Genomic DNA, 72,089 nt, shown 5'->3' with positions numbered 1-72,089 from the left:
ATCTAAACGGCACTGTTTAGTGACAGGTTTCCAAAACACTATTTTAATTCTATGATGTCAAAAGTCTGTCAGTTGTTGTTGGTTGACTGGGCGGCAAAGCTTCCCACGGTCAACATTACCGAGTTTGGTTGTCGAGATATACGATAATAAATGTTGTTAATTTAAACAAGATGAAATGGTCACTATTTATATTCACTATATAATAATAAAAATATAAATATACAACGATGTATTAGATACAAAGACCGGAGTAAACCTGTGAACAACATACAAACTCTAGCGACCATCAAAACATAAACAAAGCTCATTTATTCTGGATTGTTTTTGAATGATGTATTATTATATTCTGGTTTCTTTCAGGACACAGTTCTACCTCGAGTCTCTCCCGGATGACTGAGCTTTAACTGTTGCTTCTTACGACTTATGGCGTCAAATCATTTACTCTCAGGCGTAAACAACTACATTTTCTTCTTTTTTTTAATGTACTCAAACATAATCAAACAATATTAAACTACAATCAAACAATTTTCAACTATAATCAAACAATTTTCAACTATAATCAAACAATTTTCATCTATAATCAAACAATTTTCAACTATAATCAAACAATTTTCAACTATAATCAAACAATTTTCAACTATAATCAAACAATTTTAAACTATAATCAAACAATTTTCAACTATAATCAACTATTTATAACTATAATCAATACATTTTCAACTATAATCCAACATTTTTCAACTATAATCAAACAATTTTCAACTATAATCCAACAATTTTCAACTATAATCAAACAATTTTCAACTATAATCAAACAATTTTCAACTATAATCAATCAATTTTCAACTATAATCCAACATTTTTCAATTATAATCCAACATTTTTCAACTATAATCCAACAATTTTCAACTATAATCAATCAATTTTCGACTATAATCCAACATTTTTCAACTATAATCAAACAATTTTTAACTATAATCAAACAATTTTCAACTATAATCAAACAATTTTCAACTGTAATCAAACAATTTTCAACTATAATCAAACAATTGTCAACTATAATCAACAATTTTCAACTGTAATCAAACAATTTTCAACTATAATCAAACAATTGTCAACTATAATCAACAATTTTCAACTTTAATCAAACAATTTTCAACTATAATCAAACAATTTTCAACTATAATCAATCAATTTTCAACTATAATCCAACATTTTTCAACTATAGTCCAACATTTTTCAACTATAATCCAACAATTTTCAACTATAATCAAACAATTTTCAACTATAATCAAACAATTTTCAACTATAATCAATCAATTTTCAACTATAATCCAACATTTTTCAACTATAGTCCAACATTTTTCAACTATAATCCAACAATTTTCAACTATAATCAATCAATTTTCGACTATAATCCAACATTTTTCAACTATAATCAAACAATTTTTAACTATAATCAAACACTTTTCAACTATAATCAAACAATTTTCAACTGTAATCAAACAATTTTCAACTATAATCAAACAATTTTCAACTATAATCAAACAATTGTCAACTATAATCAACAATTTTCAACTATAATCAAACAATTTTCAACTATAATCAAACAATTTTCAACTATAATCAAACAATTTTCAACTATAATCAAACAATTTTCAACTATAATCAATCAATTTTCAACTATAATCCAACATTTTTCAACTATAATCCAACAATTTTCATCTATAATCAATCAATTTTCAACTATAATCAATCAATTTTCAACTATAATCCAACAATTGTCAACTATAATCAACAATTTTCAACTATAATCCAACATTTTTCAACTATAATCCAACAATTTTCAACTATAATCCAACAATCTTCTACCTTGAGTCTCTCCCAGATGACTGAGCTTCATTCGCTGCTTCCTACGACTTACGGCGTCAAATCATTTACTTTCAGGCGTAAACAATTAAATGTTTTTTTAAACACACACTGGAGACAGATTTCGTCATGTTTGCGTCACTGTTTGAAGTTTGTTCTCCTCCAGATACGATGTGTTTTAAGCAGAATAACTTCCTGCCACACAAGTCAAAACACTTTCTCATTATTTGACAGAATATATAGCGAGAGCTGCAGCGTGTCCCCGTTACGTCACACAAGTCTCACTCACACACACCGCACTTCTTCAAAGCCGGCGCTGCAGAATTTAGATTTTCTTTATGAATTCACCAGAGTTGTGGCGCTTGATGTGGGATGAAAAGGACGAGAACACAAGTCGGCATCAGTCCGGAACATTCCGGCTGTCAAACCATGTGAGAGGAAGAGACTCCACTTTGTTGAGGGTTCGTCAGGTTCAGGTGTTCCATTGAAAACCTGCGTTTACCCTTGAGTCGCTCGACGCGTTCTCACGGCGGAGGACGAAGATCGACGCTCGATGTTCTCACAGTGTTGGAATATAATAGAGAAGCAACGACAAAGAAGTTGATAGATCACAAGAGAAGCCTTCAAAGAATCCTGTTTTCACTGCAGCGCCACTGAAATATGTATTTATTTCCATCTCATCCTCCTTTACATCCTTCTCAGGACGGGTTTTATACAGTCTTAACCCCTGAATCAAACAATTTTTAACTATAATCAAACAATTTTCAACTATAATGAAACAATTTTCAACTTTAATCAAACAATTTTCAACTATAATCAAACAATTTTCAACTATAATCAAACAATTTTCAACTATAATCAAACAATTTTCAACAATAATGAAACAATTTTCAACTTTAATCAAACAATTTTCAACTATAATCAAACAATTTTCAACTATAATCAAACAATTGCCAACTATAATCAAACAATATTCAAATATAATCAAACAATATTCAACTATAATCAAACAATATTCAACTATAATCAAACAATTTTCAACTATAATCAAACAATATTCAAATATAATCAAACAATATTCAACTATAATCAAACAATTTTCAACTGTAATCAAACAATATTAAAATATAATCAAACAATATTCAAATATAATCAAACAATTTCCAACTATAATCAAACAATTTTCAACTATAATCAAACAATATTCAAATATAATCAAACAATATTCAAATATAATCAAACAATTTTCAACTATAATCAAACAATTTTCAACTATAATCAAACAATTTTCAACTAGAATCAAACAATTTTCAACTATAATCAAACAATTTTCAACTATAATCAAACAATTTTCAACTATAATCAAACAATTGCCAACTATAATCAAACAATATTCAAATATAATCAAACAATATTCAACTATAATCAAACAATTTTCAACTGTAATCAAACAATATTAAAATATAATCAAACAATATTCAAATATAATCAAACAATTTCCAACTATAATCAAACAATTTTCAACTATAATCAAACAATATTCAAATATAATCAAACAATATTCAAATATAATCAAACAATTTCCAACTATAATCAAACAATTTTCAACTATAATCAAACAATTTTCAACTATAATCAAACAATATTAAAATATAATCAAACAATATTCAAATATAATCAAACAATTTTCAACTATAATCAAACAATTTTCAACTATAATCAAACCATTTTCAACTATAATCAAACAATTGCCAACTATAATCAAACAATTTTCAACTATAATCAAACAATATTCAACTATAATCAAACAATTTTCAACTATAATCAAACAATTTTAATCTATAATCAAACAATATTCAAATATAATCAAACAATATTCAACTATAATCAAACAATTTTCAACTGTAATCAAACAATATTAAAATATAATCAAACAATATTCAAATATAATCAAACAATTTCCAACTATAATCAAACAATTTTCAACTATAATCAAACAATATTCAAATATAATCAAACAATATTCAAATATAATCAAACAATTTCCAACTATAATCAAACAATTTTCAACTATAATCAAACAATATTAAAATATAATCAAACAATATTCAAATATAATCAAACAATTTTCAACTATAATCAAACAATTTTCAACTATAATCAAACAATTGCCAACTATAATCAAACAATTTTCAACTATAATCAAACAATATTCAACTATAATCAAACAATTTTCAACTATAATCAAACAATTTTAATCTATAATCAAACAATATTCAAATATAATCAAACAATATTCAACTATAATCAAACAATTTTCAACTGTAATCAAACAATATTAAAATATAATCAAACAATATTCAAATATAATCCAACAATTTTCAACTATAATCCAACAATTTTCAACTATAATCAAACAATTTTCAACTATAATCAAACAATTTTCAACTATAATCAACAATTTTCAACTATAATCAACAATTTTCAACTAGAATCAAACAATTTTCAACTAGAATCAAACAATTTTCAACTAGAATCAAACAATTTTCAACTATAATCAAAAAACTCTCAACTCTAATCAACAACTTCTGAACGAAGCTTCAAATCTTGTCATGATGTCACACGAGGGACGAGACTCACACGAGTGTTATTTTGATGATTTTCTTCTGGACTCCATCAAAGTCCTCAGAGTTGCGTAAGAGGACCAGTGATGAAGAGCACAGTCATGACTGTGGATCTCAGACAGTAAAGCCTCTGAGATGATGACATCCAAGCTTCAGCTTAACTTGGCTGCTTTTTGAACGTCGGTGAAGCACCCGAGCGTCGCTGCCACGTGTGCCATGAAGCTCCACCGGGATCCAAACAAAGATCTTATCTTTCATTTGAAGCTTTCAGCGCCTCCACAACAAAACTCTTAAACTTTCCTCCTTCTATCACATTTATTATTCACAAACACAAGATGTTTTTATATCCGTGTAACTCACAGGACAACATTACTTTCAACTGTTGACCTAGTTTACAGAGTCACACTTTAAGGAAGTGTTGAGCATTAATAAAGGTAAGTGTTACCTTTAATAATTGCTCTACATTAAAGTTTTTGAAAGTTTTTATTTTAATGAAAATGTCCATATATACATGTATATATTTGTTTTAAATAGCTGCTCCGAAATCTGGGCAAACAAGAGGTTACGAAAGTCCATTATGTCGTAATAACTCCTCCTTCAGCCAGCTGTAATCACGCCCCACTTTGTTTGTAAAACGAGTCCCTTGGAGTCAAATCATTTTAACGAAAATGTCTGTATATATACATATTTATATTTGTTTTAAAAAGCTGCTCTGAAATCTGGGCGAACGAGAGGTTACAAGAGTCCATTATGTCGTAAAAATGTCTTCACTCCTCCTACAGCCAGCTGTAATCACGCCCCGCTTTGTTTGTAAAATGAGTCCCTTGGAGTCAAATCATTTTAACGAAAATGTCCATATATACATGTATATATTTGTTTTAAATAGCTGCTCCAAAATATGAGCGAACGAGAGGTTACGAGAGTCCATTATGTCGTAATAATGTCTTCACTCCTCTACAGCCAGCTGTAGTCACGCCCCGCTTTGTTTGTAAAACAAGTCTCTTGGAGTCAAATCATTTTAACGAAAATGTCCATATATACATGTATATATTTGTTTTAAATAGGTGCTCCAAAATATGAGCGAACGAGAGGTTACGAGAGTCCATTATGTCGTAATAATGTCTTCACTCCTCTACAGCCAGCTGTAGTCACGCCCCGCTTTGTTTGTAAAACAAGTCTCTTGGAGTCAAATCATTTTAACGAAAATGTCCATATATACATGTATATATTTGTTTTAAATAGCTGCTCTGAAATCTGGGCGAACGAGAGGTTACAAGAGTCCATTATGTCGTAAAAATGTCTTTACTCCTCCTACAGCCAGCTGTAATCACGCCCCGCTTTGTTTGTAAAACGAGTCCCTTGGAGTCAAATTATATTAACGAAAATGTCCATATATACATGTATATATTTGTTTTAAATAGCTGCTCTGAAATCTGGGCGAACGAGAGGTTACAAGAGTCCATTATGTGGTAATAATGTCTTCACTCCTCCTACAGCCAGCTTTAATCAACCCCCGCTTTGTTTGTAAAACGAGTCCCTTGGAGTCAAATCATTTTAACGAAAATGTCCATATATACTGTACATGTATATATTTGTTTTAAATAGCTGCTCCGAAATCTGGGCGAACAAGAGGTTACAAGAGTCCATTATGTCGTAATGATGTCTTCACTCCTCCTACAGCCAGCTGTAATCACGCCCCGCTTTGTTTGTACAACGAGTCCCTTGGAGGTGGAGACTTCCCTAATGTTGAGGCTGCGTTAATGACAAACTTTTCATTCCAACGTATATTATATACACGATTATATTCACTCGTGTATATGAAAACATCTGATTCGACTTCATATATGTTCAGACCTCTAATGTTAACATGGCTCCTCAATCCATTTGTAACTCATGATTCTAATCTGATAAATGTATCATTTAATCTCAAATTAAAGTTGTGTTTCTCTGCTTCACCCTTGAAAACTTCACGGCCTGAACTTTGAGGCTCATTAATATGTCAAAACATTATCCTACAAAAGTGTGTTTACGAGGACTTGAGTATTCTGAGCACAGACCCTCTGCTGGGTCGGAGTCTCTCATGAGTTAGAAATGCTTCATGCACATCAAAAGAAACACACAGCATATGAATCAGCACAACATCTCCACTGCTGGACACCACCGGCTGCTGGGGCGGAACGGCTGCTCTAAGTGGTCCGGGTTAAAAAGACCCTCGTTAATAAACCACGAGGAGCTACAAACATCCAATCACCGGTTAAAGTTCTATGCGGGAGGCGAGCGCAGACCTCCTCCGAGCAGCAAATATATATAAACCAAAATATGTCCAAACATCGGCTTTAAAATGTGCTGGAGTCAGTGTATCCTCTCGTCCTCAGTCAAAACTGCTTTCATATGTTTTCAAACCAAAATATGTCCAAACATCAGCTTTAAAAGCTGCTGGACTCAGTGTATCCTCTCGTCCTCAGTCGTAACTGCTTTCATTTGTTTTCAAACCAAAATATGTCCAAACATCAGCTTTAAAAGCTGCTGGACTCACTGTATCCTCTCGTCCTCAGTCGTAACTGCTTTCATTTGTTTTCAAACCAAAATATGTCCAAACATCAGCTTTAAAAGCTGCTGGACTCACTGTATCCTCTCGTCCTCAGTCGTAACTCCTTTCATTTGTTTTCAAACCAAAATATGTCCAAACATCAGCTTTAAAAGCTGCTGGAGTCACTGTATCCTCTCGTCCTCAGTCGTAACTGCTTTCATTTGTTTTCAAACCAAAATATGTCCAAACATCAGCTTTAAAAGCTGCTGGAATCACTGTATCCTCTCGTCCTCAGTCGTCACTGCTTTCATTTGTTTTCAAACCAAAATATGTCCAAACATCGGCTTTAAAAAGGTGCTGGAGTCAGTGTATCCTCTCGTCCTCAGTCAAAACTGCTTTCATATGTTTTCAAACCAAAATATGTCCAAACATCAGCTTTATTTTTATTTTGTGTTTTTACACTGAGAAAGTAAATACTGTAAAGGTGTGAAAAAGGAGAATTAATTCAGGGTCTTGTATCTTTTTTGTGTTTATATTTCCATTAATAATTCAATGGAAATCAATCAGTCAATGTTGCTGTGGAGCAACATCTCAGAACATCTGATCTCAGACCTGAGTGAAGCTCTTCACAGGCACCTGATCACACGTATCGACGGTCGGGTCGATCCATCTTCGACGAGCCTCCTGACAGATCCACCGAAAACACCAGAGGACAGAATAAAAGACTCCGTCTCCGTGTCCCGCTACATATTCCAGAGACAAGTCCTCCTGATGTGAGCGTTTTGATGGATGGTCCTGCAGGGATTCTCCTAAACTGTTTGACAACATCACCCACGAGGTTCTTTCCAGACCACAGACTCCAGCGAACACGACTTTGACGGATGAATAATTGAAAACAGGTTCATTATTCAACACGACTGGGATGAGTTCAGAGACGACGAGCGAAGCGGCGCTTTATGAACAGCTGAGTCGGTCACACGATGAATCTCTGCAGTACTTTAGTGATGTAATAACATATTGAAATACTTCTAACATCATCCAAGGTTCAGCTACAATTAAACTGTCTTCTAACATTTTTTTTAGGGATATTTAAACTTGTAAAAACTAATTTAAACAACTAGACTGTGGAGGATTAATCAATGTCATCACAATATTCCATTAATTTAACATTTTAAATCTTAATTAATTTCTTCGATGTTCTTTTCTTAAGTATTTTTTTGTCACTTTTTATAATTGAATCCAATCATTTCTACATTGAAAGGTTGAATTTGAATATTTGAACTGTTTTTACATTTAAAATTGAGTTTCTTTTTATAATTTCATTTTAAGAATGTCCTTCGGAAATTAAACTGTGCAAATTAAATGTAGCCATTTAAATCTAAAATCCAATCACCAGTCAAAGTTCTATGCGGGAGGCGAGCGCAGACCTCCCCCAAGCAACAAAAATATTGTGAATTTTTCACCCAAATTATCTTCTTCTTTCTTTATTATCTCAATATGTCATTTTTAGCATTTAATTATTCATAATAATGTGATATTACAATAATAATTACATATATTGTATCTTATTTTTGGTGTGTATTGTCAAGAATCTTTTGATACAGTATGTATCACGATATATAGTGATATATTGTGATAGTGCAGTAACAAGTATATAAGTGTAGTATTGTCCAGTACTTGACTCTGGTGTTGTGATAGTGTAGTAACAAGTATATATGTGTAGTATTGTCCAGTACTTGACTCTGGTGTTGTGATAGTGTAGTAACAAGTATATATGTGTAGTATTGTCCAGTACTTGACTCTGGTGTTGTGATAGTGTAGTAACAAGTATATATGTGTAGTATTGTCCAGTACTTGACTCTGGTGTTGTGATAGTGTAGTAACAAGTATATATGTGTAATATTGTCCAGTACATGACTCTGGTGTTGTGATAGTGTAGTAACAAGTATATATGTGTAGTATTGTCCAGTACTTGACTCTGGTGTTGTGATAGTGTAGTAACAAGTATATATGTGTAGTATTGTCCAGTACTTGACTCTGGTGTTGTGATAGTGTAGTAACAAGTATATATGTGTAGTATTGTCCAGTACTTGACTCTGGTGTTAGTAATTACCTGGTTACTATTATACCAATATTTTTATATTGAATTTAAAGGACCACAAATTAAAAAAGATTGACTTTAGAAAATGTATTTTTCAACTATTGGAATAAAAATATGAAACTCTATGTGTAAAAAAAAAAACATTAATTCATTTTGAAAATATTCTTTTCTTTTAATTCAGTGTATAAAAAAAGCATATGGAAGCCCATTGGTTAAAAAAAACAACAAGTATTTACAGCGTAGGAAAAAAGACTTAGTTTCTAGTCAAACAATCGTTGCTGGAGTTTATATGTTGATACTTTGTACTGAAGAACAAACTCAACATAATGTGATGAAATCAACATTAAAAATCAAATGAAATCTCACCTGCAATGAGGCAAGAAAGCAACAGCAAAACTACAAGATTGAAGAATTACGGAGTTAAGTGAATGCATCGCACCTCGGAAGGTTATGAAGTCAGAACTGGTGCATAAGTCACACATTCTCGTAAAATGAGATGTTTACTCGTAATATGAAGTTGTATTGTCGTAACTTCATATTCACACTCGTAATACACAAGTGAATGAAGACTTGTAGTCGTAAAAAACAAAAAAACAAAACAAACATTGACTATAATTTCTAAGTGTACGAGTACAAATTACTAAACACGCCGACAACCCTTGACATTTTCTTATGGGATCTTTTTTTTTTAACCAAAATTAATCTTACTATTCAATATAAAAAGTATTTAATTCAAATATTAAAAAAAAAAAGATATTAAATGCTTAAAAAATAAAAACATTTCAATATTCTGATGACACTGATCCATACAAGATGACGAACAATACTTTGAGTATTAATAAATCGCGGTAACAAGTAAACGACGTAGAAGAAGAAAAGAGAAGGACGTACAAGTCTTGTTTAACCAAACTGCATTATGGGACAATATTGTGGTTCAATGCACCAAGTGAACTCAAATACTCGAATATTTGTGTCATAACGACTACTGAAAACAGAGGCATCATGGGAGTTCATGTGTAGCAAAAGTCGGTTCATCAAAAGACGTTCAGAAGAAGAAAAATCCACCGAAAAAGACACAAATCTTCTCCTCATTAAACGGATCATTTGCCTTCGACGCTGAAATCTGCTGCTCCAGGAACGTAAATAAATATTCACGGGAGGTATTTACAAGACCTCATTTCCATTCAGGAGCCGCCGCTTGATTAGAAGGATGGGGGTCCCAGGAGGAGCTGAGGGCCTCCTGGAGTCAGCACAAACGTGGTCCGTGCTGACTCCACAGCAGACGCTCCCTCAGCGACGGGCGCCCTTCCCTGGAAGACTCCAACGCCCGGCGTCAGCTAAAAAACCCACGTCGCTGAATCACGAAAATACTTCTTCAGACTTCTTTCATTTTCTCCTCCGCGGCCCCGGGATGAGCGACCATCTGCCGTCTTGATGCTGGATCTCAGAGCAAATATCAAGGAGCTTCAGCGCCTCCTCCTCCTTCTGCCAGCTTCCCTTCCTTCCCTTCCTCCTGGAGACAGCAGCTCCGGACCAGCAGGTCTGATCTGTGTTGGCGAGGCTGCAGGAGATCGATGACGAGGTCTGTCACGGAGGCTCGTCGTTACAAACCTCCGGATTAGATCCGACGGCGCTTCGGTTAATGAAGTAAAGAGAGCAGGCATCGATCCTCTCGCTCTCCAGGAACAGGACTCACGAATATTAGGTCGTCTTCCTGCCATGATTGAACCGAGGTCGGCGTGTAAAAATACACTCCTTCTCCACGAAAGACCACCATGACAACGAGGAGAAACAACAACTGTCTCTTATCTTATCTTCAACACTGACATCTTATAAATCACATCTTCAAACTTAAAATTCAAACTAGTTTCTACTCTAACTTGGATTATTTTCAGAGTAATTGGTTCTTTTTTTGAGTTATAGACAAAGATGTTTGTTCATTTTAATGTAGCGACTGGAGCTCAGTTGTCTTCGTCTTCGTCCAAAAAAGAAACTTAAAAACATCTAAATACCTCCAGACGTCCATCTTGTATTGAAGCCTCGACATGGGAACAATTGTTCAGAATTTTTCTTTAAAAGTCTTTATTTTACAATTGTTTGTGGCAGAGGTTTAAAGAATAACAAGCAATATAAACAGTACTTGACTCTGGTGTTGTAGTATTTACAGACCACATGACTCTTGATGAAGTCCTAACTGCTTTCATTTGTTTTCAAACCAAAATATGTCCAAACATCAGCTTTAAAAACTGCTGGACTCACTGTATCCTCTCGTCCTCAGTCGTAACTGATTTCATTTGTTTTCAAACCAAAATATGTCCAAACATCAGCTTTAAAAACTGCTGGACTCACTGTATCCTCTCGTCCTCAGTCCTAACTGCTTTCATTTGTTTTCAAACCAAAATATGTCCAAACATCAGCTTTAAAAACTGCTGGACTCACTGTATCCTCTCGTCCTCAGTCGTAACTGATTTCATTTGTTTTCAAACCAAAATATGTCCAAACATCAGCTTTAAAAACTGCTGGACTCACTGTATCCCCTCGTCCTCAGTCGTAACTGCTTTCATTTGTTTTCAAACCAAAATATGTCCAAACATCAGCTTTAAAAGCTGCTGGACTCACTGTATCCCCTCGTCCTCAGTCGTAACTGCTTTCATTTGTTTTCAAACCAAAATATGTCCAAACATCAGCTTTAAAAGCTGCTGGACTCACTGTATCCTCTCGTCCTCAGTCGTAACTGCTTTCATTTGTTTTCAAACCAAAATATGTCCAAACATCAGCTTTAAAAACTGCTGGACTCACTGTATCCTCTCGTCCTCAGTCGTAACTGCTTTCATTTGTTTTCAAACCAAAATATGTCCAAACATCAGCTTTAAAAACTGCTGGACTCACTGTATCCCCTCGTCCTCAGTCGTAACTGCTTTCATTTGTTTTCAAACCAAAATATGTCCAAACATCAGCTTTAAAAGCTGCTGGACTCACTGTATCCTCTCGTCCTCAGTCGTAACTGCTTTCATTTGTTTTCAAACCAAAATATGTCCAAACATCAGCTTTAAAAACTGCTGGACTCACTGTATCCTCTCGTCCTCAGTCGTAACTGTTTTCATTTGTTTTCAAACCAAAATATGTCCAAACATCAGCTTTAAAAACTGCTGGACTCACTGTATCCTCTCGTCCTCAGTCGTAACTGCTTTCATTTGTTTTCAAACCAAAATATGTCCAAACATCAGCTTTAAAAGCTGCTGGACTCACTGTATCCTCTCGTCCTCAGTCGTAACTGCTTTCATTTGTTTTCAAACCAAAATATGTCCAAACATCAGCTTTAAAAACTGCTGGACTCACTGTATCCTCTCGTCCTCAGTCATCAATGTATCTTTAGTTGTGGAGAACGTAATGAAGTTTAATTGCAACAGAATAGTAAACACACATGGTGTGAATATTTTCTTGTTCATTGTTTTGGGTGTTTTTTTATGAATGAATATCTGATAATTATCGATACGGTATCGTGGAGACAATTGCGTTAATGTATCAATATTTTCTTAAATTTCTCTTCTTCTTATAGATGTTCATACGTCTCCTGGTCCGGTGTCTCCTCACACAGCACCAGGACTGTAGTACTTTATATATATATATTATGTAGAGCAGACAGTAAACACACTGACGTCAGGATGTAAATAACAGGAACAACCATCAGAACGGGACGAGATCAATGATTGGAAACGTCTGCTTCTGAAGGCAGAACAAAGGCGACAGCGATGGTTGATGCTTGAAGTGGAAGGAAATGGAGCGACTTATGCAAACATGAAACGATGCCAAAGGAAAACGCTTTCAAAATGCCTCGCCGCAATTACTGTCCCACAAAGCTGCAGGCTGCCGAAAACAAAGCATTTGTTATGGTGAATGTTTATTTAGAGGAACAGAAGCGCTTCTGTTTCGCGGCGGTGGATCACAGCGGGGGGTCCGCTCGACGTTCCTGGTCATGACGGGACCCTCGGCGCCGCCGGAGCTCCGTGAATGACAGCGACGTGACGCCGTCAGCAGGTAACCCCCCCCCCCCCCGGAATCAAACACGTGGTCGGCGAATACATGTGTCGCAGGAACCAGAACCCGTGGATTAAACATGGTCTCACTCTGAGTCGCTCTGACCTTTGGGATGACTCATTCTGCCTGTCGCCATCGCTCGCTCACCTGTCACTCTCCCACACCGTCATTTGCATTTTCCATCATCTTCCCCGAAACGACAAACTAATGCCGGGGCGCAGAGAACAAGCCGGCGAAAAAAAAACACATAATTATCATGTGTATCGCAGGAGCCGAGGGTCCCGGAGGAACATCAAGTAACCAACTCTGTCAGTTTACAGTGATGGCGGAGATTTTTAGTTTATATTTTTCGTTCGTACTCGTGGAGACGTCAAGGAGACCCTGAAGGAGCTCACCAGTCATTCCGGGTCACGGATTGATGGATGTTAGGAAAAGATGAACGAAAGGTCATATTGCGTTTACACAAAGATGACCAACAGGGGGCGCAACTGACTGTTGAATTCTCCAGAGGATGATGCTATTGCTAGCAATTGTATTTCAAATGCTAAAAGAGCATGAAGACAATTCAATATAAAATAACATTTAATCACAATAAAGATGATAAAAAGTGGCTTTATGGAGGTTTGCACTCTCTGAGCTCTTTCCTTGTTCATAATCAAGTAGTATTGTCGAGTACTTGAAGTACTTACAGACTCTTACACGCTTACACATGACTCTTGACAAAGTCGTAACTGCTTTCATTTGTTTTCAAACCAAAATATGTCCAAACATCAGCTTTAAAAGCTGCTGGACTCACTGTATCCTCTCGTCCTCAGTCGTAACTGCTTTCATTTGTTTTCAAACCAAAATATGTCCAAACATCAGCTTTAAAAGCTGCTGGAGTCACTGTATCCTCTCGTCCTCAGTCGTTACTGCTTTCATTTGTTTTCAAACCAAAATATATCCAAACAACAGCTTTAAAAGCTGCTGGACTCACTGTATCCTCTCGTCCTCAGTCGTAACTGCTTTCATTTGTTTTCAAACCAAAATATGTCCAAATATCAGCTTTAAAAGCTGCTGGACTCAATGTATCCTCTCGTCCTCAGTCGTAACTGCTTTCATTTGTTTTCAAACCAAAATATGTCCAAACATCAGCTTTAAAAGATGCTGGACTCACTGTATCCTCTCGTCCTCAGTCGTAACTGCTTTAATTTGTTTTCAAACTAAAATATGTCCAAACATTAGCTTTAAAAGCTGCCGGACTCACTGTATCCTCTCGTCCTCAGTCGTAACTGCTTTAATTTGTTTTCAAACCAAAATATGTCCAAACATCAGCTTTAAAAGATGCTGGACTCACTGTATCCTCTCGTCCTCAGTCATCGCTGAGATTTTCATTGTTCCTTTAGCTGCAGAGGACGTAATGACTGCTGCCATCTAGCGGCTGGAGGTTTAGTTTCAACAAATAAATGAACAAATGCTATGAATAATTATGATCATTTAAAAATATGAAATATTTCATTTTAAACACACATTATTTAACCGTAAACTATATTAAATATGATTTAAAGCCATATATAATGATACATTATCACAAAAAAAGAAATATCACTGTGTCGAAAAAAAACCTTATAAATCTAGCTACGCATTTTAGGATGGAAGACAGACTTATATTTAAGAACTTTCAAGTATTTGTGACATTTTTAAAACTATAATAGCCACGTAAAAACAAACAAAAAAAACTGCTTTGGACCAACAACTGACTCACTAACTAAATCCAAGCTCTCAGTACCAGCATCATCATATGCATGTAAGAATTGACAATAAAATATTATATATATACATATATATATATATAAATATATATATACACGCGTCTTCCTGTTGAACAAAAGGCGCTGAACCTCAGTCCTGTGAGTGAAAGATTCTACTTAAGAATCCATTGGTTTCCTAAAAGGTTGGGAGTTGGTTATTTAACGTTTCACTAACAATTACCGCTGCAGACACTTTGATTTAATGAGTGAAGAGCTGCTGAACATTCACTCCCAGAAGAAGAACCTTTATCTTCATCACCGCTCGGAGAACACGGGTCAAGCCCGGGAGAAGGTCTCGTAAACAGAATGACAACGGCCGTCTGTCATCCTTCACGGACGCTAATTCCCAGCAATTTATTCCGTAATTAAGGCAGGAGTGGCGACTGTGATGAATGACAAACCAGCTGAACGTGTTCACTGTGACAAGCCGCTTATCTCCAGCATCGCCATGTTTCAAATTATTCTGCAGAGGAGCGTGAAATTGATTCCAACCCGTTCTTAATTCTTCATTAAATGGTGTGTACCCTGCTCTTTAAAACACTCCTGATAACCTTTGGCTGGCATTTTGAACGCCTGGAGAGTATTTTTATTTCGAGTAACAAACACACACTTTTCCTTCAAACAACTCCAAGATGTGAAAACTTTGTTTCAGCGTAACAGTGACACCTAGTGGACAGCTGCAAGCTAGCGTGTTTTTAATGGTAGTAATGAAAGAAAGCAACTTTTGTCGTTTTCTTTCTCCCTTTAGCTCTTAAAATAAACCATAATCCAGTTAAATCCAAAACAAAAGTCAGAATCTGTAGCCAGACGTTGTTGCTGCTCGTATCCGCCATGTTTGCTAGTTAGCATGGTTAGCTTTAGCATTACTTTAACACAACAAAACGTTGCCACATAACGTGACACTTTAACATTAGATGAGAAAGTATTGTGTGATAAATATATTAATATGACGTTAAAACCACATCAAACTCACTTTTAACTCTATCCCTCACACGACTTTTATTTTGAAGACAACCGGAAGTAACATCTATTTCCGCAAACGGTGCAACAAGCTGCCTTTTAAATAAATATATTCTAGAAAATGCCGATTTATTTTACTTAACTTTGGAATGTATTTGTAACATGTTAATACTGAATTAATTTGTGTTTTCTACTTTAAAGGACTCCTATTGAAAACTACAGTCTGTGTTTTTCTGGGTGTTATCTTTATTTTTTTATGGAGTTTTTATTTTTATTTTTTATTGTTTAAGCGCTTTGTGATCCTGGTTCAAAAAAACGCTCTATAAATATAAATTACTTACTTACTTATATTTCTACTTCAATAACATTTATAAGTCGTTGTTTGAAAATAATCTTTTGTGTTTGAAGTGATGCAATCAGGTGATTAGATGTAATTTTGCCTTTTTATTTTCCATTTAATTTAAAAAAAATGTGCCAAAGTTTGACTTGATGGCTACTTAATAGCGGTGCTAGCTTGTTGTAAAATGTTTATTTGTTTTTTCTTTTCCAACCATCAGGGAGTCTGAGTCATTGATATATTTTTATTTTTATTTAGAACTTCATCAAAACTAAACAGGTGAGAAGGTTTAGAGTTACAGGAAAAATGTGAAAAACATTAAATACACTTTGAGTGATTGAAAACAAAAGAATGTACAATAGGGGGTTTGTTTTGGCCCTAAATGTGGCCTATAATCTCTAATCTATACATTAGCCTCTATCTATAAACACACAAATGTTCTAATCCATCCACAATTTTCCGTCTCAAACTGATGCGCGTCACTTTGACTCTTCTTACGACGGTGCAAAGACGGGAGACCTTCTTGCCGTTCTATAGATTTGCTACTTTGGAGTGATTTGATCCATAAAGTCTGTGAATCTGAGCTGGGATTACTTGTGTTGGCTCATGACGCTTTTCAGGAAGTCGTCGAAGGTGGGGTTGGCGGCTTCCTTGGCAGGCTCATCTGCCGCCTCGAGCACCTGTTCGGCGGCACGTTCGCCTCGACGCAGGCGGCAGTTGTAGTCGATCTCGGGGTCACAGTGTGGGTCGGGCAGGATGATGCCTTCGGCGCCCTCTTTGGGAGCTTCCAGGCCGGCGGGTGGTGTGAATCTACCGCAGTTGGGGTCGTACGGGTGGCAGAAGGGCTTGGCCGGAGCTTGGATGTGGGCCTTGGATTTGTAGCTGGACTCCACTGGCGTGCAGTCTTTGTCATAGTGCATGTAGCAGTCGTGGCCCTCCGGGGTCTTGCCGCGGACGCCGAGGTTGTAGCGGACCTAGTTGATCAATTCATGTGATTTGGATGAAAACAGCATAAAGACAGAAGTATAATGTCACCACATCATTTAATGAAAAGAATAGACAATAGAAAATGAACTAGTTATTTCCCAGAAGCACTTCAAACTCAGACCTGGTGCTCGGGCAGCTGAGGAGACGGCTGGCGTAGGCCGGCGGCGGCGAGCAGTATGCAGAAGGGGTTGGTGCGAGTGTCGCAGGTCAGAGGAGCGGCGGGGAATGCGGCCTGGCCTTTGGGAGCGTATTCCAGCACAGGCTTGGTCAGACCGGACAGCTTGGTGGCGGTGAGCGGGTTGCATCCGGCGTCAAAGAGAGGGTTGCAACTTTGCTCTTCCTTTGAAGCCACGGCAGCAGGAGCGTGGACGCCGGCCACGCACAGAGGATCTGCAGGGTCGCAGCTGGGGTACGCCATGTGGAAGTACCCGGTCGGGGCCTTCTGGACCAGGATTGGCTTGCAGTAGGGATCCTTGGGGTTGCAGGTGAGGGCGCTGTAAGAGGGGGCTGGGCCAGGTGCCGGGCGGTACCCGTAGGCAGCCCTCAGGTGGTACTGGAGACACTCAACATCTTCCCCGTTGCAGATCCTCAGAAGCTCGGATCTCTGCTCGGCGCTCAGGAACGACTCCAGGACTGGGGCGTAGTAGTAATAGCCGGCGTGGCCCTTCATGGGCGCAGGGAGCAAAGGGGTGAGGATGGGGGCCGGTACCTTGGCCGGGGCAGGGGCGGGCTCGGGGGCGGCGGCTTTAGGAGAGCTGGCGAACATGCAGTAGGGGTCCAGGTAGGGGTTGCAGAAGTGGATGGCGGCGGACTTGATGGGCGCCGGCATCACAAACGAAGCCTTGGGCTTGCTGGTGGCCTCGGCAATACATTCCGGGTCGTCTGAGTCGGCGCAGGTCTTGTAGATCTCACTCAGGTGGTTGAGGTAGTGGTTGAAGTTGGGGTTCTCCTCAGAACGATGCTTGTTCTGCAGGTAGGCCACGTACAGACGGTCCATGTCCTCGAGCTGAAACACAGTTTTGAAAGACTCTTGAGGATCCGTTATTATAAATTATTTTTTTCAAACTATCTTTATATTTCTGGTACTCCGCCATTAGGGTGGACTTAAGGAAGACTTAAAATCCTCTTAGTTAATATGAATTAATATTAAAAACTAGTATTACGCCACAAGGCTCCATAGCATTACTCCGTTAGGCTTCGTAGTAATACCCTGCATGGCTTTGTAGTATTAATCCACGAGGCTCTGAGTATTACTATTTGAGGCTTCGTGGTATTACCCTGCAAGGCTTTGTAGTATTAATCCATGAGGCTCTGAGTATTACTATTTGAGGCTTCGTAGTAATACCCTGCATGGCTTTGTAGTATTAATCCACGAGGCTCTGAGTATTACTACGCAAGGCTTCATAGTATTACTGCGCAAGGCTTTGTAGTATTAATCCATGAGGCTCTGAGTATTACTACGCAAGGCTTCATAGTATTACTGCGCAAGGTTTTGCAGTATTACAACACAAGGGTTTGCAGTATTACTACATGCGGCTCCATAGTATTACTTGGCAGGGTTCGTAGTATTACTCTCCGAGGCTTTTGTTGTATTACCACACAGGGCTTTTCAGTATTTACCCAGAGTATTACCTCTGATAGAGCCTTACGGAGTAATACTGCAAAGCCGCACTGCGCTAAATGCACCTTATAATCCTGTGAGCCTCGTACTCCCAAAAATACGGTAGTACTTTCTAGTTATCTTAGTACAGTAGGTTTTGTTATCGCAGCCGATACAGGTTGTGACTGGACGTCATGAACTTTCTAAGATTGAAATGACTTTGAAGATGATTTGATCCGATCTTGGTGGATCCACTCAGGAAGGTTTTGAAGGTTTCATCATTCACTGCCAGAACCAACTCTCACCCCCTCCTGGTTGTGGCTCTGCATGAAGTACTTGTAGAACCCCCAGAAGTCCGGGACGGCCTTGAACTGAGGCAGAGGGATGAGCGGGACGTTCCTTCTGTTGCGGACCAGCTTCTTGAGGTTGGCCATGGCGTCGGCCTGCACGTCGCTGGACACCTCATGGACTGGCGGGAGATTGACAGGTCGAGATTTAAACTAAATTAATGCTGAGTCATCAAATGTTATTTTCTAATAATAATAAAAATAAATAAAAATGATTATTTTAGTGTGACGATCTGTTGCCAATAATTCAAAAAGGTATTTTTGTTATTCATAGTCTTTTAAAATCTATATAAAAATTTTGGTTTAATAGTTTTTGAAGTAGATGTTTGGCGTCAGACTTTAGTACAACATCAAAATCAGTCTTTGAATTTAAATTTGAAAAATCAATTAATTTTTGGCGCGGTTAGACTTTTTTCACGTCATTTCTTTTTCAACGCATAAAAAATATATATTCAGTGTAACATTTAAATAGTAAAAAAAATGCTTAAAAAAAAATTCAGTGTAAACGATAAAATGTAAAATAATTAAATAAATGTAAACATAAATATATTCAGTGTAAAATTGAAATAGTAAAATAAATGCTTAAAAAAAATTCAGTATAAACGATGAAATGGAAAAAAATGGAAAAAGCGATTTTTTTTCTTCACCAAAATACTTTCAATTAATTTTCTTTATTTTTAATTAAATTTTACTGTGAATTTTTCAGCCACTGAAAAAGAAATTGAAGGCGAAAAAAACCCACATTGCTTGAAATTTGATGTTTTTACAAATTAAAAGTCTGATTTTGATGCTGTAAAAATTTGGCACATTTACACCAATTCTATTTTAGCAACTTATTGTAACTTGAATTTAAAAGACTACAAATTAAATAAATATTACATTTAGAGATTTTATTTTTGAATTATTAGAATTTAGAATTTAAAATTGTATTTGTAAAATAAAATAAATTAATTTTAAATATATTCAAAAGTATTTTTATTCAATTATTAAAAATATATAATTCAATACCTTTAAAAAAAACAATATTTCAATGAAAAAAAAAAGTAAAATATTAAATTTAAGCGATCCTATTCTGATGCCACTGATTTCTGTGGACGAAGGCTCGACTAGAGTCATGTGTCATGTGAGGAGGTTCTGGAGTCAGAACTTAAGGTATCAGTGGAGGCTCCTCTGGTTCCTCACCTTCCTCCTGCTGCTGCTGCTGCAGTGGAACGGCCCTCAGGAGCTCTGTGGACGTGAGCGAGACCAGATGTTCATCTTTCAACGTACATTTACACAAGAACCTTCAAGACAAACCAGTAAAAAAAAAAACTACAAAGACCACACGACCCAATTACCAGCGTAGACCCACGTGTGGCACCTCGTGGGGGTCTGTGGCCCCCGGAGCTCCACATGTGGAATATCTCCGGCTCAGAAGTTTACGACTCCGGAGGAGAACAAAAAAAAGAGCCGAGTCAGCTGACGGTGGCAGAAACATCCGGCTCCTCTCGTTTATGGACGTGAAGAGACGCCGCTGGAGCCGCATAAATCTGCTTTATGAGCCTCTTAATAACGGCTGGCGCGGGGGCCCGGGGCCCCAAGCACCACCACACTTAGTGGATTAAAGATGAGTCCCATCATGAATCAAGGTCTTTGACAACCTGTCTGGAGATGTCGGAGCGACAGCTCTGGTCTGTCGAGTCTTCAACATCTTCATGGACAACATACTAATAATAACTTTTCAACATAACTCGATATAACGACCACTTCCTGCTACGACTGCTCATCCGTGGGCTAGCGTTAGCATTAGCATGTAGCAGAGTTATCAATTATCATCTTTACTTTTTTATCATCTAAAACTATGTTTTATTGCTGTTTTTATGCTGTTATTATTCCAGAAAATTTGTAGAATCCAAAGATATCTTTCTTTTCTTCAGCAGTTATAGGTTTTTTTTGGGATATATTTTGAAAAAATACTCATTTGTTGTGAAGCCTTGTTATGGTTTCTCATCATCAAAGAGAATAAACTACTGGAAATAAGTAGAAAATATATCAGTTGTTTAAGAAAGATGATATAAAGACGATAAACTAACTTTAACTGACAATATATTTGTAAAAATGTGTGTTAAAAAGTGTTTTTTTTTAAGTTGTAGTCGACTCCATTTTGTTAGTTCATTGAATTTCTCTTTTTGTGTTTATGTATTTATTAAATTGTAAAATGACATTCTTAATATTCTGAACATTTTATTGTATCTATTAATTATTATAACCTATTTTTATTTTGTTTATTTATTTCTGTTTTTACGCAATACATAAACTTCAAGTCTAGGACACAAAAAACACAATTAATAAATAAAAATGCTATAAAACCACAACAGTGGCTCTTTTTTTAAGGTAAAAGAAGAAAGAAAATCATGTTTAATTGTAAGATCTTAGCAAATACATTATTATTCTTAGATTGTTTCTAATCAATGTATTAAAGAAAATGAATAATTCTACCAGAAAAATACCAATTGCAGGAGAAAAACCCTTAAAAAAGTCTTAAACGATGAAAATGTTACGAATAAACACAAATATTTGGTCAGAGAATGTTACAGCGTGTTCATATATTTATAAATAAAGATTATACAAAAGTCTAATACTAGTAACAGTAGCATGTTTTGACTCAGACCTGAGGGATCATGGGAAAAAATGTACAGTTTTCTAACAATTCAAAGTCAATAAATAAATAATATGAATAAATAATGTGGTGCTGGTCTCACCCGGCAACAGAACCACGGCCAGCAGAAGTCCAGTCTGGACCACAGAGAGTGACGGTCGACCAACGCGCGCCATTTTTTCAAAGTTTCCCTGCAGGAGGACGAGAAGGAAATCTGGGATTATAATCCTGGATGTCAGAGCGAGACTCAAACACTCACCTGTCAAAGTTCTGCACACGTTCCTGGCTCCTGGTTCCTGAGACGAGCTGGACCTTCTCCTGGCTCTGTACCGGGCTGTCGGTCAGGGCAACATTTTTAAGGCGTCCACTCGATCATTAAAAGCAAAAATGCGTGTCGTACATGCTGGTGGGAGCTCCGGGATTGGCTCCTTGTTCTTCCAGCGGCCGACCAATCAGAGTCCTGTAATTATCCGAGGTGAGCGAGGCCACGGTGGAGAAAAAAAAGTGACTTTTTTCTTCACTCAGGAAGTTTATTTTTACTCAAAAATATGATTAAATTATTAGATCTTTCATAAACCTACATACTACTTATCAGAGTATTAGGGTCACTTTATCTTATTACGAGGTTAAAGTCGTATAAAATACTTATAATATAATAAAATCTACTTTTAATTATTTTATTTTTTTTGTAGGACTTCTAAATGGGTTGAAAGACTTCTAGTTGGGGTTGTGGGACTTCTAGTTGGGTTGTAGGACTTCTAGTGGGGTTGTAGGACTTATATTTGGGTTGTGGGACTTCTAGTTGGGTTGTAGGACTTCTAGTGGGGTTGAGGGACTTCTGGTTGGGTTGTAGGATTCCTAATTGGATTGTGTGACTTCTAGTGGGATTGTAGGAGTTATATTTGGGTTGTAAGACTCCTAGTTGGGTTGTAGGACTTCTAAAAGGGTTGTAGGACTTCTAGTGGGGTTGTGGGACTTCTAGTGGGATTGTAGGACTTCTAGTGCGGTTGAAGAACTTCTAGTGAGGTTGTAGGACTTCTAGTGCGGTTGTAGGACTTCTAGTGCGGTTGAAGAACTTCTAGTGGGGTTGTAGGACTTCTAGTGCGGTTGTAGGACTTCTAGTGCGGTTGAAGAACTTCTAGTGGGTTTGTAGGACTTCTAGTGGGGTTGTAGGACTTCTAGTGTGGTTGAAGAACTTCTAGTGGGGTTGTAGGACTTCTAGTGTGGTTGTAGGACTTCTAGTGGGTTTGTAGGACTTCTAGTACGGTTGTAGGACTTCTAGTGCGGTTGAAGAACTTCTAGTGGGTTTGTAGGACTTCTAGTGCGGTTGAAGAACTTCTAGTGGTGTTGTAGGACTTCTAGTGCGGTTGTAGGACTTCTAGTGCGGTTGAAGAACTTCTAGTGATGTTGTAGGACTTCTAGCGCGGTTGTAGGACTTCTAGTGCGGTTGTAGGACTTCTAGTGCGGTTGAACAACTTCTAGTGGGGTTGTAGGACTTCTAGTGCGGTTGTAGGACTTCTAGTGTGGTTGTAGGACTTCTAGTGGGGTTGTAGGACTTCTAGTGCGGTTGTAGGACTTCTAGTGTGGTTGTAGGACTTATAGTGCGGTTGTAGGACTTCTAGCACGGTTGTAGGACTTCTAGTGTGGTTGAAGAACTTCTAGTGGGGTTGTAGGACTTCTAGTGCGGTTGTAGGACTTCTAGTGTGGTTGTAGGACTTCTAGTGCGGTTGTAGGACTTCTAGTGCGGTTGTAGGACTTCTAGTGTGGTTGAAGAACTTCTAGTGGGGTTGTAGGACTTCTAGTGCGGTTGTAGGACTTCTAGTGCGGTTGAAGAACTTCTAGTGGGGTTGTAGGACTTCTAGTGCGGTTGTAGGACTTCTAGTGCAGTTGTAGGACTTCTAGTGGGGTTGTAGGACTTCTAGTGTGGTTGTAGGACTTATAGTGCGGTTGTAGGACTTCTAGCGCGGTTGTAGGACTTCTAGTGTGGTTGAAGAACTTCTAGTGGGGTTGTAGGACTTCTAGTGTGGTTGTAGGACTTCTAGTGCGGTTGTAGGACTTCTAGTGCGGTTGTAGGACTTCTAGTGTGGTTGAAGAACTTCTAGTGGGGTTGTAGGACTTCTAGTGCGGTTGTAGGACTTCTAGTGCGGTTGAAGAACTTCTAGTGGGGTTGTAGGACTTCTAGTGCGGTTGTAGGACTTCTAGTGCAGTTGTAGGACTTCTAGTGGGGTTGTAGGACTTCTAGTGGGGTTGAAGAACTTCTAGTGGGGTTGTAGGACTTCTAGTGGGGTTATATGACTGTAGTTGTCTAACTTTTAAATGTATTTTCACCAAGAACAAGTCGTTATGATGGTTTAACTCATGAAATGATGAAGTTGTTTGTGACGAGCGTCAGATCCAGGCTTGAATTAATAACCTGAAGAAAAAGCGCTGCTTGTTTTCCCTGATATTTTTATAGCTGGTGCTCAGCGACGCGGGAGGCAGGAGACGCTAATGAAGCAAACTGCTGCTGCCGTGGAAGACGGAGCCATTAAGCAGCGGCGCGTCTGCAGCCTGGTTGTCGGATGTGCTTCTGGAAAATGCCACGTCGACTGGAGTCACGGAGAGCATTTGCATCTCGTTGACCTATAAAGAGTGATTTTTAACGAAGTGATTAAAGCGAAGGAACCACGACTTGTTTTGTTCGAACAAACACTAATTCAACACTGATTCCATCGTCTCAGGACGACACAGAACCAGACCCGTCGTGTGGATCCAGGACTAGGCTCGTCTTCTCCGCTGGGATCTTGTGCTGGTTCTGGACCCACAGAGAAGTGCAACCAGTACTTGTAGCAGTGACTTTGGTAGGAACACGACCTGCATTGTTGTTCCCTCGAGCATCAGACCCGGGTCTGAGGGTTCAGTGGTACCTGGTGCTGGGATCAGAACCTGACACAGGGTTCTAGGACTTCTTGTGGGTTGTATGAGGGTTTGGGATTTACAGTAGGTTTTGCGGGACTGGTGAGCCTCTGTGTCCAGGTGGAGTTCCTGGAAAGTGGTCCAAGGTACCCAGAGTAGACTTTAGTCTTGTGTCTTTACTGCAGTTTGTTTCTTCTGTTCTGTTGTTTCATCCAAACTTCTGATGATTCTATTGTTGTTTTGAAATCAGACGTAATTGTTTTCTTATGTAAAAATACAAACATGTGAGAAACTTCAAAGGAAGAAACAAATTAAGATTAAATTATTCACGTATGCGTTTGTTTCTCTAATGAGCTGCTGGAACAATGTTTGTTTGTTTGTTTTCTTTCTTTCTTTCTTTCTTTCTTTCTTTCTAACGTCCTTCCGCCAGTCCGGCCTTCCTTCCCTCTTTCCTTCCTCTTCTTTCAGCCGTTTGTTCGTTTGTTCGTTTGTTCGTTTGTTCGTTTGTTCGTTTGTTCGTTTGTTCGTTTGTTCGTTTGTTCGTTTGTTCGTTTGTTCGTTTGTTCGTTTGTTCGTATGTTCGTTTGTTCGTTTGTTCGTTCGTTTGTTCGTTTGTTCGTTTGTTCATGGGTTCCTTCCTTACTTTCTTTATTTCTTTTTTCCTTTCCCCTTCCTTCCTTCCTTCCTTTCTTCCTTACGTTCTTTATTTCTTTTTTCCTTTCCCCATTCCTTCCTTACATCCGTCCATCCCTCCGTCCGTTCGTTCTTTCTTTTTTCTTTCGTCCATACACCCGCCGTCCGGCCTTCGTTCATTCGTTCGTTCGTTCCTTCCTTCCTTCCTTCCTTCCTTCCTTCCTTCCTTCCTTCCTTCCTTCCTTCCTTCCTTCCTTCCTTCCTTCCTTCCTTCCTTCCGTTCTTTTCCATCTTTCTTTCTTTTGCAGAGTGTTTTCACAAACATACACCTGGAGGCAAAACTCTCTTCACTTTATTGCAACATTTCTCCGTCTCTCATCGATTTGTCTTCATAAAGATCTTTAACAATTCTTGCTTCTAGCAAACACATGACTTTATTATATATTTACATATATCAACATATTATTATCTGTTTTTATGCTGTTGCCATGGTTACAATTTGCTTGTAATCTCTCTTTATTTGATTAATATTTGGTTTTCATATCATCACGTTGTCGTAATATATATACTATAGTGCGGTTAGTATAATAATCCAATAATGAATTCAATCTGAATCTATTTCATGTTAGCTTCGTTAAACAATTATTTAAAAACATATATTTTAACAAACGCATTCATAAAAGAAAGTTATATGAAAATACAAAGAATGTTTTTCTAAAGCTGCGGCTCAAAGTGAAGCTTCTTCTGAAGGTAAATCAACCATCATCTGCTCAAACATCATCGATCAACAAACATCTGCAGCAGGTTACGAGGCGACGGCTCAGCGGCCGCCGTCCATCACATGTGTAATTACACCTGTAACAGGTGTTTTTCCCGCCGCTAACCTACAATCGGCTCCAGCAGCACGAGCGCCGCCGCGGCTCGTAACTCCCGCTCCGGTGCAGGAATCTCTGGGATCCGAAGAATTCCACGACATCTGGAACTTTTGAGGACGTTTAAAAAACGAGGAACTATGAACAGGAAATTCTATGTTATTACGCGGCTAATGGACGGTTAGCTCCGGCAAAGCATGCTGGGAGTTCAGGACGTCCGAACGTCGTGTCGACACGAAACCATCGATCCTGCTTTTGTTTGTGCAACGAAAGTCTCTCGGGTCCAAACGTCTGGTCAAGCGGCATTATGGGACGGCGGGTCGATCCCGGTGCATGCTGGGAAAAGTAAAAGTGTTTGAGGAGCACTCTTGCCGAGAGGCTGAGGGGTCAAAGGTCGACGATGAAGCGCAACAACAAGCAGGAGAATAAGTGCCGCATGTAAAAGTGTAGCAACAGCTTAACACAAGCATTGAGCTAATGGCTACAGTTAATGTCGATGATTTACTTTAAAGGTTTTGAATAAAAGTATATTTAATAGTTTTTCTTAAGCAATACAAATCAAACAAAGGAATTTCTCCACTTTTAATTCCTGGAAACCACTTCTACTCGGAAGAACTGGACCCGGTGCTGACCCGGGGACCTTTGACCTTGAAGGCTCTTACAAGAGATTGAGAGCCATCCAAGTAGAAGTCGAGGGTTTTTTGGAGGACCAGGAGCCAGTGGCAGGACCAAACCCACTCAAAAGGTGACGGAACCATCGACCAAAACACCTGCAACGGTTCTTCACAGGGATGTGACCTCCTTGGGTCGGTCAACCAGGAGGTCAAAGTGGGAGGAGTCAAGTAGAGACTCAGTTACACTCCAAACCTGCAGAGGGCGAACATGTTGCAAAAGACTCTGGTGGAACCAACATTCTGGCTTGTGTTGCCAGTGGGACATGATTCACCTGCGCACCCACCAGGAAGGATGAACTAAATGTTTGGAGTTTAGTGAGTCTTTCTCACCTGCTCCTGAAAACATGACCTCAGCTCTGACCTCCACGAAGATGCAACTGGTAGGAAAAAACTTCTCTTAATGAGGATCATTTTTCTCCTGATTCAAGTAGTTGATTTAGATACTTTTGTTTAAGATAATTTAAGCTTGTATTATGTCTTTTGTCAAATGTTTAAGCAAGTACTTAAATAATCCTGAAGGCTTTGTTTGAAAAAGCAAGTTATATTAACATTTTATTAAGAAAACTTTGACCTTTTATTGAAATGTTTTAAGACTAATACATGTTTTTTTGGTTTTGAAGGTTATCAACCTGTTCTTTACTGACAAGTATATTCCGAACTGGAATCATCAGAAAGAAAATTAAAAACCTAAAGAAGGATTCGAGTCGTTCTTTGCTTCCTTCAACAAGTGGTCAAGTCGTTTAAAAGTTTTTTTTAAGTTGTCGTCCGAACACACAGAATTTGACAATATATAATTACACTTTATTATATATATATATATCTATATATATATAGATATATATACACTAAATATATTATAACTCTCTCCAGGTTTCACTGGAAGGAAACCGAACCTAAGAAAGGCGTGCACTCGCAGCCCCCTGCTGAGCAGCTCGTCGCACGTGTCGCTCGTGGCGTCGTCTGAAGTGTCAGCGCCGCAGGTTCGACGTATGAAGTTTATACGCGTCTGCAGGAATGTTTGTTACGAGGCGTCGTGTTGCTGCAGCTGAAGAGACGAAGAAGAACATCTTTGCTTAACCTGTGGTTGAAAAATCACTTTTACACTTTATTTCATCGTAGAAGTTTAAAAATACTTTGATATGAAAGTACATGGATATTGAATTAATTTAAAAATGTTTAAACTTGTGTTTTTTAAGTATTTTTATCTTTTTAATACTTTTTTTTCTACTAATTTAATATTTTTTATATTGAAAGGTTTTTTTTTTTTTTAAATAGATTAATTCAAGAATTTTATATTGAAATTTTTTATTTTGTTTTTATTTTTATAATTAAATAAAATATTTTCTATATTGAAAAGTTCTTACTTTTTTTTAAATGTCAATAACTTATGTTGAATTATTTAATAATCATTTTCAATGTTTAGTCTCAATAATTTTCATGAAATAAATGATATAACTTTAATAATCACTTTTAATAATTAAAGTTATTCTATTTTATAAAAAATATTAAACACCACAAAAAAAGCTTTTTTTTATTTTGTGCCGAACGCAAACAAATACACAACAGTGAAACAGTGTTACACACTAGAAGAAAACTGAAGGATCTGAAGAGTCTCAAAGCAAGATTGAAGATATTGTTTCTGGCTCCCCCTAGTGTCACAATAGTTTAACTGCAGTGGCTCAGTTTCTGGATATATTTTAACAGTAAAGTCTCGCAGTATTTTATTAAAATTACTCACAGTCTTCAGGCTCAATCAGATGAAGGTGTGTAGGGTGTATGTTGTGTATGTTTATGTGTAGTGTATGTGCGTGTGTGTTATGTGTATGTGTAGTGTGTGTAACTGTGGTGTGTGTAGTGTGTTTGTGTAGTTTGTGTGTGCAGTGTGTGTGGTGCATGAGTGTAGGTGTTGTGTATGTGTAGTCTGTGTGTGGTTTGAGTGTAGTGTGTGTGTGCATGTGCGTGTGTGTGTGGTGTGTGAGTGCATGTGTAATGTGTGACGCTTTTCTTTCACAGACACACACAGAGTCACAAGACTTTCATTGTACGTGTTTATTAGTTCTGGCGAGCAGCTGTGTGTCTTCAATATGCAGCAACACAACAGTCCTGTTCGAAACAACACAAATACCAAGCGTTTCAAAAGTTGTGTTGTTGTTGTTTAAGCAGAAAAATACGACTATAGTGTCAGATTCTCTCCGCATGAGCGCCCTCTGGTGGAGGCTCAGAGGTTCTTGTCGCAGCCTTCCTGCCTGCTGCTCACCTGTGAATGACACGAGTATACTTGTGTATTTATACATTTATTTATACATGTATTTATACATGTACTTATACATGTATTTATTCACATGTATTTATACATTTATTTACATGTATTTATACATTTATTTACATGTATTTATACATGTATTTATACATTTATTTACATGTATTTATACATTTATTTACATGTATTTATACATGTATTTATACATTTATTTACATGTATTTATAAATTTATTTACATGTATTTATACATTTATTTACATGTATTTATACATGTATTTATACATTTATTTATACATGTATTTATACATGTATTTATACATTTATTTATACATGTATTTATACATGTATTTATTCACATGTATTTATACATTTATTTACATGTATTTATACATTTGTTTACATGTATGAATATACATGTATATGAATATACATGTAAACAAATGTATAAATACATGTAAATAAATGTATAAATACATGTGAATAAATACATGTATAAGTACATGTATTTACATTTATTCATACATTTATTTATACTTTTATTTACATCTATTTATTCATTTATTCACATGCATTTATACATGTATTTTAATGTGTTTTTACATGTATTTAAGTGTACTTATACATTTGTTTACGTGTATTTATACATTTATTTTCATTTATTTATTAATTTCTTTATACATGTGAATACATTTATAAATACATTTATAAATACAAAAATGTATACATGTATTTATACATTTATTTATACATTTATTTACATGTATTTATACATTTATATACATGTATTTATACATGCATTTATAAATGTATTTATTCATTTATTTAAATGTATTTATTCATTTCTTTATACATGTATTTATTCATTTCTTTATACAAGTAAATACATTTATAAATGTATTTATTAATTTATAAATACCTGTATTTGTAAATTTAAATACATGTATTTAAACATGTATTTATACTGGTGTACTTCATACTCACCATCCTGCTCACGTCGATGTTACTGCTGGCGAAAACCTCCATGGACTTCTTCATGGTTTCCTCGGGGAGGGTTCTGGTCCGGCTCAGGATCCACGCGAAGTCCACGTGGAAGAGCCGCAGCACGTCGGTGCAGGAGTAGACCAGAGCCGAGTTCACGTAGTCCGTGGACAGGATCCAGTACGGAGAGTAGGGCAGGACTGAGGGGTCACGAGGTTACTATGGCGACTATCACTAACTCACAATATATACAATTCAGTAAGAAACACACACGTACACACACACTATAAATTCACACATTTAACAAACACAATAATACACACACACACATACAAAAGTCCAGACCCAAAAACACAATAATACACACACTAGTGCACGAGTAGAGACACACTACAAACACAACCTTCACAAAAGTAACACACAGATTTAGACATACAAACACAATACCACAGAGACACATAGAAACACATTAACACAATATAACAAACACACACACATTAAGACACACAATCAGTAAAATACACACACATACTTAAGACGCACAACCAGTATAATACACACACAAACATTCAGACACACAAACACAATAACACACACAAACACATTGAGACAAACAAACACGATAAGACACACACAAAAATAAACACAAACATCATCATCCAAACACGTCCAGACACACAAACACAATAAAACACACACACGCATCCAGACACACACACACAATAATACACACACACACATCCAGAAACACAAACACAATAATACACACAAACACAAATACACACAAACAACATCAACCGCACACATTCAGACGCACAAACACATACAAAGACAATAACACACATACAAACACATATTCAGACACACACACAATATAATGTGTAGTATATACAATACTACAAACGCACACAACAACAACACTCACCGTAAGAGAAGCTGATTCCCAGCTTGGCAGGGTTCTTTGGATCCTCCACGACTCCGACTCCTTCGATCTTCCTCAGCTGACCCCTCCTGTCAATCACAGCAGAGGTCAGGCGACCCTTGACCTCGGCGTCACATGACCTTCAGACTCACCACAGCTCGGAGCTCAAGGATCTGAAGGAAGTTTCTGTCGTGAGCGTGAAGTTGGTTTGGATGCAGCGACCTTTCTCGAACTGAGCCGGGAGCTTAGCCACCTCCAGCCAGCGACCCATGAACTACAGTTACACACAGTTACACACAGTTACACACAGTTACACACAGGTACACACAGTTACACACAGGTACACACAGTTACACACAGTTACACACAGTTACACACAGGTACACACAGGTACACACAGTTACACACAGTTACACACAGGTACACACAGGTATACACAGGTACACACAGTTACACACAGGTACACACAGTTACACACAGTTACACACAGGTACACACAGGTACACACAGTTACACACAGTTACACACAGGTACACACAGGTATACACAGGTACACACAGTTACACACAGGTACACACAGTTACACACAGTTACACACAGGTACACACAGGTACACACAGTTACACACAGGTACACACAGTTACACACAGTTACACACAGGTACACACAGGTACACACAGTTACACACAGGTACACACAGTTACACACAGGTACACACAGTTACACACAGTTACACACAGGTACACACAGGTACACACAGTTACACACAGGTACACACAGTTACACACAGGTACACACAGGTACACACAGGTACACACAGTTACACACAGGTACACACAGGTACACACAGTTACACACAGGTACACACAGGTACACACAGTAACACACAGGTACACACAGGTACACACAGTTACACACAGGTACACACAGGTACACACAGTAACACACAGGTACACACAGGTACACACAGTTACACACAGGTACACACAGGTACACACAGGTACACACAGTTACACACAGGTACACACAGGTACACACAGTAACACACAGTTACACACAGGTACACACAGGTACACACAGTAACACACAGTTACACACAGGTACACACAGGTACACACAGTTACACACAGGTACACACAGGTACACACAGTAACACACAGTTACACACAGGTACACACAGTTACACACAGTAACACACAGGTACACACAGGTACACACAGGTACACACAGTTACACACAGTTACACACAGGTACACACAGGTACACACAGTTACACACAGTTACACACAGGTACACACAGGTACACACAGTTACACACAGGTACACACAGGTACACACAGTTACACACAGGTACACACAGGTACACACAGTAACACACAGGTACACACAGGTACACACAGTTACACACAGGTACACACAGGTACACACAGTAACACACAGGTACACACAGGTACACACAGTTACACACAGGTACACACAGGTACACACAGGTACACACAGTTACACACAGGTACACACAGTAACACACAGGTACACACAGGTACACACAGTTACACACAGGTACACACAGTTACACACAGGTACACACAGTTACACACAGTAACACACAGGTACACACAGGTACACACAGGTACACACAGTTACACACAGGTACACACAGTTACACACAGGTACACACAGTTACACACAGTTACACACAGGTACACACAGTTACACAAAGGTACACACAGGTATACACAGGTACACACAGGTACACACAGTTACACACAGTTACACATAGGTACACACAGGTACACACAGTTACACACAGGTACACACAGGTACACACAGTAAGACACAGATACACACAGTTACACACAGGTACACACAGTTACACACAGTAAGACACAGATACACACAGTCACACACAGGTACACACAGTAGCACACAGTTATACACAGTTATACACAGTTACACACAGGTACACACAGTTACACACAGTAACACACAGGTACACACAGTTACACACAGGTACACACAGGTACACACAGTAAGACACAGATACACACAGTTACACACAGGTACACAGAGGTACACACAGGTACACACAGTTACACACAGTAAGACACAGATACACACAGTTACACACAGGTACACACAGGTACACACAGTAACACACAGTTATACACAGTTATACACAGTTACACACAGGTACACACAGTTACACACAGGTACACACAGTTACACACAGGTACACACAGGTACACACAGTAACACACAGATACACACAGTTACACACAGGTACACAGAGGTACACACAGGTACACACAGTTACACACAGTAAGACACAGATACACACAGTTACACACAGGTACACACAGGTACACACAGTAACACACAGTTATACACAGTTATACACAGTTACACACAGGTACACACAGATACACACAGGTACAAACAGTTACACACAGGTACACACAGGTACACACAGTTACACACAGTTACACACAGGTACACACAGTTACACACAGTTACACACAGGTACACACAGTTACACACAGTTACACACAGGTACACACAGTTACACACAGTAACACACAGATACACACAGGTACACACAGTTACACACAGGTACACACAGGTACACACAGTTACACACAGTTACACACAGGTACACACAGGTACACACAGTTACACACAGGTACACACAGGTACACACAGTTACACACAGGTACACACAGGTACACACAGGTACACACCCTCAACTACACAGCAACCACACAACACCTCTTTTAAACCCATGAATCACTTTGTGAAACACTCACTGATGTGTTCATGTGTAAGATAATTAAAAATAAATATATCTATAATATTTATAGATCAAAGGACAGTATACATAAATATATATAAAATATTTATAGATCAAAGGACAATATACATAAATATATATAAAATATGTATAGATCAAAGGACAATATACATAAATATATATAAAATATTTATAGATCAAAGGACAATATACATAAATATATATAAAATATGTATAGATCAAAGGACAATATACATAAATATATATAAAATATTCATAGATCAAAGGACAATATAAATAAATATAGAATATTTATAGAGCAAAGGAAAATATAAATAAATATATATAGAATATTTATAGATCAAAGGACAATATAGATAAATATATATACAATATTTATAGATCAAAGGACAATATACATAAATATATATAAAATATTTATAAATCAAAGGACAATATAAATAAATATATATAAATCTTTATAGATTAAAGAACAATATAAATAAATATATTTTTAAATTAAAACAACTTTAAAAGTGTTGAAAATACTTTAAGTAGATCAAAGAACAATATAAATAAATATATTTTTAAATTAAAACAACTTTAAAAGTGTTGAAAATACTTTAAATAGATCAAAGGACAATATAAATGCATCCATAAGTTTTTAGATGGATTTATGTGTTAAAAAAAGACGATATCAATTAAAAAGGTTGTAATAAAGAAAGAAAAAACTGCAGTAGAATTAGAAACAACTTTTTTTCACTGTTGAAAATATGACAATGTTTGTTTGTTAAATACATTTATAAAATACTTTTTAAATTACAAAAATTAAAATACATACAAATATCATGAATAGATTTCAATTTAAAAACACGTAAAAACACAACGTAGCTCCAGGATGTGTGTGTTGTACCTGTTTGAGGTCGAAGTTCTTCTGGACCTCTGGTTCTGGACACGGACCCCAGTGAGGGACCTGAGCCGCCGCGAGAGGCAGGAGGACCAGGAGCAGGATCTTCATGGTGTCGATGTCAGGATCAACGTCTATGTTCCACAGTCTCACCTCGTCCTGCAGCGTCTTGTGTAGAGTTGTCGTCGTTCTCCAGTTGTGCGACTGTTGCTCCTCAATGTGGTCTTTGTCTCCAAACGACTTGATTCGGAACTTGAAGTCCAGCGTTAGTCAATCACTGTCATGAGACCCTGAGTGTGACTCGCCTGACGCAGAGTTTTATATATCAATGTATTTACTGATCACTTTATCAGAGTCAGAGTTTTATATATCAATATATTTACTGATCACTTTATCAGAGTCAGTGTTTTATATATCAATATATTTACTGATCACTTTATCAGAGTCAGTGTTTTATATATTAATATATTTACTGATCACTTTATCAGAGTCAGTGTTTTATATATCAATGTATTTACTGATCTCTTTATCAGAGTCAGTGTTTTATATATCAATGTATTTATTGATCACTTTATCAGAGTCAGTGTTTTATATATCAATATATTTATTGATCACTTACTGTTTTATATATCAATATATTTATTGCTCACTTTCTCAGGTCAATGGTTTATATATCAATATATTTACTGATCACTTTCTCAGAGTCAGAGTTTTATATATCAATATATTTACTGATCACTTTCTCAGAGAATCAATGTTTTATATATCAATATATTTACTGATCACTTACTGTTTTATACATCAATATATTTATTGATATCTTTCTCAGAGTCAATGTTTTATATATCAATATATTTATTGATCACTAACTGTTTTATATGTCAATATATTTACTGATCACTTTCACAGAGAATCAATGTTTTATATATCAATATATTTATTGATCACTAACTGTTTTATATATCAATATATTTACTGATCACTTACTGTTTTATTTATCAATATATTTACTGATCACTTTCACAGAGAATCAATGTTTTATATATCAATATATTTATTGATCACTAACTGTTTTATATATCAATATATTTACTGATCACTTTCACAGAGAATCAATGTTTTATATATCAATATATGCATTGATCACTAACTGTTTTATATATCAATATATTTACTGATCACTTTCTCAGAGTCAATGTTTTATATGTCAATATATTTATTGATCACTAACTGTTTTATATATCAATATATTTACTGATCACTTTCTCAGAGTCAATGTTTTATATATCAATATATTTATTGATCACTAACTGTTTTATATATCAATATATTTACTGATCACTTTCACAGAGAATCAATGTTTTATATATCAATATATTTATTGATCACTAACTGTTTTATATATCAATATATTTACTGATCACTTACTGTTTTATTTATCAATATATTTACTGATCACTTTCACAGAGAATCAATGTTTTATATATCAATATATTTATTGATCACTAACTGTTTTATATATCAATATATTTACTGATCACTTTCACAGAGAATCAATGTTTTATATATCAATATATGCATTGATCACTAACTGTTTCATATATCAATATATTTACTGATCACTTTCTCAGAGTCAATGTTTTATATATCAATATATTTATTGATCACTAACTGTTTTATATATCAATATATTTACTGATCACTTTCTCAGAGTCAATGTTTTATATATCAATATATTTATTGATCACTAACTGTTTTATATATCAATATATTTACTGATCACTTTCACAGAGAATCAATGTTTTATATATCAATATATGCATTGATCACTAACTGTTTCATATATCAATATATTTACTGATCACTTTCTCAGAGTCAATGTTTTATATATCAATATATTTATTGATCACTAACTGTTTTATACATCAATATATTTACTGATCACTTACTGTTTTATTTATCAATAAATTTACTGATTTCTTTCACAGAGAATCAATGTTTTATATATCAATATATTTATTGATCACTAACTGTTTTATATATCAATATATTTACTGATCACTTTCACAGAGAATCAATGTTTTATATATCAATATATGCATTGATCACTAACTGTTTTATATATCAATATATTTACTGATCACTTTCTCAGAGTCAATGTTTTATTTATCAATATATTTATTGATCACTTACGCAGAGAATCAATGTTTTATATATCAATATATTTATTGATCACTAACTGTTTTATATATCAATATATTTACTGATCACTTTCTCAGGTCAATGTTTTATATATCAATATATTTATTGATCACTTTCTCAGAGTCAGTGTTTTATATATCAATATATTTATTGATCACTTTCTCAGAGAATCAATGTTTTATATATCAATATATTTATTGATCAATTTCTCAGAGAATCAATGTTTTATTTATCAATATATTTATTGATCACTAACTGTTTTATATATCAATATATTCACTGATCACTTTCTCAGAGTCAATGTTTTATTTGTCAATATATTTATTGATCACTTACGCAGAGAATCAATGTTTTATATATCAATATATTTATTGATCACTAACTGTTTTATATATCAATATATTTACTGATCACTTTCTCAGGTCAATGTTTTATATATCAATATATTTATTGATCACTTTCTCAGAGTCAGTGTTTTATATATCAATATATTTATTGATCACTTTCTCAGAGAATCATTGTTTTATATATCAATATATTTATTTATCAATTTCTCAGAGAATCAATGTTTTATATATCAATACTGTATATTTATGATCACTTTCTCAGAGAATCAATGTTTTATATATCAATATATTTACTGATCACTTTATCAGAGTCACTGTTTTATATATCAATATATTTACTGATCACTTTATCAGAGTCAGTGTTTTATATATCAATATATTTATTGATCACTTTCTCAGAGTCAGTGTTTTATATATCAATATATTTACTGATCACTTTCTCAGAGTCAGTGTTTTATATATCAATATATTTATTGATCACTTTCTCAGGTCAATGTTTTATATATCAATATATTTATTGATCACTTTCTCAGAGTCAATATTTTATATATCAATATATTTACTGATCACTTTCTCAGAGTCAGTGTTTTATATATCAATATATTTATTGATCACTTTCTCAGGTCAATGTTTTATATATCAATATATTTACTGATCACTTTCTCAGAGTCAGTGTTTTATATATCAATATATTTATTGATCACTTTCTCATGTCAATGTTTTATATATCAATATATTTATTGATCACTTTCTCAGGTCAATGTTTTATATATCAATATATGCATTGATCACTAACTGTTTCATATATCAATATATTTACTGATCACTTTCTCAGAGTCAATGTTTTATATATCAATATATTTATTGATCACTAACTGTTTTATACATCAATATATTTACTGATCACTTACTGTTTTATTTATCAATAAATTTACTGATTTCTTTCACAGAGAATCAATGTTTTATATATCAATATATTTATTGATCACTAACTGTTTTATATATCAATATATTTACTGATCACTTTCACAGAGAATCAATGTTTTATATATCAATATATGCATTGATCACTAACTGTTTTATATATCAATATATTTACTGATCACTTTCTCAGAGTCAATGTTTTATTTATCAATATATTTATTGATCACTTACGCAGAGAATCAATGTTTTATATATCAATATATTTATTGATCACTAACTGTTTTATATATCAATATATTTACTGATCACTTTCTCAGGTCAATGTTTTATATATCAATATATTTATTGATCACTTTCTCAGAGTCAGTGTTTTATATATCAATATATTTATTGATCACTTTCTCAGAGAATCAATGTTTTATATATCAATATATTTATTGATCAATTTCTCAGAGAATCAATGTTTTATTTATCAATATATTTATTGATCACTAACTGTTTTATATATCAATATATTCACTGATCACTTTCTCAGAGTCAATGTTTTATTTGTCAATATATTTATTGATCACTTACGCAGAGAATCAATGTTTTATATATCAATATATTTATTGATCACTAACTGTTTTATATATCAATATATTTACTGATCACTTTCTCAGGTCAATGTTTTATATATCAATATATTTATTGATCACTTTCTCAGAGTCAGTGTTTTATATATCAATATATTTATTGATCACTTTCTCAGAGAATCATTGTTTTATATATCAATATATTTATTTATCAATTTCTCAGAGAATCAATGTTTTATATATCAATACTGTATATTTATGATCACTTTCTCAGAGAATCAATGTTTTATATATCAATATATTTACTGATCACTTTATCAGAGTCACTGTTTTATATATCAATATATTTACTGATCACTTTATCAGAGTCAGTGTTTTATATATCAATATATTTATTGATCACTTTCTCAGAGTCAGTGTTTTATATATCAATATATTTACTGATCACTTTCTCAGAGTCAGTGTTTTATATATCAATATATTTATTGATCACTTTCTCAGGTCAATGTTTTATATATCAATATATTTATTGATCACTTTCTCAGAGTCAATATTTTATATATCAATATATTTACTGATCACTTTCTCAGAGTCAGTGTTTTATATATCAATATATTTATTGATCACTTTCTCAGGTCAATGTTTTATATATCAATATATTTACTGATCACTTTCTCAGAGTCAGTGTTTTATATATCAATATATTTATTGATCACTTTCTCATGTCAATGTTTTATATATCAATATATTTATTGATCACTTTCTCAGGTCAATGTTTTATATATCAATATATTTATTGATCACTTTCTCAGAGTCAGTGTTTTATATATCAATATATTTATTGATCACTTTCTCAGAGTCAGTGCTTTATATATCAATATATTTATTGATCACTTTCTCAGGTCAATGTTTTATATATCAATATATTTATTGATCACTTTCTCAGAGTCAGTGTTTTATATATCAATATATTTATTGATCACTTTCTCAGAGTCAGTGTTTTATATATCAATATATTTACTGATCACTTTCTCAGAGTCAGTGTTTTATATATCAATATATTTATTGATCACTTTCTCAAGTCAATGGTTTATATATCAATATATTTACTGATCACTTTCTCAGAGTCAGTGTTTTATATATCAATATATTTACTGATCACTTTCTCAGAGTCAGTGTTTTATATATCAATATATTTACTGATCACTTTCTCAGAGTCAGTGTTTTATATATCAATATATTTATTGATCACTTTCTCAGGTCAATGTTTTATATATCAATATATTTACTGATCACTTTCTCAGAGTCAGTGTTTTATATATTAATATATTTACTGATCACTTTCTCAGAGTCAGTGTTTTATATATCAATATATTTATTGATCACTTTCTCAGGTCAATGTTTTATATATCAATATATTTACTGATCACTTTCTCAGAGTCAGTGTTTTATATATCAATATACTTTTTGATCACTTTCTCAGGTCAATGTTTTATATATCAATATATTTATTGATCACTTTCTCAGGTCAATGTTTTATATATCAATATATTTATTGATCACTTTCTCAGAGTCAGTGTTTTATATATCAATATATTTATTGATCACTTTCTCAGAGAATCAATGTTTTATATATCAAGTCAAATGTTGTTTGTTGTTTAAGTTCAATATAAAATAAACAGGTTTGTGAACAAACGACACAGATTAAAGATTTATTTGATGTCGAGAGACGACGAGAAGATTTTTACTTTAGTTTAGTTAAGTTTAGTTTAGTTTAGTTAAGTTAACTTTATAAAGTTAAGTGATGATGAGACGCAGACGAATCAAACACAACATAAAGTTCACCACAAGTGTTGACAAATGTTTCACAACGTCATTGTGTCCTTTTTTAAAGGCGTTTGTTCACAACACACATGCATGAATACACACATTCAGACACACAAACACAACATTACACACACACACACATTCAGACACACAAACACAACATTTATTTATCAAAAGTGACTTGATTTATATTCACAAGATCAACAAACACTTCCTGATCGTACGACACTTTATCAGTCGAGAGTTGCACACCTGTGTCAACAACACAAACTTTAGCGTGAAACTAACACACACTCACACTCACACTCACACACACACTCACACTCACACACACACATACACAGACTGAGAATGTTTCCTGCAGGTGCAACTGAGGTCATGTCCCTCTAACCTTTCACACAAACACACACTCACACACACACATGTATATAATTTTATCAATGAACCTTTTGGGAGGAAACCGGAGCTTCAAGAAGAAACACACAAACACACTGGTGACGACAACCAACTCTGCTTCAACAACATTCCAGACATGAACTTATTAACAGGAATTATTGATGAATATTGTCATGAATGAAGTATGAAGTCACTCGTGAACACAAACCTTTGATTGAAAGTGTGCGTTTGTGTCGAGATAACATTGTGTTGATGTTGTCAGAGCCTGAGAACGAGTCACATGTGAAGAAACTATCGACTCGTTTGAGATTATTAAAGTAACACAATATTACACACACAAACATTAGACACACACAAACAGTTATACACATTCAGACACATAAACACAATATTACACACACACAACATTAGACACACACAACCAGTAATACACATTCAGACACACAAACACAATATTACACACATACAATTAGACACACACAAACTGTAATACACATTCAGACACATAAACACAATATTACAGACACACATTATACACACACAAACAGTAATACACATTCAGACAAACAAACACAATATTACACACACAACATTAGACACACACAAACAGTAATACACATTAAGACACAAACACAATATTACACACATACAATTAGACACACACAAACTGTAATACACATTCAGACACACAAACACAATATTACACACATACAATTAGACACACACAAACTGTAATACACATTCAGACACATAAACACAATATTACAGACACACATTATACACACACAAACAGTAATACACATTCAGACAAACAAACACAATATTACACACACAACATTAGACACACACAAACAGTAATACACATTCAGACACACAAACACAATATTACACACACAACATTAGACACACACAAACAGTAATACACATTCAGACACACAAACACAATATTACACACACACAATTAGACACACGCAAACTGTAATACACATTCAGACACATAAAAACAATATTACACACACAACATTAGACACACACAAACAGTAATACACATTCAGACACATAAACACAATATTACACACACAACATTAGACACACACAAACAGTAATACACATTCAGACAAACAAACACAATATTACACACACAACATTAGACACACACAAACAGTAATACACATTCAGACACACAAACACAATATTACACACACAACATTAGACACACACAAACAGTAATACACATTCAGACACACAAACACAATATTACACACACACAATTAGACACACGCAAACTGTAATACACATTCAGACACACAAACACATTACACACACAAACACACATTCAGACACGCACACATTCAGGCACACAAACACAACATTACACACGCATATTCAGACACACAAACACATAATACAAACACACATTCAGACACACAAACACAACATTACACACCAGGGCCGGGTCTAGACAGGCATGTATGAGGGGGCAGCCATAAATCTTGAGGGGGCATTGTGCCAGGCCCCCTCTTGCCCCTGCCTAGACCCAGCCCTGTTACACACACACACACACTTCCAGGCACACACACACAATAATACAAAAACACACACTGTTCACTGTTCTGGTTCTCTTGGATCTGTCCTCAGACTGAGGGATGAAGACTGTCTGGGTCTGTGTTAGAATGGTTCTCATCTTAGCTTTCTGGGCGCAGTTTTAGTGTATCTGTCAATCAAATGAGGTCTGAATCGGCACATCTGTTGTGTGGAGTCCCTCAAGGTTCTGTTCTGGGTCCTTTTTTGTTTGTACTTGATTCCCCTCGGTAAAATCATTCAGAGATTTCCAGATGTTTCTTATCACATTTTTGCTGATGACATCCAGCTCTACTGCTCTGTTGATCCAACTGAGCCCCAGAGGCTGAACTTAGTCAATTGTTTGCTAGAAATCAAACAATGAGTGAAAACACTTTACAGCTTAATGTGGACAAAACTGAAACTCTGGTGATTGTTGATGATAAGATTCCAGGGTTGAGTCAGTACTTGAGTGACTTAGGTCAGTCTGTCAAACTGAGCCTGAGAAACCTGGGTGTTGTATTTGATAAAGACATGTCTCTTGTTCAACACTGAAGAAAACTGACCAGAAACTGTTTCCTTCAACTGAGAAAAATCTCTAAACTTAGGAAAATGTTGTCGGAACATGATCTGGATCTTAAATCCATGTGTTTGTTTCTTCTCGTCTGGACTATTGTATCAGTTTGTTTTCATGTCTAAACAAGAAGGATGTGTTCTGAGCCGCTCTAGTAGAAGAACTCACATTTCTTCTTCAAACTCTTCACTGGCTGCCAGTTTCTTTCAGGATCATTTTAAAATTCTGGTTCTTACTTTCAGATCTATTCATGGTCAGACCTTCCATCAGTGATCTGATCCAGACTTACACCCCAGCTCGGGCTCTGAGGTCTGTGGATCAGAAACTACTGATGGTTCCTGAACTTCTGGACCAGAGGAGAGAAATCCTTCCAGACTGTTGCTCCTAAGCTTTGGAACGATCTTCTCTCTCTTTGCTCTTGATGATCTACTGACTCCTTCAAGAAACATCTGTGTTTGATGATCTACTGACTCCTTCAAGAAACATCTGTGTTTGATGATCTACTGACTCCTTCAAGAAACATCTGTGTTTGATGATCTACTGACTCCTTCAAGAAACATCTGTGTTTGATGATCTACTGACTCCTTCAAGAAACATCTCTGTGTTTGATGATCTACTGACTCCTTCAAGAAACATCTCTGTGTTTGATGATCTACTGACTCCTTCAAGAAACATCTGTGTTTGATGATCTACTGACTCCTTCAAGAAACATCTCTGTGTTTGATGATCTACTGACTCCTTCAAGAAACATCTGTGTTTGATGATCTACTGACTCCTTCAAGAAACATCTGTGTTTGATGATCTACTGACTCCTTCAAGAATCATCTGTGTTTGATGATCTACTGACTCCTTCAAGAAACATCTGTGTTTGATGATCTACTGACTCCTTCAAGAAACATCTGTGTTTGATGATCTACTGACTCCTTCAAGAAACATCTGTGTTTGATGATCTACTGACTCCTTCAAGAAACATCTGTGTTTGATGATCTACTGACTCCTTCAAGAAACATCTGTGTTTGATGATCTACTGACTCCTTCAAGAAACATCTGTGTTTGATGATCTACTGACTCCTTCAAGAAACATCTGTGTTTGATGATCTACTGACTCCTTCAAGAAACATCTGTGTTTGATGATCTACTGACTCCTTCAAGAAACATCTCAAGACACTTTTATTTGTGCTTTTCCTTGATTCTCTGAGACTCTTGTTTTTGTCTTATGTATTTTGACCTTTAAAGTATATATTTTATTGAGTTTTGTTTTGTTGTTTAAGTTCTTTGTGACCCTGGTCTAGAAAAAGCACTATATAAATATAAATGACTTACTTACTTACTTACATAAACACAATAATACACACGCACATTCACACACACAAACACATAATACAAACACACATTCAGACACACAAATAAATTACACACATATTCAGTTACACAAAATTACACACATTCAGGGACACAAACACAATATTACACTCACACAAACACAATATTTCACACACACACAATATTACACTCACACAAACACAATATTACACACACAATATTTCCCACACACACACAATATTACACACAAACACAATATTACACGCACACAAACACAATATTTCACACACACACAATATTACACACACACAAACACAATATTACACACACAATATTTCACACACACACAAAAACACAATATTACACACACTCACACACACACACACACACACTCACACACAGACTGAGAATGTTTCCTGCTGGTGCAACTGAGGTCACGTCCCTCTAACCTTTCACACACACAAACACACACACACACACTCAAACACACACACACACACGCACACACATATAATTTTATTAATGAACCTTTTGGGAGGAAACCGGAGCTTCAAGAAGAAACACACAAACACACTGGTGACGACAACCAACTCTGCTTCAACAACATTCCAGACATGAACTTATTAACAGGAATTATTGATGAATATTGTCATGAATGAAGTATGAAGTCACTCATGAACACAAACCTTTGATTGAAAGTGTGCGTTTGTGTCGAGATAACATTGTGTTGATGTTGTCAGAGCCTGAGAACGAGTCACATGTGAAGAAACTATCGACTCGTTCATAGAAGAGAGATTATGAAACTAACACAATATAAGATATATATTATAACACACAAACAGTCATACAAATTCAGACACACAAACACAAAATTACACACACACAACATTAGACACACACAAACAGTAATACACATTCAGACACACAACCACAATATTGCACACACACATTCAGACACACAAACACATTACACACACATTCAGGCACACAAACACAATATTACACACACACACAAAATCAAAAACAGACACGTTTAAAAAATATTGATTTACAAAAGAGAGAAGATAAAAAATATAAGAAAATTGTACTAGAAAATATTTACAAGAAAAATGAATAACAAAAAAAGAAAATATCACAAAATAATTGGAAAAAAAAATGACAAAAGAAAGAAAACATTTACAAAAAAGAAAAATGTACTAAAAGAACATCAAAAATACAAAGACATTTGAAATGAAGAGAATTTCCAACAGAAACAGGAAGTAACAAAAAGAGAGAAATAAATCAATAATAAAAAATAAAATAAAAATGAGTTACTTAACTGACTTACTTAACTGACTTACTTAACTTGATTAACTTACTGACTCAGAAAAACAACATGTTCCATCTTTTCTGACGATTCATCAGATTTTAGTTACAAAACCTGTGACTCATGAGTTTCCAGGAAGAAGAAGAAACTCAGAGTCATGTGACCTCAGTTTGATAACATGTCATGAAATGAACATCTTTAGGGTTCAGAGAAGGTTCTTCTGCCCCTTAACCTTGACCTTTGACCTCCCCTCAAAGTACAGTCGTCGTCATGGTGATGTTCAAGACATTTTGTCGAGAGTTTGTGAGTCTATAATGCATTAAGATCACACAGAGACACACACACACAGACACAGACACACATGTACACACACAAACTTATACACATAATCATGGACAAACACACACAGAAACATGCAGAGACAAACACACTTACACACAGGAAGACACAGACACACACAAACATGTGCAAACACAAACATACACACACACACACACACACAGGAAGACACAGACACACACAAACATGTGCACACGCAAAAATACACACAATCATGAACAAACACACACAGAAACATACAGACACAGACACACACAAACATGTGCAAACACAAACACAAACATACACACACACACACACACAGGCAGACACACACAAACATACAGACACACACACAGGAAGACACAGACAAACATACAGACACACACACACACACTTAAACACAGGAAGACACAGACACACACAAACATACAGACACACACACACACACACACACACACACACACACACACAGGAAGACACAAACACACACACACACTTAAATACAGAAAGACACACACACACACACTTAAACACAGGAAGACACACACACACACTTAAACACAGGAAGACACACACACACACACACACACACACTTACACAGACACATGTTTTATAAATAATTTCTCATGAATTAATGATTTAATGTCTCATATAAACATTTTAAACACACGTGTCGGCCTTTAAACGATCACTATTGGCATTAGATCAAATACACAATTGTGATGATTTGGTTACACAACGTCAGGGAATATTTGAACAGATGCCAACTTTCACACTTGCATAAGTTTGGAGGCGGAGCCTGAGCCGAGACCACCCAATAAAAGAGCCTCGGATGATGGTCACACACAAACACAGCTGACACACACACACACAGGTAAGACACACACACAGGTAACACACACAGGTAACACACCAGCAGCTTCAACTGTCTTCACTCACAAGTCTTTGGTTCCAGAGATGAAGTCCATGCTGGTTCTGGTTCTGACCCTCCTGTCCGTGGTGGACGCTCAGGTGCTGAGACTGGGTCGCTGTCCTCGACCCGACGTCCAGGCCGACTTCGACACCAGCAGGGTGAGACGACGCACAACTGCACTCTCTGACGCACAACGACTTCTTCCTCACGGCTGCTCTCGCTCCACAGTACCTCGGCCAGTGGTTCGAGATCAAGAAGCTGCCGACGTTCTTCCAGAAGGGAGAGTGTGCAGTGGCTTCCTACAGCCTGAAGGGTCCGGGGGTCATCAAGGTCGTCAACTCTGAGCTGCTGTGAGTCACACACACACACACACACACACACACACACACACACACACACACACACACACACACACACACACACACACACACACACACACACACACACACACTTTTATTAATGAACCTTTTGGGAGGAAATGGGAGCTTCAAGAAAAAACACACAAACACACATTCCAGTCACACGCACTCAGGTTACACACACACTCTTGAGTCACACACACACTCTTGAGTCACACACACACACACACTCTTGAGTCACACACACACTCTTGAGTCACACACACACTCGGGTCCAGACGCTCAGGTCACACACACACAATATTACACACATTCAGGTAAACAAACGCATAACGCAAACACACATTAAGGCACATCAACACAATATTACACACTCCAGTCACACACACTTATCAAGGTGCTCAACTCTGAGCTGCTGTGAGTCACACACACACACACACACAAAATTACACACATTCAGGCATACAAACATAAAATTACACACGCACATTCAGGTAAAGAAACGCATAACACAAACACACATTCAGGCACATCAACACAATATTGCACACGCACACTCCAGTCACACACACAAACAAACACTTCATCACGCACACTCCAGTCACACACACAAACACACACTTCAGTCACGCACACTCCAGTCACACACACAAACAAACACTTCAGTCACACACACACTCCAGTCACACACACAAACAAACACTTCAGTCACACACACACTCCAGTCACACACACAAACAAACACTTCAGTCACACACACTCCAGTCACACACACAAACAAACACTTCAGTCACACACACTCCAGTCACACACACACAAACAAACACTTCAGTCACACACACTCCAGTCACACACAGAAACAAACACTTCAGTCACACACACACTCCAGTCACACACACAAACAAACACTCCAGTCACACACACACTCCAGTCACACACAGAAACAAACACTTCAGTCACACACACAAACAAACACTTCAGTCACACACACACTCCAGTCACACACACAAACAAACACTTCAGTCACACACACTCCAGTCACACACACAAACAAACACTTCAGTCACACACACACTCCAGTCACACACACAAACAAACACTTCAGTCACACACACTCCAGTCACACACACAAACAAACACTTCAGTCACACACACACTCCAGTCACACACACAAACAAACACTTCAGTCACACACACTCCAGTCACACACACAAACAAACACTTCAGTCACACACACACTCCAGTCACACACACAAACAAACACTTCAGTCACACACACTCCAGTCACACACACAAACAAACACTTCAGTCACACACACTCCAGTCACACACACTCCAGTCACACACAGAAACAAACACTTCAGTCACACACACTCCAGTCACACACACAAACAAACACTTCAGTCACACACACTCCAGTCACACACACAAACAAACACTTCAGTCACACACACACTCCAGTCACACTAACAAACAAACACTTCAGTCACGCACACACTCCAGTCACACACACAAACAAACACTTCAGTCACACACACACTCCAGTCACACACACAAACAAACACTTCAGTCACACACACTCCAGTCACACACACAAACAAACACTTCAGTCACACACACTCCAGTCACACACACAAACAAACACTTCAGTCACACACACTCCAGTCACACACACTCCAGTCACACACACAAACAAACACTTCAGTCACACACACTCCAGTCACACACACAAACAAACACTTCAGTCACACACACTCCAGTCACACACACAAACAAACACTTCAGTCACACACACTCCAGTCACACACACACTCCAGTCACACACACAAACAAACACTTCAGTCACACACACTCCAGTCACACACACAAACAAACACTTCAGTCACACACACTCCAGTCACACACACAAACAAACACTTCAGTCACACACACTCCAGTCACACACACAAACAAACACTTCAGTCACACACACAAACAAACACTCCAGTCACACACACTCCAGTCACACACGCACTTTTTTGTTGTATTTTATTTAAATAAATTCTAAATACACTAAGATGACTAAACAATAAGACAAACGTTTTTCAAGAATATTTAAAAGTAAAAATTAACAACATGTAGTTTTTTTTTAAGTTTACTTTTTCCTAGATAGTGAAGCATTAATACTTCACTCATTCTTCTTATATATTTATATTTATACACAGAGTTTCAGGTATTTTGACGCCTAAATGCACCAAATAAAGTATATTTAAATATAAATAAAAACGTATAATTCAACAGAAAGTTATTTTTCTCTCAAATCTATGAAACTTTTAAACTTTTGTTTCCATCGACGAGTCATCAGTCGCAGCTGCTCCACTTCAGAGGCTTTGTGGGTCTTGTAGTTTCTCTCTGGCGGCCATGTTGTTTTGTAGTTTCTAAGCCTGAGAGGCTGTTGCCCAGAATTCTTATGATTGTGCTTTGAAATATTTTACTAAAATATAATTTTCTAATAAAAAAATATATTAATGATAAATTAAACTTTTGTTTTAAATATAAATAAATACATTTAATTTAACCTGGAAAAAAATATTTAGGGTTAACATGTAGAGTTGCTTTAATAATTGATTATTTGTTTTATTATTAAATGTTTTTGTATTAGAACATATACGTATAAAGATTAATAAAAAAATAAAAAATAAAAAAATAAAAATGTTTCGTCAAATAAAATTATTTTAAAATCATAGTTAAATATATATATTTTTAATTAGAAAATGTTCAACCTTTATTACAAATATATTTCTAATAAAAAATACCTAATAATTCTAAAAAAGTTTTGAATTTATGATTTTTGTCTAATTTATTTTTCAACATTATTTTTGTACATTTCAATAATTTAAAAACATGTAAAATCAATTTAAAATGGTTTATTTTGAGGTATTTTCTTGTTGACCCTTGACCTTCGCTCCACAGTAACGACGGAAGTGTGAACTCCATCGAAGGTCAGGCTAAGGTCAAGGACGCCTCCGAGCCCGCCAAGCTGCAGGTCTCCTTCAACAGTGAGTCCAGGAGTCCAGTAGATCTCGAGGAACCTTGACTCACCACAGGCCTCTCTGCTCCTAGACTCCCCTCCGGGTCCGTACTGGGTCCTGTCCACGGACTACGAGGGTCACTCTCTGGTCTACGGCTGCAGCGACTTCGGTCTCTTCCACGTGGAGCTCTCCTGGATCCTGAGCCGCCAGCCCACCATCTCCGCCGAGACCGAGGCCGAGCTGGACGCCATCCTGACCTCCACAGGGGTCGACGTCGGCAAGATGGTCCGCACCAACCAGGACGAGCAGTTCTGCGCGGCCGCCAGACCGTGAGCCGGACCGGAGCCGAGGTCACGAGCCTTTTGAATAAAAGTTGACAAAGATCATGTCGAGTCTTTCCTGCACCTGAACGCACAACTCTCTGAGCCACAACACAACAGTCCTGCAGACACGTGTGGCACTGAGGGCAAATACAAACATGCAGGTGCAGAGCTGAGTTCACTGAGAGGGGGTGAGAAGAAGAAATGGCTGTTTTAGAAACAGATTTTGTTTGAGTTACAATCCTGGACAAACACACACACTTACGCACACTCGCACACAATTATGGTCAAACACACACTCATACACACAATTATGGTCAAGCACAGACACTTACACACACTCATACACACAACTATGGTCAAAAACACACACTTGCGCACACTCGCACACAATTATGGTCAAACACACACACTCATACACACAATTATGGTCAAGCACAGACACATACACACAACTATGGTCAAAAACACACACTTGCGCACACTCACACACAATTATGGTCACACACTTACGCACACTCGCACACAATTATGGTCAAACACACACACTCATACACACATTTATGCACAAACACTCAAACGTACGCACAATCATGGACAAACGCACACACATCCACACAATCATGGACAAACACACACACATCCACACAATCATGGACAAACACACACACTTACACACAATCATGGACAAACACACACACATCCACACAATCATGGACAAACACACACACACACTCATACACACAATCATGGACAAACGCACACACATACACACACTCATACACACAATCATGGACAAAAACACAAAAATTCACACACATACACACAATCATGGACAAACACACACACACTTACACACACTCATACACACAATCATGGACAAACACACATACACACACTCATACACACAATCATGGACAAACACACACATACACACACTCATACACACAATCATGGACAAACGCACACACATACACACACCCCTACACACAATCATGGACAAACACACACAAATACACATACATACACACAATCATGGACAAACATACACACTTACACACACTCATACACACAACCATGACAAACACACACATACACACACCCCTACACACAATCATGGACAAACACACACAAATACACACTCATACACACAATCATGGACAAACGCACACGCAGGCACGCTCACAAACACATGCACACAATCCTGGAAAAACATACACACTTACACACAGGCAGACACACACAAACGTACAGAGACACACACACACATATACACAATCATGGACAGAAACACATGCAGCCATACACACTCATGGACACACAGACACACATAAAGACAAACTCATGTGCACACACAAACACACACACAATCATGGACAAACACACACATGGAAACGTAGAAAGACACACATGACTCTACAACACACTCTACTTCAGTAGTAGGTGGCGGTGCTGCCCCCTCTGGTGGGAATGAGGAAGTGTCTCAATGTTGTAGCAAGTTCCCAGACACTTTAAAAAAAGTTTAAAAAAATAAATTGTAGTCAAATGTCTTTATAATTTACACATCAGTGTTTTTTAATTAAGATAAAAGTAAAAACTCATATTTTTATTGTTAAAGACCTCAACTTATAACATATATTTCCATGAAAATATACATTTATTATCATTTATTGTTTTAGTTTTTATAAAGACTGTTCACAAAAATCTCAGTGTGATAAAAGAAAAATGGCTTCTTTTACAACAAAGAAATAAATACTTTCTCTAATCAAATATTAGTGTTTGTTACAAAGTGTTTCTCAAAATATGAACAAATGTAAACTTATATTAACAATAAAGTGCATTAAGAAACAACCTGGAGCAACATGTAATATCCAGTATCTGTCAGTCTTTTTAAATGTAAACTTTGTTTTGAAAAAAATAGTTCAAACATCATCTTTAAAAGCTGCTGAAACTCTGTTGCATCTTTTCTTTTTCACCCATTGCTGTCAATTCAGTGGTTTTGTTGTTACTTTAACACTCAGGAAATGACGAATTACGCCAACTAGTGGCCTGAGGTCGAATTGCAGCACACAAACATATAAATGCTGTGAATATTTAAGTGTTAATTGTCAAATAAAACATCGAATTATTGCCTTTTCGGACCTACTCCCACTTGGATAAAGGAAGCGGTTCAGTGAGAATCCTGTTCCTGGACTTTTCTAGTGCCTTCAACACTATCCAACCCACTCTGCTGCAGGACAAACTGACTAAGATGCATGTGGACCCTGGTCTGGTCTCCTGGATTACGGACTATCTTACTGATCGACCACAGTATGTCAGGCTGAAGGACATCAAGTCTGACACTATGGTGTGCAGTACAGGAGCACCTCAGGGGACAGTACTGGCCCCTCTCCTCTTCACCATCTACACTTCAGACTTCTGCTACAACTCAGAGCTGAGTCTCGTCCAGAAGTATGCTGACGACACTGCCATTGTTGGATGCATCAGGGACAACAGCGAAGACGAGTACAGGAGTCTGATACGTGACTTTGTGGACTGGAGTGAGAGGAACCACTTGCAGCTGAACACCTCAAAAACCAAGGAGCTGGTCTTGGATTTCGGGAGGTCCAGGACAAAGCCACGTCCAGTGTCCATCAGAGGCGACGAGGTGGAGATAGTGGACAACTATAGGTACCTCGGTGTGTGGATGGACAGTAAACTGGACTGGTCCTGCAACACAGACCATGTGTATAAGAAGGTTCAGAGTAGACTGTACTTTCTGAGGAGGCTTCGATCATTTAACATCTGCAAGAAGCTCCTCTGCATGTTCTACCAGTCTGTGGTGGCCAGTGTCCTGTTCTATGCTGTGGTGTGTTGGGGTGGAAATGTGTCCAAGAGGAGTGTCAACAGGTTGGACAGGTTGATCAGGAGGGCTGGTTCTGTGGTTGGAATGAAGCTGGACTCACTGGTGACAGTTGCTGAGAGGATATCATTGAACAAACTACTGTCCATCATGGATGATGACAGTCATCCTCTGAACACTGTCATCAGTGAGCAGAGAAGCAGAATGAGTGCACGAATGCTCCTACCCAGGTGCAAAACAAATAGACTCAGGGACTCATTCATCCCTCGGTCTATTAAATTGTACAATTCTGAGTTCGGGGGCAGGAGTGGAGTGAGAGTATCTGGATGTTCTGTTCCATGTTAGTCTTTGTATCTTTGTCTTTGTTGTTTTTCTTTCCTTGACCTATGTTCTTTGTCTTTGTCTTTAGACTTAGATTGTGTCATCTTGTTCTTCCTCTTTATGTTCTTCTTATTTTATTTTTTATGTATTATTTTTTATTGTTTATGAAAAATTGCTGGCTATTGTAAAAAAACAATTTCCCAAAGGAGACCTCCTGAGGGATCAATAAAGTTTTACCTTACCTTACCTTACCTTACCTTTTATACACACTGTTGAACTATTAACCATAATATAACTTTGATTAAAATAAATAATTTTTTTTTGTTTTGTTTTTTTTTTAATATCGATACATTATCGTGATTAAAATCATCGCGATATATCGTTATATTGACACTTTCTTACACCTGAAAAGAGTAAGACTGATGTTCCTGGAGCTCCTGTCGTAAATAAACACTGCCTCTAAGAACTCTGGGATCGCTGGCTTTGGCGGTTCCAGTGCCTCTTGATCCTAATGAAGCTCATGGCTCAGCTCAATCAAGGCCCAACCAGATTCCCGTCATATTTCCACCTTAAAGGGATCAAGCGCTCGTTTAACTGGGAGAATTCCGGCCCTGATCCCGACGCCAGATTGTTCCCCGTCATCGGACCGGACGGCGTCCGTGTCTCGGGCCGTCCTTGGGAATTTATAGCTGCGCGAGTTTCTTGAGGCTAAACCGGGTTCTTATCCCTTCGCCTTAATGTGACTCTATAATGCTGGAGCACAGAAGACGCACAGAAATCCCCGAGTAAAGGCTTACAGGCAGCAGATTCCTCCACGAGTGGTTTTAATATCCTAATGCTCGCGCCGATAATTCCCTTTTGTCCGAGGGTCTCTGTTGAGGTGAGAGATTTATAGTTAAAGTAACAAACAGTTTTGCTGCTTCTTGATGATCTTCAAACATTCAAATACCATCATCGGAAAACAGAGCGTTGCACTCGTACAACTGTCATTACGGTAGAAGTCGGTTCTTCTACGGAAGGAACGCAGGAACGAAAATGGTTGAAAGTGTTTTGCCAGCTCGTCGAAAAAAATACATTTTTTGTTTAGTTTAAATAAAGATCTGTCACTTTCAAACTCTTTTGTTTTTATTCAATCATTTTATATAATAAATCAAGGTTGAATATGTGTTTTTATCATTAAATTAATGTTTGTTTTTTTCACAAATAGTTTTATAGTCCAATTCCAATCATTCATAAACATATGTTGGCACTATTACACAAACATTGAATTTAAAGGGTACAAATGAAAACAATTGAATTTGGAGCATTCATCTTTGAACAATCGGAATTAATTGAATTAATTAATAATTAAGTTTTCCAGTTACAGTGAAGATCAAGGAAAGGAATTAGACAAGAATTTGATTCTCCAGGTTAGAGACTATTTGGAAAATATAACATTTTGTTTTGAACACTTCAAAGAATGCTAAAAGATATTGACACCACTGTCATACGTATAGATTAGATATACATATATATATACACACACATATATATATATATATATATATATGTGTGTGTGTGTATATATATATATATATATATATATATACATATATATATGTATATAATAGATTCTAGACAAAATAAATCAACGACACAGTGACGACGATATGTTATACAGTGATATAAAGTGATAGTGTAGTAACAAGTATATATGTGTAGTATTGTCCAGTACTTGACTCTGGTGTTGTAGTATTTACAGACCATATGACTCTTGATGAAGTCGTAACTGCTTTCATTTGTTTTAAACCAAAATATGTCCAAACATCAGCTCTAAAAGCTGCTGGAGTCACTGTATCCTCTCGTCCTCAGTCGTAACTGCTTTCATTTGTTTTAAACCAAAATATGTCCAAACATCAGCTCTAAAAGCTGCTGGAGTCACTGTATCCTCTCGTCCTCAGTCGTAACTGCTTTCATTTGTTTTAAACCAAAATATGTCCAAACATCAGCTCTAAAAGCTGCTGGAGTCACTGTATCCTCTCGTCCTCAGTCGTAACTGCTTCCATTTGTTTTCAAACCAAAATATGTCCAAACATCAGCTTTAAAAGCTGCTGGACTCACTGTATCCTCTCGTCCTCAGTCGTAACTGCTTTCATTTGTTTTCAAACCAAAATATGTCCAAACACCAGCTTTAAAAGCTGCTGGACTCACTGTATCCTCTCGTCCTCAGTCGTAACTGCTTTCCTTTGTTTTCAAACCAAAATATGTCCAAACATCAGCTTTAAAAGCTGCTGGACTCACTGTATCCTCTCGTCCTCAGTCGTAACTGCTTTCCTTTGTTTTCAAACCAAAATATGTCCAAACATCAGCTTTAAAAGCTGCTGGACTCACTGTATCCTCTCGTCCTCAGTCGTAACTGCTTTCCTTTGTTTTCAAACGAAAATATGTCCAAACATCAGCTTTAAAAGCTGCTGGACTCACTGTATCCTCTCGTCCTCAGTCGTAACTGCTCTCATTTGTTTTCAAAACAAATTATGTCCAAACATCAGCTTTAAAAGCTGCTGGACTCACTGTATCCTCTCGTCCTCAGTCACCACCGGACGATGTTACGACTGCCTCCATATAAAGGCCTCGGAGGTTTACATGCAACACAAACACCAGAAGGTAAATTGTAAATGTCATTAAAACTGAATATATCGCCACAGTATTGTTTCTCAATATTGATGGTAAACATCGTCGCTCCGAAAACAAAGAGCACTTCAGTTTTAATCCCCGGTGAAGTGTTGACAAAAGTGACCAACGGCGCTCCAGGCGCTCGAACTTCACACCACGACGCACAAACTGTCAGATTAGGAGGTCTGAGAGGATGATCTCGCCGGCATTTTTGAGTCGGGATTTCGGACAAATTACACCGACGAGTTTGGGGGCCGAGGCCCTGAGGGCCCCTGGCTCGTGCCCCCCCCCCCCCCCCCCCCGGGCGTGAGGTTGACCACTTTGCCGCTGGGGAAAAAAAAGGAAGCCGAGCATTTAGGTGTCTTAACCGTGGCCTAAAGTGCTAACAAGGGATTAGTGAGGTAAACGTTGAAAGAGGTTTAGCTGGTCTTAAGGGCCAGCGCTCGCTGCAGTAATTACACATCGGTGACAAGGTGCGAGCAGAAGGGAGATCACAGTGATGTCAGGACAGGGAGGGCTTAGCGCGGGAGATAAGGCCGGCTAATGGAGATGAAATGAATCTGTATTTAAAAGGTCTTTTTTAGTTAAGGCAGTTAGCAGTTAACAGCAGGCCGAGCGAAGAGGTGACAGGAAGTTCCTGCTCGACGCCGACGAGACGCTGCTCGCTTGAAGGTGAGTCGCTTTTAAATCTGTTTACCTGTAAAAACTTCTCTTATTCCGTCACGAGTGTATCTGTTTAATGTATTTTACTGTAGTTTCACATGTACTTCTACTGTTTATGTTGTTGTATTTATGCTATAAACATGTTTTATTAAATCATAATAATCTGTTTTCCTTTAAACTTCTCTTATTCCATCACGAATGTATCTATTAAATGTATTTTACTGTAGTTTCACATATATTTATACTTTTAAAGTTGTTGTATTTAGGCAATAGAACATGTTTTATTAAATCAGAATATTCTTTTTTCCTTTTAACTCTTATTCCGTCTAGAATGTATCTATTAAATATGTTTTAATTTACTGTATTTTACTGTAGTTTCACATGTATTTCTAGTTTTTACGTCGTTGTATTACGCTATAGAACATGTTTTATTAAATCAGAATATTCTGTTTACCTTTAAACTTCTCTTATTCCGTCACGAGTGTATCTATTAAATATTTGAATTTACTGTATTTTACTGTAGTTTCACATGTACTTCTACTTTTTATGTGGTTGTATTTATGCTATAAAATATGTTTTATTAAATCAGAATATTCTGTTTTCCTTTAAACTTCTTTTATTCCGCCTGTCGTGAATGTATCTATTAAATATGTTTTATTTTACTGTATTTTACTGTAGTTTCAGGTGTACTTTTAAAGTTGTTGTACATGAGTTGTTATGGAATATGTTTCATTAAATCAGAATATTCTGTTTTCCTTTAAGATATAAATACATTTATGATGCCGTTCTATTAAATATAGATTAAAAACACAAAGTTTTTTAACTGAATGATGTAAAATAATCAATAATAATATCAAAAGCAGCAGTAAATACTTGAGTAAAATCCAGATGTTGCTTCATATAATTGTTTCTTTTTAAATAAATGCATAAATATGAACAGAAACAATGGAGGAGAAAGTTTGTTAAAAACACACATTAGATAAAAAATGACAACATAATTAAAGCTCAATATTTCGTGAGAGTGATTTGATGAAAATATGTCTTGTATTGATTGTAAAAAAACAAACAAACACAAAAGCTGTAAACAATCTTCAACATTTACCAGAATAAAAGATAAAATCTCGCACATAAACTCTTAATAAAGCCACAGAGAGAAACGACGTTGTGTTTGGAACGAGCTGCGATTAAAATAGTTACAAAAAAAAGTCCACAAACACACAACAATAGCGAGTAAAGCGTATAAAAGTCGTACTAATCCCTTCACAAATGATTAATCCGGCGTGAACGCGATTAGACAAACAACCTTGGAATCTCAGTAATTAACCTAATAAGAAATGATTCACTCGGATATTAAACGTGCCTCAACTTTAAAGCGACGTGTGTGTGTGTGTGTGTGTGTGTGTGCGTGTGTGTGTGTGCGTGTGTGTGCGTGTGTGTGCGATTAATATTTGTGTTCTTAAGCGATGTTTAAAAAATGGATTATGACACACAACTAATTCCTAAATCAATACTTGCTTCACTTCATCACAAGCAAGTCTATTGGCATCTAATCCACTCGATGACATTCTATTCTACCTTCATCTTTGTATTCTCTTCTTTCTTGTTTGCCTTCGACCTTTATCTGTATGTGCTTTATCTTTAGACTTAGCGTCAGGGATTTTCCCCTGGACAGCGAGAACACAGACGAGTGTTAGAATAAACAAACAGAGTCAGAATCCAGTTCTTCTCACGCCTCGAACCGAACCACCAGCTTTTTATTCCATATTTCAGACGAAACACTTGATTACTAACAGTTTGTTCGTCTGAGTCGGTGAACGTCATCTCCTGCACGCCGAGTTCAACTCCCTTAACTTGCTGAAGGTCACTTTATCTTAATGAACAATCTGTCATTTCTGATAAAACTATAAGCAACATAAATGAACACTTAGATTGTGTCATCTTGTACTTTCTTTTTATAAACACTTTGTTCTTTTTCTTATTTTTATTTGTATGAATATCGTCTGTATTGCTAATTGGAAAAACAATTTGAGGGATCGATAAAGTTCTATCTATCTTATCAATCTATCCCGGTCCAGTGTGAACATGAGTGTGTGTCTGTTGTGTGTCTGTTGTGTGTCTGTTGTGTGTCGGTGGAGGGGAGGGCGGGGGGGTGGCGGGGGGGGGGGGATTAGAGTGGGGCTAGACAATACTTCTGTCTTGTCTGATATGACCTCCTCTGGGCTCCTTTTAAGTCGTCAGCAATTTTTCTCTTTAATTCATTCTTGTAATGAGATTAGCCCGGCAACGGCTAATCCCGCGAGTCCAATCCCCGGGATTTGGCAGCTGCGGCGAAGGGTTCTGTGCTTGTTGTGAAAATATGACGAGAGCTTTTAACGCTCGACAATTTCACTGGACGGCTGTTTTTTTTTACACACACAGATTAAAGTGTATGTGTGTTGAGATGTGTTACTGATTATCATCCGTGTTGATATGATCTGAACCAATAACCGTCTCGCAGCTAAAACAAATAAACCTGGATAAAGTTGACAGAGTCAACTGTAGTCGGCGATGGCAGTAGGACGCCAGTCTTGAATGGTCTTTCATTTGAGCAGAATTTGTGATTTAGTTCGTTGTTTTGGTTCTTTTTTTAGTGTCATATTGTCTTTGTGTTATACGGTATTTTTTAAATCTGATAAGAAGATGTTTGAACCGACGACCTCAGTCACGAGTCGACCACCGATCCATGTTTTAGTGTTGGTTGTTTTTGGTTTAAATGGGAGTTTGAGCAACAAACTGCTGCACTTTATGTTATTTCACAGAGTTTTAATGCAAACTTAGGGACAAATATGGACAAAACCGTCGTAGAAAACACATCAAATATTTTCTAATCGCTCTGATTGATAATGAATTGATTGACATTTGTTCCTGTCGTTAAACCTGCAGCGGTAAATAAATACATGTTGAACCAACAGCAGAAACTTCGACGTAATGAATAAGAAAACTTGTTGTTTTTTTAACATCAGAATATTCTGTGGTTCGACTCTAGTTGTCGTGGGATTTGAAGCAGAAACATCTCAAATATAAACCGTTTAAATCATAAAGTTAATCTAATTCTCGGATAATTTACTTCTCGTGATGTCGAGTCTATAAATATGTGAAGATATAAAGAACATGAAAACTATCACAACAGTTTTCACTATAAACAGTTGGATTTAAGAGAAAAAAAATAATGAAATTGTCAGAAAAAGTGTCTTTAACACTAAATAATGTTGATATTTTATTACTATATTATTTTTACTTTATTGCATTACTTTTGTTCCCTAAGAGTTTTATTGTTTTCCTTTAATAAAGTGAGTTTTTAACGGCACTTTAAAATGAAATGGTTTATTATTATTTGTCTTAAATCCGAATGTTCAAACTTTAATGTTAAAACAAATACATTTTGAACAACAAACTATATAGAAAAGTTAAATAACCAAATAAAAAGATGGAGGAACGAGTCGAGTGTCTTTTCAAAAAGTTGTTGATAATATTGAGAAGAAATTACAACTTTAATGTAACATTTAATCACACATGTGAGTATTTCTTTTAGCAGTTTTTATATCCTTTGTTTTAAGGATTTTATTCCGCACTTTTAAATGTCCTTCAGTTTTTTATTACTTTTTGTGTATTTTATTGATTGTTTCTTGTTTTATTCACTTTTGTATTCAAAGTTATAACATAAAAAAAACAACATAATACACAATTTTTTTTACTTCATTCCTCGTCCACAAACCCCTCAAGAGTTCCCGGTGATGACTGAGGACGAGAGGATACAGTGAGTCCAGCAGATTTTAAAGATGATGTTTGGACATATTTTGGTTTTGAAAACAAATGAAAGCAGTTACGACTGAGGACGAGAGGATACAGTGAGTCCAGCAGCTTTTAAAGCTGATGTTTGGACATATTTTGGTTTGAAAACAAATAAAAGCAGTTACAACTGAGGACGAGAGGATACAGTGACTCCTTTTAAAGCTGATGTTTGGACATATTTCGGTTTGAAAACAAATGAAAGCAGTTACGACTGAGGACGAGAGGATACAGTGAGTCCAGCAGCTTCTAGTGACCAACGTGTGTGTTTTTAAGTGACATAAATGCAAACGGTAAAATGGTAAATAAGTACTATGACATAAACAATCTGGAATCCAAATAATATCACAATATTCCAACATATTTAAACAATTTTTACCAACAAAAATCACTCATATGTCAATTCTGATGGATTCTAAAAAGAATGAATTGAAAAATATATATATAATTATTGTGGGTTTAATATATTTTGAAATAACTCGTGAGTGTCTTTAATCGTTTAAACCAGTGGTTTTCAACCTTTTTTTACATCACGACGAGTAACATTTTTTATATTCACGGAGCGACCTGATAAAATATAATAATAATAATGTATCGTAGAGTTTGTGTTTCTCATGTTTTCAATGGTTTTCAGGTTTATTTTATGACTAAACCAGAGACTGACGTTGTTTCAGAGAAGATTCTAAACAAAAATAATAGAAATAAAGTGATTTTTTTCGGGAACAAACGCCGGAACAAACTGTAAGAATGTTGGAACACAAGTGTTCGCACCACATAGCTCCACATAAACCGATTGCATCCCCAGATTTACCCACAAGGTGTTTTTAGGACATCCTGGGAGCTAATGGAGGCTAATAGGCTTAGAACTCCTGGTGTATTGTCCGGGATGCTTACGGGCAAGGTTTGCTGAGGGTAAAACTCTAAATGTGCGGATTACCTCCAACACATCCCTTTAAAGTGCTGTATAGCCAGGACTTAGCTAATAGGATCCCGGGGTTGGCAGGGGCCGGCGGGGGGGTGGAGGAGCCAGCAGGTCTTCAGGCACGTCAGCAGATGTAGGTGGCAGACTGTGGCGGGACTAACAGGGGGATTACAGCGCTCAGATTATATGGGCTTCCGAGGGAAGGTGCTGGACCGGGACCAGGTCCGAGGCCCGAGGGCCAGAACCTTAATATCCGCGGTGTCATTAATATCTGATTAAATGTTTGGAGGTCATAATTAAAGTTTGACGGTAATCCCAGATTGTAGATTACTGGAGCTGGATTACACTCAGATCTGGGTTTTAATTAAATCTAAATCAGCGTTTAAGTCAACTTTTTTATTTGACGAAAACCTGGAGAAGAAGAAAAAAAACAAGAATCACAGATTTGAAGAAGAGCCACGATCTGAGAGAGCAAAGGATTTGGATTTAAAGGTTAATTTAACGCCCAGGATTGGAGTTGGTTTAAGATTATTGCTTAACACTTGAGTATGAGACCCGCGAGAGCAAGGGTCAAAGGTGAGGATTACGGAGCAGAGTGTCTAAGTGCATTGATCTCATTTCGACGGTTTAGATATTTGCTAATTTTAGAGAAACATATGGACGGAACCACATAGTTTTGCTTCGGTTTGATTGTCTGCCTCAATCCGCAGATTATGAACGAATGCTGCCCTCTAGTGGCCTCAGCGACGCTTAACACGTTTGAGTATTTTCTTTAAATATTTTCTTGGTCATCTAAAGAATACAAGTATAATATATTGAATTGTATTTATCAAACATGTTTTTTATACTGACTACACACGAGTGATTCGATTATCAACAACAAAATCCAATCATTTTGAAAATTATTTGGTAAATCTTGTCCAACCTGAGTCAGATTATTATTATTATTATTAGAATGATTTTCAATTAAACTTTATTAAAATATGACATAGTTATCTCAAAAATAACTTCTGTACTTAGAAATACTTTTGTTTTGTGTTGCATTTCTGTAGTATATTTTCGTATTTTTGTGCTGCTACATTTCTTTGTTTGTTTTATTAATATTTTCGTAATATTATATAATATTATCTTATTTTTTAATAGTTACTTATTTATTATTAGTATTTTATTTCACAACTATAATTATTATTTTATTTATATTACCATTATTTATTATGATTATTATTTAATACATGCACTTTATGTTTAAGTATACTGAGAACTTGCTGCTGTGAAAACAAATGTCCCTAAAGTGGAAGAACAAAGGCTCATCTTTACTTATCTTATTATTTTTAATTAATCCTTCAGAGTCAAGAGAGACAGAAAGTCTTAAGTCGATCTTCTGGGCCAGAACAAACTCTTGGAAGTTTTTTGAGGACGCAAAATATCGTCGCTATATTTACACGCTTTTAAGACGCAGAAGATTACATTTAATCCTCTTTTTCATCTTGCGCATAGGTCACCCAGAGGTCATAGGATGACCCCACGTGAACAGCTGAGAAAGATGACAGCGATGGGAGAGCAGGGGGCGCTAGACGAGAAGCACTGGTACCGCCTGGTCAACGGCATGTCGGCCGGAGGTGAGCGAGTCAATCAAACTTATGTAGCTCCTTATGTGCGGCCCAAGCATCGACCCCTGAGGAACTCCGGTTAAACTTTGGAGGTAGATTTTATTTATAGTTCGATCAAAAGAAAAAGTTGTTTCAATCAAAAATATATATTTTCAATCAAAACAAAAAAGGATAATTTATTTGTTTAAAGTAGCTTCAATTAAAAAGAAAGATTCAATCAAAAAAAAGTTTATTCAATAAAAGTGAAGATTCAAATAAAAATAAAAATAATTAAGTTAATTAAATAATAAAGTTGCTTCAATAAATAAAAAGTTGGTTCCATAGAAAAACGATTTTCAATTCAAATGCTTTAATAAAAAAATAATAAATATTTTGGACAGAAGTAACCTTTTTAAGATTGAATATCAAATGTATAAATTAATTGAATTAATCTTCAATTAAAAAAACACTGTTCATCAAAAATACCTCTTTTATTTAAACATTTTATTAATTGAAGCAACTTTTTTAAATTGAAAATATTAATTATATGTATTTACATTTAAAAATGTTTGTTTTGGTTGAATAATGAATAAATAAATAATAATAATAAATACATAAATCCACCTCTAATAGAAAAACTAAAATCCAGTTAGAAATCAATGGCTCCACAGTGACCCCTGGTGGTTGTGTTCGTGTCCCACAGAGCTGAGGCAGAGGCAGGAGCTCATCATGAGGAACCAGATGGCGATGGCTCCCCAGATCCTCGCCCAGGGCCAGCAGAGGTTACAGGGGGTCCCCACGCAGTTCGAACCCAGATTCATGGAGAGGTTGGTTTCTGAACCGGCGCCGATTTCAACTTCCTGTTTCGACTCTAACTAAAGTGTGACCTTAGAGAGCTGGTGCAGCCCTCAGAGATGGTTCCTTCCGACGCCCGGCAGATGCACATGGGCCCTCACCTGGGGCCCCCGATGCCGCCTCATCACGCCGGCGTCATCCCAGGGAGAGGGTTTCCAGGAGCAGGTGAACAACCATCGCTCTCGCTGAGAAACAAGTGCATGTTAACACCAGCGACTCTCGCAGGATACGGTTTCCTGCCCTCGGAACCCATGGAAACGGTTGCTCGGCGACAAGAACTCATCCACAAGCAGAACATCGCCAGGTAGAGTTTTACCTTCAGTTCATCCTCGTGCACAGGTAGAGTTTTACCTTCAGTTCATCCCCGTGCACAGGTAGAGTTTTACCTTCAGTTCATCCTCGTGCACAAGTAGAGTTTTACCTTCAGTTCATCCTCGTGCACAGGTAGAGTTTTACCTTCAGTTCATCCTCGTGCACAAGTAGAGTTTTACCTTCAGTTCATCCTCGTGCACAGGTAGAGTTTTACATTCAGTTCATCCTCGTGCACAAGTAGAGTTTTACCTTCAGTTCATCCTCGTGCACAGGTAGAGTTTTACCTTCAGTTCATCCTCGTGCACAGGTAGAGTTTTACATTCAGTTCATCCTCGTGCACAGGTAGAGTTTTACCTTCAGTTCATCCTCGTGCACAGGTAGAGTTTTACCTTCAGTTCATCCTCGTGCACAGGTAGAGTTTTACCTTCAGTTCAACCTTGTGCACAAGTAGAGTTTTACCTTCAGTTCAACCTTGTGCACAAGTAGAGTTTTACCTTCAGTTCAACCTTGTGCACAAGTAGAGTTTTACCTTCAGTTCAACCTTGTGCACAGGTAGAGTTTTACCTTCAGTTCAACCTTGTGCACAAGTAGAGTTTTACCTTCAGTTCAACCTTGTGCACAAGTAGAGTTTTACCTTCAGTTTAACCTTGTGCACAGGTAGAGTTTTACCTTCAGTTCAACCTAGTGCACAGGTAGAGTTTTACCTTCAGTTCATCCTCATGCACAGGTAGAGTTTTACCTTCAGTTCAACCTTGTGCACAAGTAGAGTTTTACTTTCAGTTCATCCTCGTGCACAGGTAGAGTTTTACCTTCAGTTCATCCTCGTGCACAGGTAGAGTTTTACCTTCAGTTCATCCTCGTGCACAGGTAGAGTTTTACCTTCAGTTCAACCTTGTGCACAGGTAGAGTTTTACCTTCAGTTCATCCTCGTGCACAAGTAGAGTTTTACCTTCAGTTCATCCTCGTGCACAGGTAGTTTTACCTTCAGTTCATCCTCGTGCACAGGTAGAGTTTTACCTTCAGTTCATCCTCGTGCACAGGTAGAGTTTTACCTTCAGTTCAACCTTGTGCACAGGTAGAGTTTTACCTTCAGTTCAACCTTGTGCACAAGTAGAGTTTTACCTTCAGTTCATCCTCGTGCACAGGTAGAGTTTTACCTTCAATTCATCCTCGTGCACGGGTAGAGTTTTACCTTCAGTTCATCCTCGTGCACAGGTAGAGTTTTACCTTCAGTTCAACCTTGTGCACAAGTAGAGTTTTACCTTCAGTTCAACCTTGTGCACGTACATAGGTAGAGCTTTACCTTCAGTTCAACCTTGTGCACAAGTAGAGTTTTACCTTCAGTTCAACCTTGTGCACAGGTTAAGTTTTACCTTCAGTTCATCCTCGTGCACAGGTAGAGTTTTACCTTCAGTTCAACCTTGTGCACAGGTAGAGTTTTACCTTCAGTTCAACCTTGTGCACAGGTAGAGTTTTACCTTCAGTTCAACCTTGTGCACAAGTAGAGTTTTACCTTCAGTTCATGCTCGTGCACAGGTAGAGTTTTACCTTCAGTTCAACCTTGTGCACAAGTAGAGTTTTACCTTCAGTTCAACCTTGTGCACAAGTAGAGTTTTACCTTCAGTTCAACCTTGTGCACAAGTAGAGTTTTACCTTCAGTTCAACCTTGTGCACAGGTAGAGTTTTACCTTCAGTTCAACCTTGTGCACAAGTAGAGTTTTACCTTCAGTTCAACCTTGTGCACGTACATAGGTTAAGTTTTACCTTCAGTATCCAAGATGACAGACAGAGCTGAGCCAAGAGACAAAACTCTGGTTAACTGAGGTTTGACCTTGTTAGGATGGAGATGAACGCCATCCTGCACCAGAAGGAGCTGGAGAACGCGCACCAGAAGGGTCTGATGGCGATGGACAACCCCATGACGTACCCCGCCAACCCCATGACCTTCAGGGGGCGCCAGAGGATGCCGGACGGCCACGACGTCTACGTCCACCGCCCGACCTTGGACGAGCTTCACTCCAACAGCATGATGATGTCGTCCAGTCCGTACCCGCCCATGAGCTCGCTGCACCGCGAGCGAGGTCGGCGCGCCGGGCGCCGCCCCGCCAACGCCAAGAGCGCCGAGAGTCACATGACCGCCGCCAAGGCCGAGGACAAGAGCGTGGAGGAGAGTCCCGGGGCGACCTCGGGCGAGGAGAAGGAGGTGGAGGTCAAGGGCGACATGGGCGAGGACGGCGCCGGCAAGACGCTCCAGAACAAACTGGACTCGGAGCTGGCGAGCAGGAAGAGCTACAAGGAGGGCGAGGCCGGGCACAGGAAGTCCTGCGGCGCCGACAGATGCTCGGACGGAACCAACGGAGTCAACGACAAGGACTTGCCGTCGCAATGTTCGGCTTTTCAGGACAAGTTCATGTTTCCTTCGGCCGGAGGAGGAATCTCTGGAGCGCCGTACCTGTTCCCGGTGCCGGGGAACGGATTCCTCGCCCCTGGTGGGTTCAGAGACATGAGTGTCCATAAAAGTGTGTCAGTGACAGAAAGATAGTGATTTAAACCTTTTTTAATTGTATTTTTAAGCAATTCTTTTGTATATTATTAAATTCAAAGTAAAGGTTAAATCTTTTCTTATAAAATAACTGAGATAAACAGTTGATTTTTTTTTTACACGTACAGTTTTAAATTGTAATTCCAATAATTCAAAATTAGTTTTCTATATTAAATATTTGTTTATTTGTTGTCTCTTAAATACAATATATAAATGTTGCTATAATAGAGTCGCCAGACAAAACCAACAGAGCACGAGCTACTGGATGGAACTCTCAGCCAATCAGGCGACACAATGACATCACATGACGAAGCGAATAACCAACAATATACCAACATTTTTTATTTAAAGACTATGAATTTAATTCATTTTGAAAATAATTCCCCTTTTAAAAAATTAAAAAAAAGTAGAAAGTAAACATATTCAACCTTTCAATATAGAAAAATGTTTATTCAATAATTCCTAAAGATAAGTGCAGAATTTCTAAATAATTAAATTCAAGAATTGAAAACATATTCTAACTCTAATCAAAAATGTAAATTTAATTATTTATTTTTTTAATTCGTAGTCTTTTAAACTCAATGTATAAATGTTGGTATAAAAGTGACACCAGACAAAACCAACAGAGCACAGATTTTATCAATATGTTTATCCTGAATTTACATTTTTTCTTTTTTAACTACTTTAAATCTGAATATCACTTTATAATAACTATTAAAAACATTTCAATATAGAAATGATCTAATTGAATTATTAAAAATATAATTAAAAGCTTTAAAAACATTTATATAAATACATTTAAAGAGTTTAATTCAATGTTCATGTTGTTCTCGTGACATCAAACACTTTGTTCTCCAGGAGCTTCAAACCTGTTCCTCAACGGAGACGAGGTCACCGAGGACATCAGGAAGTGGACGGTGAACGACGTGTTCAGCTTCATCAACAGCATTCCTACCTGTGCAGAGTTCGCTCAGGTGAGTTTAGAGTCTGTGTGTTTGAGTTTGAGTTTCACGTGTTTTTCCACGTGTTTGTAGACGTTCAAGGATCACATGATCGACGGAGAAACTCTGCCGCTGCTCTCTGAGGAACATCTGCTGGACACACTGGGACTCAAGCTCGGTCCAGCTCTGAAGATCCGCTCGCAGGTGAGCAGGGTTTCTGAGGGGTTCTGAGGGGTTCTGAGGGTTTCTGAGGGGTTCTGAGGGGTTCTGAGGGGTTCTGAGGGGTTCACATGTGAATGTTGAGTTTAAAGTTCTACGAGTATTAGTTTTATCAGAACATTCAAGTCGAACTGAATATTATGAGATTAAAGTTGAACAAAATACTTTATTATGAGATTAAAGTCGAACAAAATACTTTATTATGAGATTAAAGTTGAACAAAATACTTTATTATGAGATTAAAGTCGAACAAAATACTTTATTATGAGATTAAAGTCGAACAAAATACTTTATTATGAGATTAAAGTTGAACAAAATACTTTATTACGAGATTAAAGTTGAAAAAAATACTTTATTATGAGATTAAAGTTGAACAAAATACTTTATTATGAGATTAAAGTCGAACAAAATACTTTATTATGAGATTAAAGTTGAACAAAATACTTTATTATGAGATTAAAGTTGATTAAAGTTGAACAAAATACTTTATTATGAGATTAAAGTTGAACAAAATACTTTATTATGAGATTAAAGTCGAACAAAATACTTAATTATGAGATTAAAGTTGATTAAAGTTGAACAAAATACTTTATTATGAGATTAAAGTTGAACAAAATACTTTATTATGAGATTAAAGTTGATTAAAGTTGAACAAAATACTTTATTATGAGATTAAAGTTGAACAAAATACTTTATTATGAGATTAAAGTCGAACAAAATACTTAATTATGAGATTAAAGTTGATTAAAGTTGAACAAAATACTTTATTATGAGATTAAAGTTGAACAAAATACTTTATTATGAGATTAAAGTTGAACAAAATACTTTATTATGAGATTAAAGTCGAACAAAATACTTTATTATGAGATTAAAGTCGAACAAAATACTTTATTACGAGATTAAAGTTGAACAAAATACTTTATTAAGAGATTAAAGTCGAACAAAATACTTTATTATGAGATTAAAATTGAACAAAATACTTTATTACGAGATTAAAGTTGTACAAATACTTTATTATGAGATTAAAGTCGAACAAAATACTTTATTACGAGATTAAAATTGAACAAAATACTTTATTACGAGATTAAAGTTGTACAAATACTTTATCATGAGATTAAAGTCGAACACAATACTTTATTACAATATTAAAGTTGTACAAATACTTTATTATGAGATTAAAGTCGAAAAAAATACTTTATTACAAGATTAAAGTTGTACAAATACTTTTAGGAGATAAAAGTCGAACAAAATACTTTATTATTAGATTAAAGTTGAAACAAGTCGAAGGAAAATCATTTGTCATGAGTATTTTGTACGACTTTAATCTCATTATAAAGTATTTTATTCAAAGTTTCAAGTGTTCAATTTAAAATATGGAATAATTAAACCAAGTGTTACCAGACAATACTAAACCAGATACTTGACCGAACTTTCAGCCAATCATACGATCCGCAGACGATCACGTGTCTACTTCTGACGACTCTAATATACTCAACATTTTAATATTTAATTTAAATGTATTTTTAATATTGTAATGAATTCTTCTGATGAACTATAGTTTCTGATCCAAACTCTGATCACGTGGTTCCCGCAGGTGTCCCGGCGCATGGGCAGTTTGATGTACATGATGAACCTTCCACTGGCGGCCTCCAACCTGCAGGCGGCGCCAGAGAAGCCCGGCGAACACTCTCCAGAGCTGGGCTCGCCCGTCAACATCAGCGGCGAGATCCTGGCGAGTCCCAGAGACTCGGACGCCCTGAAGACCACCGTGGACCACCTGCAGGAGCCGGAGACCAACTCGCCGCCCTCGGTCAGCAGCGAGACCGCCTGACCCTCTGCTGCCCCCCAGTGGTCACTTTAGTTTCTCGCGTTTCATACTTTGTTGAATATGTATATAAAGACTTTTGTACTTACGAAGAATCTTCTGGTTTCTTTCATTAAACACAAATAAACAAACAAAATAAACACAACAAGACACGGTCTCACGGGATAAAAGTGATCGCAATTGTTTATTCAACGGTGTTAAAATAGTCGAGTTTTTTTGTTAAATACGATTCAAACTTTTTTTGGGGCATTTTTTAAAGTCACACATACATTTAAAAAAAATGTTTTCTTCAAAAGATGCATCATTTTTTGGTTGGTTTTCGTGTGAATTTAAGGAACTATTTTTGACTAAAATCTTAAAATCAAACTTTTGTGAGTAGAATTCAATTTCAAAATTGTCACTTAAACAGTTAAAATAAAACTTTTGATTAGATTACGTAAGAAAATATAAAAGAAAATAATAATTTTAATCAACTTTTTTAATTGTTAAGAAATAAACAACATGAGCTTCGAGAATCAAATCACACGACTAGTGTCGTCAAAAACTTTCTTTAGACTTAAGATGGTATCATCTTGTTCTTTCTCTTTATTTCTCTTCGTTCTTATTTTTATGAATAATTGCTGTATTGCTGTGTCCAACTGGAAAAATTTCCTTCAAAGACCTCCTGAGGATCAATAAAGTTCTACCTAACCTTTGACCTAAGAATCTGTTGATACAATAGTGTCAACAAAATTTAATAATAAAACTAATAACCTGCAGGTTTTCCTTACGATCATTTAATCAAAGGAAATAATAAACAATATGCAGAATTATTTTAACAAATGAAAAAAATAGAGATGTATTGACTGTTAAAATACACCAGTAATTAAGTGTTTAAATGGATACGTTATAAAAGACAGTCGATCAATATTATCTTCACGCCTGAACTAGAATCAAACGACAAAAAAAGTCAAACCTTTAACGAGAAAAAGCAGCAACGGTTCAATGTTTTCTCTATTTTATTGCAATGAGAAGAAACAGATACATTTGGACTCGACGCCTGACGTTTGTCGACGGAGGATAAAAACAGCAGCAGAGATTATTATACGACAAACATACGAGCAACAGTCCCGGACGATTGTACTTCGATGCCATCATTGAAGGAAATAACAATTAGTGGCGACTAACGTATATAAAGGTGACGGACACTTACATCCTACTGTAACATATGATTAAAAAAATAATCTCTTCTAATCCCGATTAAATTAATACAATCCTGTGGGTTCGTTATGTAAAAAAAGCAGAAAAAAAAGACCCCAAAAAAAAGTAAGGAAAAGCAGTTTCTTCACAAATATGCTTTGAATATATTTGATATATGGATAGAATTCATATATAAACGATACATTTATGTGAAATATAATCCTCACCGTGACTAGGAAGCGAAGCGTCACGTTTTAAAGACGCCCGTCATCGCTTTTCGTTTTTAAATGGTGGAAGGTTTTGGCACTGGTTTGTGTGGCGAGAGAATCGAAGGAAGAAGCAGCAAAAAAAAAAACGCTCACGAAACTTTTGTTTCTACGAGGAAACGACGAGATTTGGTCCTCGGGTGGTTTTTTCCCGTCGGGAAACGTCGACGCGTTCGTTTCCAAAACGTCTTCTTGACTCGATGGTTGTTCTCTCGGAGGTCGCGCGACGAGCCGGACACGCTAACGGTCGAAATCGACGCCGCGGTCGTCGTGGCGACGCTCGTTTCCATAGTTTTTTTATTTATTTAAAAAGAGACGATCAGACGTCGGGGGGGTGCGGACGCGTCAAAGTGCGGCAGGTTTGATTGACATCTGACGCCCGGATCTTCTGTACAAAACGACGACAAAACTAAAAGGAAATA

At 36.7% G+C, this 72,089-nt stretch overlaps 5 protein-coding genes across 6 annotated transcripts in view; 2 read left to right on the top strand and 3 right to left on the bottom strand.

Annotated features, from left to right (window-relative positions):
• Positions 1–16,839: 16,839 nt before the first annotated feature.
• and2 (actinodin2) lies at positions 16,840–26,527 on the bottom strand. Its single transcript, XM_087810376.1, has 11 exons — positions 26,445–26,527; positions 26,238–26,325; positions 24,728–24,845; positions 24,560–24,615; positions 24,323–24,443; positions 22,081–22,155; positions 21,925–22,035; positions 20,366–20,410; positions 19,142–19,305; positions 17,358–18,242; positions 16,840–17,223 (listed from the first exon to the last, which is right to left on the bottom strand). Exons 1-11 carry the CDS (start codon positions 26,525–26,527, stop codon positions 16,840–16,842), a joined length of 2,130 nt encoding a protein of 709 aa, XP_087666502.1.
• A 2,485-nt stretch (positions 26,528–29,012) lies between these two features.
• Positions 29,013–34,936, bottom strand: apoda.1 (apolipoprotein Da, duplicate 1). Its single transcript, XM_087811223.1, has 5 exons — positions 34,759–34,936; positions 31,210–31,331; positions 31,061–31,146; positions 30,139–30,335; positions 29,013–29,152 (listed from the first exon to the last, which is right to left on the bottom strand). The coding sequence occupies exons 1-5, from the start codon at positions 34,861–34,863 to the stop codon at positions 29,114–29,116; spliced, it is 549 nt and encodes a 182-aa protein (XP_087667349.1). The 5' UTR covers positions 34,864–34,936; the 3' UTR covers positions 29,013–29,113.
• A 12,027-nt stretch (positions 34,937–46,963) lies between these two features.
• Positions 46,964–50,775, top strand: apoda.2 (apolipoprotein Da, duplicate 2). Of its 2 annotated transcripts, none has more exons than XM_087811177.1 (5): positions 46,964–46,982; positions 47,064–47,179; positions 47,250–47,371; positions 50,333–50,418; positions 50,483–50,775. In XM_087811177.1, exons 2-5 carry the CDS (start codon positions 47,066–47,068, stop codon positions 50,722–50,724), a joined length of 564 nt encoding a protein of 187 aa, XP_087667303.1. In that variant the 5' UTR covers positions 46,964–46,982; positions 47,064–47,065; the 3' UTR covers positions 50,725–50,775. The 2 variants fall into 2 exon arrangements, with proteins under 2 accessions (XP_087667303.1, XP_087667304.1); XM_087811178.1 differs by having other exon boundaries at positions 46,970–46,999.
• Positions 50,776–63,448: 12,673 nt separating this feature from the next.
• samd7 (sterile alpha motif domain containing 7) lies at positions 63,449–70,228 on the top strand. The gene is made up of 8 exons (XM_087811233.1): positions 63,449–63,558; positions 64,232–64,355; positions 64,421–64,548; positions 64,609–64,687; positions 66,535–67,184; positions 68,096–68,211; positions 68,272–68,382; positions 69,992–70,228. Exons 1-8 carry the CDS (start codon positions 63,456–63,458, stop codon positions 70,226–70,228), a joined length of 1,548 nt encoding a protein of 515 aa, XP_087667359.1. The 5' UTR covers positions 63,449–63,455.
• A 974-nt stretch (positions 70,229–71,202) lies between these two features.
• sec62 (SEC62 homolog, preprotein translocation factor) overlaps positions 71,203–72,089 on the bottom strand; it is an 11,326-nt gene continuing 10,439 nt past the window's right edge. The window contains exon 8 of the mRNA XM_087811758.1: positions 71,203–72,089. This exon is cut by the window's right edge and continues 442 nt beyond it. The gene's annotated coding sequence lies outside the window, so the exon portion shown is untranslated.

Source organism: Callionymus lyra, chromosome 16, assembly GCF_982586985.1.
Source record: "Callionymus lyra chromosome 16, fCalLyr1.hap1.1, whole genome shotgun sequence".
Classification (NCBI taxonomy): domain Eukaryota; kingdom Metazoa; phylum Chordata; class Actinopteri; order Syngnathiformes; family Callionymidae; genus Callionymus; species Callionymus lyra.
The sequence above is the reverse complement of the archived record's forward strand: the minus strand, read 5'-3'. Positions and strand labels throughout refer to the sequence as shown.

What these genes read in the sequence shown, in the direction of transcription:
- samd7 (XM_087811233.1), top strand. Translation starts at nt 63,456, where the DNA reads ATGACCCCACGTGAACAGCTGAGAAAGATGACAGCGATGGGAGAGCAG. An exon ending in GAGAGGGTTTCCAGGAGCAG is followed by an intron (nt 64,549 to 64,608) that starts GTGAACAACCAT and finishes CGACTCTCGCAG; the next exon opens with GATACGGTTTCCTGCCCTCG. An exon ending in CCTGTGCAGAGTTCGCTCAG is followed by an intron (nt 68,212 to 68,271) that starts GTGAGTTTAGAG and finishes ACGTGTTTGTAG; the next exon opens with ACGTTCAAGGATCACATGAT.
- apoda.2 (XM_087811177.1), top strand. Translation starts at nt 47,066, where the DNA reads ATGAAGTCCATGCTGGTTCTGGTTCTGACCCTCCTGTCCGTGGTGGAC. An exon ending in GTCGTCAACTCTGAGCTGCT is followed by an intron (nt 47,372 to 50,332) that starts GTGAGTCACACA and finishes TTCGCTCCACAG; the next exon opens with TAACGACGGAAGTGTGAACT. An exon ending in GCTGCAGGTCTCCTTCAACA is followed by an intron (nt 50,419 to 50,482) that starts GTGAGTCCAGGA and finishes CTCTGCTCCTAG; the next exon opens with ACTCCCCTCCGGGTCCGTAC.
- and2 (XM_087810376.1), bottom strand. Translation starts at nt 26,527, where the DNA reads ATGCCGCTTGACCAGACGTTTGGACCCGAGAGACTTTCGTTGCACAAA. An exon ending in CGTCTTCCACGGCAGCAGCA is followed by an intron (nt 22,156 to 24,322) that starts GTTTGCTTCATT and finishes CCTGACCGACAG; the next exon opens with CCCGGTACAGAGCCAGGAGA. An exon ending in AGAGCCACAACCAGGAGGGG is followed by an intron (nt 18,243 to 19,141) that starts GTGAGAGTTGGT and finishes ACTGTGTTTCAG; the next exon opens with CTCGAGGACATGGACCGTCT.
- apoda.1 (XM_087811223.1), bottom strand. Translation starts at nt 34,863, where the DNA reads ATGAAGATCCTGCTCCTGGTCCTCCTGCCTCTCGCGGCGGCTCAGGTC. An exon ending in AGAACTTCGACCTCAAACAG is followed by an intron (nt 31,332 to 34,758) that starts GTACAACACACA and finishes GTGTAACTGTAG; the next exon opens with TTCATGGGTCGCTGGCTGGA. An exon ending in TCCTTGAGCTCCGAGCTGTG is followed by an intron (nt 31,147 to 31,209) that starts GTGAGTCTGAAG and finishes TGTGATTGACAG; the next exon opens with GAGGGGTCAGCTGAGGAAGA.